At 44.2% G+C, this 64,086-nt stretch overlaps 4 protein-coding genes across 4 annotated transcripts in view; 2 read left to right on the top strand and 2 right to left on the bottom strand.

Annotated features, from left to right (window-relative positions):
- Window positions 1-3,352: 3,352 nt before the first annotated feature.
- Window positions 3,353-7,593, top strand: hspb1 (heat shock protein, alpha-crystallin-related, 1). The gene is made up of 3 exons (XM_080508632.1): window positions 3,353-3,839; window positions 6,550-6,613; window positions 6,930-7,593. The coding sequence occupies exons 1-3, from the start codon at window positions 3,449-3,451 to the stop codon at window positions 7,087-7,089; spliced, it is 615 nt and encodes a 204-aa protein (XP_080364758.1). The 5' UTR covers window positions 3,353-3,448; the 3' UTR covers window positions 7,090-7,593.
- Window positions 7,594-16,033: 8,440 nt separating this feature from the next.
- Window positions 16,034-28,948, bottom strand: ywhag1 (3-monooxygenase/tryptophan 5-monooxygenase activation protein, gamma polypeptide 1). The gene is made up of 2 exons (XM_080508881.1): window positions 28,708-28,948; window positions 16,034-16,694 (listed from the first exon to the last, which is right to left on the bottom strand). Exons 1-2 carry the CDS (start codon window positions 28,792-28,794, stop codon window positions 16,038-16,040), a joined length of 744 nt encoding a protein of 247 aa, XP_080365007.1. The 5' UTR covers window positions 28,795-28,948; the 3' UTR covers window positions 16,034-16,037.
- Window positions 28,949-32,026: 3,078 nt separating this feature from the next.
- Window positions 32,027-42,035, bottom strand: LOC308139584 (scavenger receptor cysteine-rich domain-containing group B protein; the record flags this gene model as incomplete). Its single annotated transcript, XM_080509046.1, has 9 exons — window positions 32,027-32,343; window positions 33,143-33,226; window positions 33,882-34,199; window positions 34,284-34,352; window positions 34,616-34,684; window positions 36,013-36,327; window positions 36,544-36,552; window positions 37,953-38,249; window positions 41,900-42,035. 9 exons carry the CDS (start codon window positions 42,033-42,035, stop codon window positions 32,027-32,029), a joined length of 1,614 nt encoding a protein of 537 aa, XP_080365172.1.
- Window positions 42,036-54,645: 12,610 nt separating this feature from the next.
- Window positions 54,646-64,086, top strand: part of tspoap1 (TSPO associated protein 1) — a 56,143-nt gene continuing 46,702 nt past the window's right edge. The window contains exons 1-2 of the mRNA XM_080509491.1: window positions 54,646-55,384; window positions 59,229-59,474. Coding sequence (XP_080365617.1) covers window positions 54,647-55,384; window positions 59,229-59,474 — 984 coding nt within the window. The 5' untranslated portion in view covers window position 54,646. The remainder of the gene's footprint in view (window positions 55,385-59,228; window positions 59,475-64,086) is intronic.

Here is a 64,086-nt window from a genome sequence, read left to right as displayed (position 1 = left end):
CGGCATCTGCGGCTTCATGCAGCTGACGCAGCCCCTGCAGCCGATGCAGCATGGCAAACAGACCTGGCGACACTATCAGGGATCACCCTAAGTCTTCCTTCCTACCATCCGTCCAGTCTTGAGCCACTACTGCATTCCCAGTGTAACCAGATTTAACCCGACTATGATACTCTGCAAAACTCATTCACTTACTCCAAGTATAGCATCGCCCCTTTGGTTCAGTCATTCTTTGTATTGTACAAGTTATTATACCTGACAATAAACAGAAACAAATGGGGACAACGGTCTGTCGCTGCTCTTCTTGTTCCCTCTCTCACAATCCTCCATTTATATATGAACTAAAGATGGGAAGACAATAGAAAAGACATTTTAAAGTTTTCACTAAATGTGGGTCTGCGGTGACACACACACGTACCGAGATGGGATGAGTTCAATACGGCTCCACGATTTCATCTCATTTTATCACAACCTCACTGTCTTTAAGAAAGTAAACTCGATTTCAAAAGTAAGATTTAGTGTAATTGAACCAGTTGCAGGCCGTCTGGAGTTCATGTGGTGAAGGTGCAGTACATATTCTTTTCCTACAGACGGCGCTGTGGAGCTCCTGAGTGGAGACAGGCCTCAGCAGAGGACTCCATCACTTTCTCCCCTCGGCAAGAAGTTCAGACACTTTTCATTCAAACAAACGTGAAGAAGTGATTTCAGAGCTCCGAAATGTCCTCAGAATAAAAAAAACAGGACGTTTCTCTTTCCGCGGACTGTTTCTCCTCTTTGAGCCGACGGCTTCAAACATTTCTCCTCACCTGGGATAACCCGAGGCAATGTTTGCATCCATCTCTTTTATGATTCCGGCTTCTGTGTGTTTGAGCTTCTGCATTCATTCTGCAGATCGCTGCTCTTCCCGAGTCACTGTTCTTTAAAGTGACCAATTACATCATTCATGTCACATTTGCAGGAGGGGTGGGGGGACCCACCTTCAATTAAAGTGGCTTGTTTTCTATTCCACACAGTTTCTGTGAAAATAAAAAAAAACGATAATTTCACCCGGAAGAAACGAAACCTCCTGTACGACATTCCGCTTTGAAACACTGATGTAAAGGAAAAGTGAGGAGAGGAAAGTTTCTGACACAACAGCGGACACTATAGTTATAAAGGATGATGAGTCCAGGATGCATAAATCACCCCTTTAGCCAGAATCCCCTGTGTGGAGTGACAGAGAAGAGAGAGAGAGAGAGAGAGAGAGAGAGAGAGAGAGCGGTGGAGGAGGCAGAGAAGAGAAGGTATGTGACCTAAAGACTCCTAGAAAGCTTTTCCAAAATGCTCCGACTCCATGGAAATGGGGGGAAATGCAAACAAACAACAGTATTTCAACGTTTCTGCTGTTTCCATAGAAACGGACATCGTTTTCAAAACGTTGCCGTGTAAACGCGAAACTTGTCTGAAAGGAAGATGCAAAAGTGATGCATTTTTACTGGAAACACTGTCACGTAAACAAGAACCTGGTGTTGAGAACCGACCGTCCAGCAGGATCAACTTGAGCTTCAGCTTCTTGCTCCTACACATCTTTGAATTTGACGAATGAGCGTGAGGGTGTGGATCAGGTGCAGAAAAGAAAAAAAAAAAAATTCTTCAAAGTTCTAGAAGATTGGCACTTACGATCACAGGTAAAAATGATGAGAAAAGCTTTTTTTATCTGTAGCGTCGCTTTGTGTCAGAGTAGCAGAGAGTCCTGCCCTCTCACACCTGCTCTTACGAGCTCAAAGCCCCGTGGAGATCGTTGGCGGCAGATGTTTTGACTCGTCACAGCAGGAAAGCAAATTTCATCAGCGGTCGTTCGACTCCATCAGTGAACATTTACACGCAGCAGCGACTCCGGCGCCGGTGAAACGAACCCGGTCAGATGGAACCGAGCAGATTTGGATGTTTTTAATGTCGCCGTGTTTCCCACCTGTCGGAGCTGTAAGCGCCGTGCCGTTATTGCCGTTGTGGGAACAGAGATTTAATCATCTTTTTGTCTGTGCCTTCAAGCACTGATTGCCGTTTTATAGAGAGGACACAATGTGCTTGTTATAAATGTTTTGAGTCATCGTTTACGGCTCTTCCTCTTGTGTCATCTGCGCAGTGAAAGTCATCTTAACATGAAGTTGAATTTGTGACCTCGAAACACCATGAAATTAAATCTTACAGGGCACTTGAAGAATCCTAAAACCATGGAGCTGCTAATCCCTATATATGCTTTTGAATTCCACCATATCGAACAAAAGGATTGACTTTTATTATTTTTAATGTAAATTGAGTCGATAACTTGGTTTTCCGCAAAGCTGCTGAGTCGACAGATTTTTTTGTATTACATGACACATACAATGTAAAAACATTTTATTTTTTTATTTTCTTGTCTTCCTGTTCCAAATAACACAAAAGGTATGGATTTCAAGCAAACACATCTCAGTATTCAACATGGCTAAATCAGGTTAAATAAAAACGTTACAGTCATAAATAAAGAGTAGAACCTGAAAAAAGGCCTCGACTACCACACCCAACAATGGTGACAGCTGCTCATCCTCCATTTTGGGGCCAAGAGTTCAGTGAGTTGTCCACGAACTCTCACATGGCGGGGCACCACTAGGAATCGAACCGTAAACATTGTGACCGAGAGATGGCCTCCTGTTGTTATCTTATTTCACCAATGTTTTGTTTGATTGTTTCTTGCTCTACTGTTTCGCCAGTGAACCTTCTGCCCCGCAGGGTGACCGGGTGCGGGGCAATAAACTTCATGGCAGAAGATCTCGGGAGGGTGACAGTGTGATGCTGGTCAGGACATATGTGTGATGTACACTAAAGCCTGACAAGGCTGAACTAAAGCTTTTTTTAAAAGAATCCATACGTGTGACTGTAACACTGATGCAGGAGGCGCCTGTGATTTATCTTTTAATGACATTTCTGCGACTTTAATTCACATTCATGTCATAGATTGACGTCCCATTGTGCATTTGATACTTGGCTGATAATAGCATGGCACAGCTTGTACCGTGTGTCACGTCTTTGTGAAGAACCACGTTAGAAATAGCATGTGAGTCTGAGGGTGTGAGACTTCATCCTCCCAGATTTCTCTGGGTCTTGGGGAGATCCAGCGAGGGAGGAGAGGATTACACACAGAGAGGGGGAGGAGGACGAGGCAGCTGCTACCGGGGAGGGCCTTCCTGTTGGGATTCCATTCGAGTGCTACGTCCGCCACAAATAGACCTTCCAGTACCTTCCCGAAATATTCTGGAGGCGTGATCTGGAGGGGCTGGAGTCGGGAGGGAGGGTTCTTTTGACAGCAGGGGTATCAGTGTGTATAAAAGCTCACCGCTGAGAGGCACACGGTACTTTGGGAAAACACTTGAGAGGCCAAAGGGCTCTTCCTCCACAGACAGCAGCGCTCCACCGCCACCCGAACGCAGCCGCCATGAACGAGAGGCGTATTCCTTTCACCCTGCTGCGGACCCCCAGCTGGGACCCATTCCGCGACTGGCACCAGAGCAGCCGCATCTTCGACCAGACCTTCGGCATGCCCGCCATGCCCGAGGACTTTGCCACATTCCCCAGCACCCACTGGCCGGGGTACCTGCGGCCCTCCGTCCTGGCCCCCGACATGGCGGCCATGGTGCCTCACACTCCCGTGATGTACCCGGGACATGTGATGGCGCAGCAGGCCCGGGCCATGTCCCGCCAGATGAGCAGCGGCGTGTCCGAGATCAAGCAGACCCAAGAGAACTGGAAGGTGAGCCTGGACGTCAACCACTTCTCGCCCGAGGAGCTGGTGGTGAAGACCAAGGACGGAGTGGTGGAGATCACCGGTGAGTGTCTTTCCTTAGAGGTCAAATACTCTCCGATAGCCTCACTCGATATAACACTTTATACCTACAAGCGCTGCTGCAGAGGACAGATGTACTGAGATGTACTTCAGGTAGAAAACAGAATGTCTCACTTCTGCTTTTAAGTGTCTCTCTTCTTTAAGTGGAAGAAAAACTGTGAAAGGTTGACCACAAGAATAAAAAGAAAAAAAAAAAACTGAGACTCTGCAAGGTCAAAAAGAAGGCTTTCCGACAGAGTTACATAACATCTTGAAACAATATCGTCTGTTCCCGCACATGGGAGGGCGGGAGCTTCTGGCTGCAAGCCCTCGAGATACAAAACAACAGTTCACCACGTGGGAGTGGTGCTCAGAGATAACTGAGCAGAAACACTTCTTATGGAATCCTTTCATGGTTTGTCCATGAAGGGACATGTTGAAGAGGAGCTTATCTCTTTGGAGTGACTCCCGGCACTCCAGCCAAGCTTGTCCACAGTAAATCACACTGCCGGTGCAAAAGGTTTGTCCACGAATGACTCAGGGCATCGACGACTTTAAAAGGAGATCTGGAGCTCGTCCAGCCCATGACCGTGGTCGGTGCACCTCTGCTGAGGCACTGGAGATAAACAAAGCGAGGGTCTTGCGCGTGTGTCACCAGAGAATAAGGATAATATTTACAGCTGATGCCACTGGCAGAATGAAGACTGCAGTAGACAGACACTGCACTCGCCAAGAACTGATGACCCTTCATACAGCAGGTGAACAAACGTCTCTGCACCCGGCCGGGCCGACCGCGACACACTGACAGTTTGCTCCCGCGGACAAGAAGACGGCGGCTCTTATCGGCCCGTTGTCACAACAAACATTTCAGAGTATGTCGAGGCAGAACGAAAGACAGAGCACCAGCCAGAAATCTGAGAGCCGAGTGGCCGGCTGATTAAGTCGAGTGAGGATCAACTGTGTCTGGTATATCCAAACTGGCACAAGATGAAAAATGCCAACACAAAAGCCTCCAGCGATGGAAACTGGCTCTGTGACTGCGCCGTTAATGACGCTGAGTCACGCCTTGGATCTGTAATGTCACGTTAGTGAACAAACTTTTTGCTGGCATTTTTACCTACAAGCTACAAGCAAATGTTAACATAAAGAACTGCTGAAGGTGATGAAATGTGTCAGAACAGAACATCTCTGAAAAGTTCCTGTTATTGAACCTCAGGATGACTCAGGCTCAACGAGACCAACTGATTCATTCAACCTCCTTTAGCAAGAAAGGCGTAGTTTGCTGTCTTTGCCAGTTTAAAAATTAATCATTTACTGTCATTAGGGTGGAGGCTGGTTATGCTCTGTCTCTTTGTCTCTCCAGGATATTGCTGTTAGTGTTGCATGTCTGTTTACAGGACAACGGTGCTAGGAGCCAATGAAAAATCAACTTTTCAATAACTCGCGGGCAGATTACAGACGGCTGCTACTGTGCATGCACACCGCGGTCGTAATAAATCATTCTTCTACATATGCTCAACGAGATGGACAATGAGAACAACGTGTGCCTCCAGAGTGTCATGACTCCCAGTTCATATTCTCCTGGGACTTGGTACTTTTCTAGTTGAGTCACTGTAAAAACAATTTAACTTTGTTGTCTGAATGTCCGTTTACTCGCCATTGTTAATGTCTATGGCATAATGTGCTCTGCGCACACGTGTGTGTGGTTTCTTTACAGAACCAACCAACAGCGCCCACTAGAGGCCTAACAGGAAAAATACATTGTTTTCTTTCTGGCCGTTTCTCTGTCAACAGACATCATTATCAAAAAGTTGCCTTGGAAACACGAAACTTTTCTGATACGAAAACCGATAATACAATAGAATAGAAGTATCATCTAAAATCTTGATTGGCCTGGCAAGCAAAAGTCATAACTGTAGAAGAAAAGTGAAAAGTGGTAAACGAAGCACTGCTGGCAGACAGATTCGCTCAGCATGCTAAGCTAAACGAGCATTGAAGCGAAAGCAAGGAGCTGGAACGGTATAAAAAAAACATTTAATGTAGCACACGTCTCTAAAAGACAATTTGTTTCGGTGCATCTGAGAAAAGCTTTATGACAATTAAAATTTTCAGCGGATGTAGTTACTTTAATATCTATGTTTGGCTTTGTATGTGGCAAATGTAAACTATGTGAATGTTACATAAACTGCTGGGTGGTGATGCACAGGGTGTCGCAGTATAATCCTAAACAGCTGTAGATGATCTTATGTTGCCTTTAGGCACACAGTGTTCCAGGGCGCTGTTTTTATTTTCATTTTCTGATTGAATGTTCAGATCATTTTAAATGTAGAACTCCTTTCAGACTGACTGTCAGAAATGACCACGGAGCTTCATAAGAGCCTGATACACACCTCTTGTGTGTGTGTGTGTGTGTGTGTGTGTGTGTGTGTGTGTGTGTGTGTGTGTGTGTGTGTGTGTGTGTGTGTGTGTGTGTGTGTGTGTGTGTGTGTGTGTGTGTGTGTGTGTGTGTGTGTGTGTAACCTGAGGCAAAGTGTAAATTCACTTGTTAATTCAACGGAATTAAAGGGGTTAGTGTCAGATAATCATGCATAATAAAGTGCTTACAAGACTTCTTGCAGTTCTGCAGCTCTCTAATCCTCCCTCCTCTTTAAAGTGAATCTATTTGGGGGATTTTTTTTGGTTGGGGACTGAAAGTTTATGGTTTGCATCCACAGGTAAGCACGAAGAGAGGAAGGACGAGCACGGCTTCGTGTCCAGAACCTTCACCAGAAAATACACGTAAGTAACACATGAAGAGCAGGAGTACAAACAGTAAATATGTCAGTTAAACTTCCCGGACTTCATGGTCGGAGATATGTTCAGCTCATCTCTTTAAACGTTCAATGTTTCGGGCCTGTAAAAGGCCGGCTGCTGCTCGTAGATGAATTTCACGCCGTGAAAAGCAGCAGCGGCAGCTTCCTCTGTATTCACCCCCTTTATCTCACTCATTATTTCCACGAGGCTCTGCTGCCATCCAGGGGCCGCAGCTCACACTCATTCAGTCAGGCTGTATTGAAGCGGAGTCGCTCTGACGGTGTTGTCTGCTCTCCCCCAGCCTCCCCCCGTCCGTCAACGTGGAGAAGGTGACCTCCTCCCTGTCCCCCGAGGGAGTGCTGACCGTGGAGGCCCCCGTGATCAAGCCCGCCCTGGAGTACTCTGAGACCACCATACCCGTCAACGTGGACACCAAAGGTGGCGTGGTGAAGAAGCAGTGAAGCAGTGTAGCCCCCCCCCCCCCCCCTCCATACACACACACACACACACATACATGGACACACAGTCAGATAAGCACTTTAGTTGCTTCTAGAAAGACGAGGGAAAGCTCAGCACTCTTCCTGAACCGGGTTCGTTCCCTCTGCCTCTGGTAATGAGACGGCCCCAGCTGAGCGCGCTGTGTAAACACATCTGCAGCGGTGCCATATGCCAGCGCTCCACGCTGTAATTACACTCTACTTTTCAACATTGCAGCTTCATTTCTGTCCTCCTACTTCCTCTCACACACACACACACACACACACACACACACACACACACACACACACACACACACACACACACACACACACACCTTTTTATCGAGTGAATCCCCTCTCAAAGGAAAGAGCAGACTGATCTTGTGCGTTTAGAGGACCTGAGGTCCCTGAAGAGCCTGTCAGCGACGACACCGTAGTTTCAAAACGCTCTACCATGCAAGCAGGAAATAAAGAAAACCGAATGTACTGAGTCTCTTCTCGTCTCTTCCCGTCTCGTTTGAGTGTTTTTGTGTGACAGTGACACGACAGATTCTCCTTCTTGCGAAGAGCCGAGCTCTCCAGCGTGCTAGAACTATGGAAACGGGACGACGAGAGTCCTCATGCCGCGGTTCCTGAAGCTGAATTATTCATCTGAGGGTCAACCATGCAAAAGAGAGCAAGAGAAACATGCCAAGCCCCCACGAGTGAAGCGCACAGCTCCCCGACAACATGCACCATCACCGCTATCTGCAGCGCCCCCCCACATCGGGCCGCCACATCGCCACCATATAATCCAAAACACTCAATAGTTTTATGAATGAATTGCGGTCCGGTGACCTTCAGCAGACGGGACTCATCCAGGCTTGTGAGACGCTCATCGATTCGGCTGAAATCTGAGATGAGCGACGTCTGTGCAGAAAGGCTGAGCCGCCTTCTCCGCCGTGAAATGTGTCACAACCCACAAATTGCATAATTCCATCATACAAAAATGTCTCCGCTGAATTATTCACGCACAGAGAGATGCATAATTGATGGGAGTTTGCTCTCTACTCTTGACTGAACAAGGTCATTTAAAAACAATGGCACCAGCCATGGATGCTTACAGGGAGAGTGGAAATGTTCTGGTGTCTGCAGACGCCAGAGAGTGAATGAGAAAGATTTTTAGTTGCTGGTCTCTCCTGAAGTTCCACCATGCGTGAAAGAATTAGATGCAGATATCCAAGACCCAGAGAGGATGAATGTGAAAGACTTCAGCAAGCTTCTGTTTTTGTCTTGTGCTTTCATCAGATCAGTTTGCTCACTTATCTATCTGAAAACAAGTTCAAATCCAGTGTGTTTCCTGCAGATATTCATGGTTCCTCAGGTAATAAATAAACAAACCTTCGCCAGTCCCATCATTCTTTCACCTGATACTCATATATGAAGTTTGTCAATTTTAATCCTGCATCCTGCTTCCAACTCTGGATGAACACTTGGTTTGCCCCCACACCTCTGGCAAAGTATTTCTTGGATTTTTCTGTCACTCGTTTGGAGAACGAGTTTATTTTTTCCTACGAAATCCAAGTAAACAGGCCTGCGGCGGGTTATTTTGATTTAAAGAACTTTGTAGCCGAGTTTTTTGGGTTTATTGGGGGGAAATAATTTTGGTTTTTAATAAAGTAAGACATTATTTGATCACAACTAACATAATGATCATTATTTTCCTGTTAGAAATAGACATTTAGAAATGAAAGAATATTTTTATTGATGCAGGATTCATGTGTCCAGAAAGGCTTGATCAGCGCGATACAACAAACTCACACAAACACACAATGCCGACCGCAGTATCATGTACAATCCGTGTGTTTGACTGCTCTGTTCTTCTGCTCTAAATGTGACTCACTGAGTCGGCCGTAAGTCACACTGTCTGTTGATGAAAGCCGCGACTCAGCGACTGACTGATGGTTTGGGGTCAGACTCGTGTGACGGAGGTCATGTGATGGCATTCACGCCAAGAGCATGGCTGCTACTGTTCCCACTGGAGCCTCGGTCGTTAGAAAAGAGTTCTATTATACACACTGTATAAAAACCACTATGTATGTCCTATAGAAGATATGAGCAGCTGCGGGGCCGGAGGTCACATGTGAAGCCATTATGGCCCTGAGCCAATCTTCGAATCGGAATTAGACACCTAAAAGTATCTAGAAGTTAGGATCACATGTTTTGCAAACTAACATGAACAGTTTTCACTTACATCCAACAATGTGCTTCATGTTTGAAGAGCAGAGCTTATAAAAATAAAAAAAACTAGTAGATTATCATTATTTCCATAACTGGGACTTGTGTCTATAGGGGAGTTAAAGTCTGTGTTGTTTTCTGGTGTCACACTGAGGCCTGGCTTGCTGACCCACGACAGGAACTCTGGCTTTCGTCAATGCCATGTTCCCTGAACTGCGGTTGCGTAACTCTTAGTGCCACAAGCTCTGATTCACGTCTTCTCGCTCCTGTCGTCAGATGCTGAAGTGATATTTTATTAATGGTGGGATGCGATCATCGGTTGGAAATGTGTCCCGCTATTTGAAAGAAGGCGTTCCTTGTGTTTGTGTGCATCTGTGAATGTCCGGGATGCTTCCAGAGGTGAATTACATAAGCAGAGAAGCGCACATGTTTAGGAACGAAGTAGGCCAGTGGCGTCAACAAGCCTATAGAGCACCGCTGCGATCAATACTCTGCACAGCTGCATGAATGAAGCCAGTTTCTCACACACACGGTATTTTTGTGAAGGCTCAGCAACACCCCCCTCCTATGGTGATTCAAGAAGCGGGTTGAAGCCGCAGCAGCACAGCCGGTGACGTTCGCCAAGTGGCTGGTCGTTTGCATCACTTCTTTTTCTTCCTCCCTGTCAACTTGCAACTTGGCGTTAGCGTGCCAGGGCCTCTAATGCACACACTAACTCCACTCCTGATTCCAGAGCTGCAGGGGGAGATCTATTTATAGAGCTCTGCTATGTACTGAGCCTGCAGCATGTTGAATGGTCGCGGATATGAACTGGTGGGATTGTTGCTTTTTTTGGGGGTTTTGTTTCTGTAGTGATTTAATTGGCAGCTCATCAGCTTCATGAACAACAAGGTGATTGTTTTAAGATCAGGATCTATAATAATCATGTATGTGTTGCTATAGGTTGTACTGATATCTGTGAGCTCGAAGGCCTTCATGAGAGCTTGAAACCACTGAGCTTTTCAACTCTTCTTCCTCCGTGAGTCACGCTCCCTCACAGCTTAATGCAGGTCTAAATTATTCATACTGATCTTCATCAGTCCAGCCTCAGACCAGGGAGGGCCGTGTGGAGCGCTACTGAGTGCACACATCCTCCTCTTCATCCTCCTCTATATGCTCTCATCACAATTCTACTTCATTTTCATGGGAAATATATGAAAGTGAAGCAACACACCTGTTACATTTCACCACTTTGTTCAATTGAATATGTAGAAGCTTGTCTTTGTTTTGTACTATGAGGAAAATTACCTGCTTACTGGTCTGAAATAGCAACACAAATAAATCTGTTTCTTTTAGTTCAACATAATTTTTGCACCATCGACATACAAAGACTTCAATAAAAATCCGCTCGAGTAACATAAAGTAGACCCGATCAAAGAAATGCTTGTACCGAGTAATAAAGCTGTTGCAAGATGAGGATTATTACATCTGAGTCTGGTTCTGCAGGTTTCTTCCTGTTGGAGACTGTTTCCTTTCCCACCGTCTCTCCTCTACTTTGAATTGTTGTTTTCTTTGGGAAAGTGCCTTGATGTGACTGTGTTGTGTTTGGCTCTACGGAAATTGAATAGAATTTAATTGAATATCACATGGAAGACATGACTTTGGTGTAAATCTACGTAAATATATGTTCACAAATTGCTGAGGAAATTGGACGACACGTCGATACAGTAGCACCCCAGCATGCTAAATAACAGCGATATGATATGAATTCAATACTATGTCAAATCTTTTTTTATTTTTTGAGTCATTTACAAATAGATTATCTCCTCGGATGTTTGATGGGGCTGCTGGTGTTCAGTAGGGCTGCACAAAATACTGTAAATGTATTGTTATGATGATATCAACATGCATATTGTACAGATTGCAAAAGACTGAACTGCGATAAATGATGTATGTAGGAGGTGAGAGTCAAAGAGTAGGCATCGGTTCATATGTGTGGGTTTTCTTTACACCTCAGTGTGGAAGATCTTGGCAAGTGGTTGTTGTTGTTGACATCTTCCCTTGTAAACTTGCTGTTTTTCGCCGAGTTGAGATATTCAGTCAATGTTTTCACCGTCTGTCCCTAAAATCTCCCCAAATGTAGGTGATGTTTAGAGGCTAAGTATATAAGCAGATCTGATCTGGTCTGAGGTTGTTTCTGTGAAAAAGTCATCGTTTCAGTTGCTTTTTGAGTGAGACTGCAGGTACCGGGGTTTCAACTGTATTCAAGACACGTACCTTAACTCTTGCCATAAATTCTATTGAGATTGGATGTGATGGGAGGTCTTCAAGGAATTTTAGGTAGCCTGTGAAGGCAATGAACTGTTGGCGATGAATTTATTCATTTATTTAGGTTATACTTTATTTCTTTTTCTGTGTTGTCTGTTAAAGAAGAAAAATATATATATATTCAAAGTAAATTTGAAGTGCGACAAGAGGAGCTACTCGGTGTGAAGTGGTTCTTGCCTCATAGTGAGTAAATGTCGTGTTAAAATCAAGGACGGGAGCTTTACTGTAAAATCTCCTGCAGCTTTAAACAACTTCTACAAAGACTGTTATTCACAAATGCTGTTCCTCGGTCGTGGTAGTTCAACCCCAGGCTTTCTTCGGATACTCCAGCTTCCTCCCGCAGTGCAAAAACATGCATTTGAGGATAATCACTGGCTTTAAAATGGCCACAGTGAGTGTAGGCAGCGAGGACCCAGGCTACAAGACGATGTTTCAAGTGAAAAGGCATCGTTTTTGCATTTATGTTTCAGAAAAGTGTAGCGAGTTTTGAAAATGATGTACATTTACATGGAAATGACAGAAACAGTGAAATCTATGTGGTTGGCATGCCAGACCATGAGTGGGTGCTGCTTGTAATGAAACCACAAACATTTACTACGGCTGTTGTGTCCATGTGACGTAGCAGCATTTCAGAAGAGTTGGGTGGTAGAGAGGTGGGGCCATGACGTCGTTTTCATAAAATGTGCCTATCTACATGTCTAAAGCTGGGGTGGCATTTTCAAATCTCTCCACTCTCGAACCTTTAAAAAAAAAAAAAATTTTCAGGCTCCTTGCAGATGCAGTTACATGAAACGACGTTGTCGTGTGGACAGACTCCCAAATCTCAACAAAAGATTTCCGTTTTCACTTAAATATCACGCAAACAGCACCTACAGTGGCTCCTGTTTGTGTCTCACAGACTTTTAAAAGCTCCTCACTAGTTACTCCTCATCACGAGGTGTGGTTGTTTCCGTCACTGCTGCGCAAACAGTCTGTAACGTATTTCCTCTCCCTGCGCCGTCACACCTGATCCATTTGAACGGACGCTTACCGAGCTCCACGGAAGTCTGATAAGAAGGCGTTCAGATGGGTGGATTCTTTGCAGCCAGACGTTATCGGGAGCCAGGTGCGCGTTCAGGTGTGCAGTGTGGGCGGAGCTCACCGCTGGACTCACATTGGCACATTGGCACATTGGCACATTGGCAGCGCAGCACGGCAGTTACAGAACAGGATGTTTTGGCTCCACTTTACGGAACCTGTGGCATCGATATCTTCACACATCGTTTCCCGCCCACGCCTGATTCGTACACCTGATTTAACCCCTCCCCCCCACACTCACCTGCTTCCTCTTCGCTCACCTGAATATATGCTGCACTACAACGTTACCAAAAAGTCAAATTTTCCCTGTTAGTACAGAGAAACATAATGTAAACTTTCTGTTTTCACTTTAAAACGGGCTTAAACTACCCAAAGGTGTAAACGTGAGTGTGAGTGTCTCTCTGTTTGGATAAGGTTGTATTAAACATTGATGGACGATTCCCCTGTTGCACACCTGGGTTCAGTCCTAGCTTGTTTTTCATGTTTACTGTGTTCAAACTGAAACTAGCAGAGCTTGTTTGGATAAAAGTTTGTTTAGTTCACAGCAGAGCTTTCTAAACAGCCTGCCTCACGAGTTCCCTGTTTAAGAGAACTCTTTAGTGAACGCTTTATGTGACAAAGAATCCAAAATAGATATATTTTTGGGACACGGGACTTACAAATAGTGATGAACCAATATTTGTTTTAACCTTTCTTACAAAGATTTTCAAATAGTGGGAATAAAGTTGGGAAATGCATCCACATTTTATTTAATCCATTTGCCAAACAACAAACTGTGATTATTGTTCATTGCCCTGCTGGGTACAATACTTTGATGTGAGGTTTAATTGACTTCACGCTTGCAATAACTCCTTTGATAACCAACACCTCAACCACGACCTCCTCCAATACGCTGTGTTCAGAGATAAGACCTGCGTGGTGATATATTAGCAGGTATATGGACCAAAGTCCGGCCCTGATAAGAGGGAAACAAGGGGAACAGCTGGGGATCAGATCAGGCGGCACAACGCGGCTCTGTAGCCGTGAATCTTTTCTCCCCATGTCACGACAAACGCTAATTATCTTGACCAACAACTGGAGCTCATTTGCTTTTTATCGGCTAAATGAGAGGTGGGGCTGCGGTCGGTGACCCAGATCTGTCTTCATCAAGCAGAAGCGATAATCAACAGATCAAAAATCTTTGCTACCTTGTTTTTCTACCTTTATTTGGTTTGTTTACGCTAAACACAGGAAATGGGAACAGGTTTATGGTCATAAATATGATATTTAATGCTATACAACCAGTATCATCTGTAGTGATCACAAAAGTGACTGTGCATAGTTTAGCAGTTTATCTGTGGTTTGTGAATCAATGTTTTCTTATTGTATGTTTTCAGTTTGATGTTGTTCATATCGTACTCTGCAAGATAAAATGCCTCAATAAACACCAGGCTTATTTTTTTAAAAGCTTGTACGGATCATAAACTGTGGTTATTTACGACTACAGAGGCGCTGTGGGAAAAATTCACGGCAAATCTTTCCTGCTTTGTCATTTTAAACAGTACAGACTGTATTAAAAGTTCATATAAGATCACCACTGGTGGCAGTGTAGAGCACAAGCCACGCCTCTTTATATTTAGCGGTCATCATCTGACCACACTAGAAAAGAAACCTCAGCTTTCTGTGATTTTAGTTTGAGCACTGAATATTGTTTAAAAAAAAAAACCTGTTGGGGTTGAATAAAAAGAAAATGTAGCATCGTATTTGACCTTCGCACAATGAAATGCGTGTCACCATAATGAAGTCAATGACAGTTTATTGTTAACAATCACTGTTTTGGTAACGCGTACTTGAGCAAATAGGAGTTAAGAAAACACTGATTAAAAATAATGTCTAGCTAACAATCGCAATAAAAAGAAATAAATAAAAAATCATCTGATTAAAGTCTAGTAATTCCATCTTCATGTTAATACATAACATCTACAGTATAAGTCAATAAATTGAAGCTACTGTATTAAACACATCACCAGCATGCACAATATTGTATTATGGGGAATATCGGAGCAGCTTACACTGAAGAAACAGTATAATGGGCAAGTGCAAGTTCTTGACCAGGAAGAAACTAAATAAAGGTAAATGCACAAACCTCAAATCTGCTTTTACAGCTTCCACTTGAACATTTGCATTTGCTCGGTCCACAAATGCGACCGGCTTTGCGAGTGGGACGCGCGGCTCCGCGGTGCAAAGGCGGAAGCGAAGTGGAGGGATAAAGGGTGAACTCGTTTTCAATCACCACATGGCTTGTTTGGGTTCAGTTTCCATTCACTTTTTATTGAGCTATCTGGATCAAATAGTTTCCCACAAACATCAGGAGCCAAATAGAAGTTGTTATAGTAACGACAATACTGACAATAAGAATTAGGTGTCCAAAAACAGTTAATTTATTCAATAAAGCACATCAGCACATGAGAGGGACAAGCTGCACTAAGTTAACTTTATGGATTTTTGTATTTTTCGTTACAGTATGACTGTGTGTGACTGAGCTGGACACATACCTGACACAAAGCAAACAGAACATTATTAATATTTTCTTTTTTTTTAATCATGTTATCTTCAATAAGAGACAACCTGCTGTTCACTCGACGATCATGGGCGCGGTGCAACTAAAGATGTCAGTTTGAAGTTGTTTCTTTAATGCGATGAAGTTTGGAAATTTCTCATCTCCGTCCCCGTCTGCTCGCTCTCCCTCCATCCTCCTCGCTCGCTATGCAAAAAAAAAAAAGGCCAAGACATTCGAAGGTTACTCTTTAATTTTTACGTTGCTGCTCAAAGCACTGCAAGGTTTTCTGATCGCTCCACCTCTCGCTAAATACAATAAGACAGCTCGGATTCATTTGCGCGATGCGACCAGTCTGACGGTGGCGCTAGCCCGCGGTCACGCCGCGACGAACGATGCACCTCCTGCTTCTAAAGTGGTTATTTTGGCAAATGCTGCAGAGGCTATTAAGGAGAGAGATTCGTTCTTTTTGATTTTTTTTTTTTTCATTGGTTGGTTATTTCTGAAACTAAAATCCTCTTTCCTCCTCTTAACTTTGTTTTTTTCTTTTTTAAATTTGTGGAAAAATAAAGAACGGCAGCCGCGTTGGTACCATCGGCTAAATATTGGTCGCCAATGCTCCACCACACCCACACCCACCCCACCCAACCCCCCCCCTTTTTTTTTTTTTTTTGAATTTTAATTTCTAAGAACTTTTAAATTATTATTATTATTATTTTGTCATCATTTGTGAGCGCGCATATTGTTGGTTTGGCAGAATGAGGTTCCCCTCCCCTCCCCCCCCTCCTCTTCTTTAGTTGTTGCCCTCTCCTCCCTCGTCGTCCTGCTGGTCGCTCGTCCACAGCGTCAAGTTGTCTCGTAGCAGCTGCATGATCAGAGTGGAGTCTTTGTAGGAGTCCTCGTTGAGGGTGTCCAGCTCGGCGATGGCGTCGTCGAAGGCGGTCTTGGCCAGGTGGCACGCGTGCTCCGGGGTGTTCTGGATCTCGTAGTAGAAGACGGAGTAGTTGAGAGCCAGGCCCAGGCGGATGGGGTGAGTGGGCTGCATGTGCTCCTTGCTGATCTCATGGGCCTCGTTGTAGGACTTCTCGGAGGACTCCACGACGGTGGCCTTCTTCTCCCCCGTGGCCACCTCGGCCAGGTAGCGGTAGTAGTCGCCCTTCATCTTCAGGTAGAAGACCTTGCTCTCGTGCTGCGTCTCACCGCAGTTCTTGATCAGGAAGTTGTCGAGGAGGTTGAGCACGTCCTGGCACACGGCCTCGAGCTCCTTCTCGATCTTTTCCCGGTAGGCGCGCACCATCTCGATCTTCTTCTCGTTGCCGTCGGCCGACGTCTTCTGCTCGATGCTCGAGATGACGCGCCAGGAGGAACGCCGCGCCCCGACCACGTTCTTGTAGGCCACGGAGAGAAGGTTCCTCTCCTCGTTGGATAGTGCTTCATTCAGTTCCGTCACCTGTCGACACAGAAAGGAAGAGCGTGCAGACGTTAGTCTTCCATCGGTCGTCCTTTATACACAACGTTTCGGACATAATTTTGGATTGCACAGTACTTTCTTGCTCTAAATCGGATTGTCTGATAGTCATCTTAAGGGATCATTCCCAATATAGGATCAGACTGGCAATTGGTACAGGCCTCAGTTTCTCCATGTTAGACGACGGGCCAACTCAACGTTCAAAAACATCGAAATATACTTTTCAAAAGACGATTGCATATGCCATTGCCATGAAAACTCGCACTAGTCCATTACTTTGCTGACGACAGCACTTACAGTAAATGTGGAATATTATGGCTATAATACACATGAGTCGTCTCCTCTAGACCAACTTGGCAGCACTCAAGACAGAACTGGCTTCATCCAACAGTGAGCCACACCTCCCGCACCATGACATCATCCTGTGAGGCGACAGCTCATTGGCTGTGTGCAGCTCTGAATGCGGGTTTTGTTTTGTTTCCACAGGCCTGTGTCTGGCTGCAGGATTTAATCCTTTATGCCCCACTGGGACTGTGCAGCAGAGGCATCCTTACAGACCTTTTTTCACTATAAAGCTTGTTGTTTCTTCCTTTGCCAGCACAGAATTCAGCTCCATGGTCAAAGCAAAGCAGGGGGACGGGGGGTAAGTCACGTGGAAAGGCTCTTCAAAATGCCGATATGCTTAGCCAACAGCAGAAAATTGCCAAAAAAGACGCATATCAAATCTGATTGTGGCCAAACTTTCCATTTTTACGCAGGAAAAAAAAAAATAGATATCTTGCTTGAGAGAGGCCACATGAAGCTTTTTTTCCCCCTGGACACATGCAGAGGTCTGATCATTTAACATCATTCAAGACTCTTGAATTCATCTATTCTGCTTTGGCCTTCATCTAAACAACTGCAACTCATCTATACAGCCACTTGTTTTTGTGATGAGCAAGAGTAAAGCCCCTGACTAACAATCATCGGCACCACACTTGGTCCCCATTGAAGAACCCTTGCATGCAAAAGTAAAAAACACTATGTGCGAAGCAAAATATCAAGGACTAAAAACATTTGTACCAACTTTTCATGTAAACCATGATCTTGTCAACAGATTTTGTCTGGCTTGTATCCAGGAAATAATTTGGGAGATTTTAGTTGAACCGATTATTAAGGTTATTCCAATAATACGACTAACTTGTCACCGTTGAAGGTGTTCAGTTGCATGGAAGAGCAAATATTCCCCGGAGATCGCGAAGCCTGCCAGTGAATGTGCCGCATCCTGGACACATGGCGGAGCTTCGGTGTCTCTCGCCCAAGGACACGGACACAGTGAAAAGCTTAAACCTGTGACCTTTGAGGCACATCGCTTTCACGATGCGCGTGCAGCTGTGTCACTCTGCTTTGCTCAGCCTCCAGATGCACACGGTCGCCGCTAATCACTCCCCCAGCTGTTACACCAGGCTCCATTGATCCTGACATATGACTAATTGCGTGCCGATATGATTAACTCTTCGTCAGCGTGCATTGAAACCCCGTACACATCTGCATGCGTCTCGCCGGCCGTCTCCCGAGTTGTACAGTAGCAGTCATTGTGAGCCTGTACTTGTACTACAAAAGGGAGGGAGTGGAGGGCAAAGAGCGATCTGTGATGCAATCTCCAGTTTCCATGGCGACCGCAAAACCTTTGTTTGTGAGGGCCTTCCATCTCCGTTGGAGATGCCGGCCTCTAGCTGCTCGTGGATGTCGACATGATTCGAATCAGCCAAACCAAATGCAAACAATTTCTTCACACTTGCCGCCCTGCTGGTACGAACGCAGAGCAACCCAGAACTTGGACAATGAGTAGAGCCACGAGATGATCAATGGCATTTGATCAGTTGAGTTCCACTACGACAAAAAGCCTTTAAGTTCAGTAGGGGTGTCCGAAGTTATTAGCAGTATTGGATTGGGGCAAATAATGGCAGTTTTTAAATTGATTGAAACAACTGGTTTTAGTACAGAAATCTGACGCTGAAACGTCCACCCCCCCGCCCCCGCCCCCGCCCCCCAAGTCAATTCTGAGCTTCACTGCACACTGGATTGATTCTGACACTTTTCAATTAAATCAAGCAGCGTCACCAGTTTCCTGGGCTTCATATAGACGAGCAAGTGAACGAGGCCATCCATGAGATCAACAATGTCATTTTGTATACCACAAAATCGTTTTGCAGGTCAAAGCGGCAAGAACAAATATGAGATTGGAAACGTACTGGGATGAACTGGCATGAAGCTCTTTGACTTTGCAAATCCCTGAAATTTTCCACATCTGCATTCTTGGTTGGTATTTTTAACCTCATTGTTTGCCAGCCTATTTCCAACCAGAATTTTCTTTTACCAAATAATCAAATACATCTGAAAGACATATTCTGCTCTAAATTTTCAGTTTTGGGACACTTACGGCACCGTTGCAACACTTAACAAAGACCAAAACCTGGACTAGGTAATGTACAGAACGGGCTGCAGGTGTCATTGTGTTTTTTGGGGTTGGACCCGTAATAGTAACTTCTCTTCACCGCTCACACATATTGTAGCTTTTTGATCTTGGGAAAGTCGGACTGATTGAAAATCAATAAATTAATTCTCAAGTACCTAATCCCTGAAAGGCTTTGTAACGTTTGCAAACGTTTGCGTTCTGTCACTGAAACATGAGGCCTTCATTCATCATACCGTGATTGAGTGCCATTTCTTATTCACACAAACACACTCGACATTACTGAAGTCGGTGAAGAGATCATCAGATAAAAACCTATCTTATCGGTACGATTTGTTGGTTTCTCATTCTTCCTGTTCAGCCGTTCCATAGAAAAGATTTGAAGGAGGAGCTCCTACTTTGGCGATCGACGCTCTCCAGAGGAGGCAGTTTTGTTTCTGGTCGCTTGTTTTATGGTCAAAACTTAAACCATCAGTCTTGTAACCAACCACATGCCTTCTACAGAATCCCAAGCAGTGGAGATTTTCACCTTGTTCATAAAGGAGGTTTTGTACTGAGGATGTCGTAAAAAGATTACAAGAGTCGTAAATGGACTGACCTCTGTACTGGAAAAGCATGACGGCACACAAACAATAAAGTCTCACCCATTGCATAACAATCAGAAGAGAATTCCTCCCCGTCCACCCAAACCCTCCCCTAAAGCTCAGCCTCAGTCTCAACACATTACCTTACGATCAGAGAGCACCTGACCTGACCTGACCAGCCAACGTGCCCAGCAGGGGCAGGTCAGCACCGGAGCAGCCGAGAGGTCAGAAAAACAAGGCATAAACAACCCATCTGTACAAACATGGCAGCCTTTGTTTGATAGGGCTGCGGGGCGAGTGGAAAGCCCTGACGGAAGCTGCCGAGCGGGATTGACAATGGAGCTCTGTCAGCCTGTAAAGCTCATCAATCGCGCCTGCTCTCTCGTGACTCGTCGTCACACATGGCGGTCAAACTTCCAAACGACCGAGTGGCGATGCAAACATATGGCAGGCAGGAAGATCAATCACCTCCCTTTGCACAGCTCCTCGCTGGTACCTCTGGCCGGGTTCAGGCCGACCGCTTCACATTCCCAGTCAGTACGATCCACATAATGAATTCCTGCCACATCGCCATAGCCCGCCACCCCCTTTTTTTTTTTTTTTCTTTCCCTTGCACCCCAATCGTTCCAAACCTGATGTGACAACCCTCCAGCTGACCCCCCTTGCCCCTCTTTCAAGCAGCCGAGCACAAAAGCACTTTGGACTACCTGACGTGACCGGCGGCGTGAATAGGCTTCGCTGGTTTAACCACAAGCAGCCTGACACTGAAGAAGAAGAGGAGGAAGAAGCACGAGGAAGTGCATCTGGGTAGCAATGGCGGCGAAGGGGCCCTTCAAGTAGCTCTTTGTTGCTAAGTTACCACATACGACAAGAACATTTGTGGGATTGCAGCGAACGCTTGGGTCGGACGCACTGAAAGGAAAACACCCTGTCCCAGGCCGAACTGGACGCCACCGGGAAGAATGTTCTTCTTGTGAGCGCAGAGACAGTCCAGAGAGTCGAGGCTGAGCCGCACTTGCATGCCGATACATGAGCATGTCAATTATGACTGAGAGCGAGTAACGGCTTAACACACACACACACACACACAAAGCTTGGCATACAGTGCGAGGCAGCAGCGAGCAGCCCACATACTTTCCCGCTGAGCTGGTGTTAAAGACACGTGTTCGCTCTCGGAGGTCAGAAGTCATCTCCCACTTCACTTCCATGACGGCATGAAAATACAATCTGGCTAAATATATTAACTTCCACATGCTGGAGAACTGATACTACAAAGTAAAATATGTGATAACGTCCATTTTCTGTTTCATTCTTGAGACTGTCCGTGGTTTTTGCTGGTGCGTGGTTTTTGCTGCATAGTTTCACCTGAATGCCGGGGCAGAGGAGTTTACGGAAGCGGGTGCTTCACTGCATTCTCCGGTTCAATGAAGCAGGACGTGTTGCGTCAGCGGGGGCATGTTTTTTCAGGTCGAGGTGAGGCGAAGAAGGCTGATCGAACGGTGAGATCATATAGCATTGAGCATTGAGCAATTCTAAAAGATGTGACCTTTGCAAAATTATGGTGCTTCTCTTGCTAATGCTGATCACATGAAAGCCCCACTGACACCACAATGCATTGATTTTGCGTTTTGGTTTCAGAAACGTTTGTTTGCACAGAAACGACAAAAACGCAAAAGTTTTTTTGTTTTTTTTTAGAGATATGAAGAGGAGAAAAAATGTGTGTCTTTAAACTATAGTGGAATCAAATATCTGGAGGTTGTAAAAGTGGCATTCAGTTGTAACTTTCACTCATATCAAAGCCGTTGATTTAAACATTCACAGATATTCCAGAGATGTGAAATGGTTGCGGGAGAAAAGATGCAGATATATGCAGTGAAGGCGCCGTTTCATTTTGAGGTGCCGGTAATATTTCCTGCAAGGCCTCAAGTCCCGAGCTGAACCTTTTGTTTGGCAGCGTCGAATTTGATGATAATCAGAGACGTGTCTGTACTCGAAGCAGGGATCAGTCTGTTCCTCTTACATGAAAAAAGACGCTACGTAAATACTCCCTTTAGTTTGGCTTCTCTGGCTGTCCTTCCTTTCTAATTAACTACAATGCAGCCGCAGATCTGGGGGAGATGGGGGGGGGGGGGGGGGGGGGGGTGTACCATCTGATAACGGCACTGATGTGCTCATGAGTAAGCACCGAGAAAAGTCCGGATCGAGATAATAAGGTTGAGCAGAACATTGTGCTGCAAATATAAGTACAGCTCTTCGCTGGTGTGAAACTAACCTGATTATAGTGTATGGAGGTGGGCTTGGGGTGTGTGTGTGTGTGTGTGTGTGTGTGTGTGTGTGTGTGTGTGTGTGTGTGTGTGTGTGTGTGTGTGTGTGTGTGTGTGTGTGTGTGTGTGTGTGACTCATCTCCAAGTGAAGATTCATTCTGGGACCATCGTGAGATGTCCTGAGATGACACCGGCCCCGCTCGTAATTGGACAGTCCTAGGAAAGCAATCCCCACCTCTAGAAGTCAGACAAAGAGTTTTCACGCTTCAAGTGGACCAAAAACCACAAAATGAGGATGAACTAGAAACCAGAAAATGGTGACAAACAGGGTTGAGCCAGACATTTTTCTAGGGCTATAACCCCATTTCCTAGTTTAGCACACGAATCGTAGCAATCGGGAACTGAAAGGAAACTCATCATGGATTGGTCCTTTTTCACACGGGCAGGGGCTCAGTTGGAGAGTAAAAGACTTAATTCCACACGAAGATTGTCCACTTCCCACACAAGAGGGGATTTTACCGACTCCCACACACGCTTCTGTTTTCTAATGAAAACACGTCCTGCAGCAGACGCGGCCATTCCAAACATTTTGACAAGTTGAAGTGGGAGAAATGATCGCGGATCAAGTCGAAGCCTCAATTTCTCCGCTGAATTGTGTGGTTTCCCAGGGCAACAGACAAATCAGATGCTGCGACTGTCAGACGCGAGAGCAACGGCGACCGTGTTATTGTTTGCGCGTCAGGATTTGGATCGTCTGGGCACGATATTGATGTTTTGCGCGAAGCCTGTATAACGCTTGGTGCCATTTGGTTTATTCCCAGCATGCGCCCGGACAGATTCACAGTGTGTGGTCGGCATTCGAGTCACCGGTCACATTTGAAAATATTACAATTTTGCTGTGGTACTCGAATGAGTGATGCTGACCAATCAGTCCCACCCATTTTTCTACAAAAAAAAGCAGGTCTTGCCATTAAAATTGTGGACCTAAATGCTTTAATAGACAGTTTTCACAGTTTTATAGGTCGAAGCAGTGTAATACAGCAGATACCCACTGATTTTTCAGACAGCATTGCCTACACCCACTTTCAAATCCCCCTGATGCACCATTCAGCAATTCAAACAGCCTTTTTTTTTTTTTCCCTATAAGGATGAAGCCATGATCCCCTATTCTGCCTCTAATTGGCTAGTACTCACTGCATCCCCTTTTTTGATTGGTTAATGTCTATGTTTACCATCCAGCGTTAGGGCTGATGAGCCAATCAGGGGCGGAGGCTAACCGATCATTTAAACCAAAATTACATGCTGATGAACAAATACTATGTGTGGATTCTCACTAAATAGAGTCTTACGTGCCACCAATTCGAGTGTTTTGGTCCCACTGGGACGAAACGCCACTGGGTCGAAGTAAGCTTCATTGCACAAGCATTTCTTAATTCAGTGGCAGATTATTAATAGAAACTATTCAAATGTACATATTATCCAAACAGTATATGCATGCATGCACTCATTTATGCAAAATTTAGGTCAGCTGCAGCACATTACATTGGCTAATGCACTGAACAGACCTGCATTCCGTTTAAGTGTGACTGAAGTTTTAAATTGAAGTAGAAATCTACTTTTGTAGACACCAAAGTTTCAATGTGCAGCAGGGCTGCACAATCACTGTAAACACGCGCTATATACTACAGACTCCAAAAGACTGACGGAACTGCAATAAATTATGTATATATCAGAATATTTGGTAAACTGCAGATGCATGAAAATGTGAGCATAAAAAAAAAAATAGTACTTGATGGCGGATTGTATCGTTTACTTTGTCTATTGCAAATATTTTACATATTTGAAACCTTGGAAGACCCAATTTGTCTCAATGGTGATGTAAAGTACCACATCTCTCATGAGAATGTGAAAACAATTTAAAATATCATATAAGATATTAAAGTATACTGGTGCAATACCATCTGTGACCACTAGACTACAGTAGCACCAACTGACGTCACAGAATTTAAACTAAAAATGATCAAATACGCAGCAGAAAACAGAAACGGAGCAGCAGAAAGTATTGAAGAACCTTGTGAGGGACTGGAGAAAAGCAGAAGGCGAATCGTGAGCTAAAAACACGACAGCCAGAGCCGAGGAACAAACTCACAGAAGGTTCTGGAACAGCAGCTGCTGGATGATCAACACTGCAATTACTCGAGGTGGAGAAATAAACGTGACTGTGTATCATCTCATCTGACTCTTCCCTGCTGTTTTTCTCTAGATTGTCTCAGAAAAAGCTTTAAAGAGCCCCTGACTGGCCAACATGAAGCCAAACAGACACGCCCACGACATACAAAAGCATGATTAACTTTTCCGCCATTTTTGAAAACCGCTTTATTATGTGTTGCCGCCCTTTTCCCCCGGACCACAGGCTGTAAACCACCTTTCAAGAAAATGATTAGAGAACTCTGGAGACGTGTTAAATGGGCAGTTCTATCGGTATGTCGGTTAAACAAAACAAATAAAAAAATAAGAGGAATCAGCTTCATGTTGTGACTTGACACTGAAATAAAATGGAGGAACAGTCAAATATGCATTTATGTAGCCATTATTCTATTTATACTGTTAAAAGTCCTGACCTAAAATCCATTAAAGGGCCAGATTTGACATTTATTTGTCAAATTTGGATGATTGTGACGGCGTCGTGCAGACGTTTACAGCTTCGCAGGCAAATTCATCTGCACGGAAACGTCTTGTAAATAATGTTGTACAGCCTCAGTTACAGCTTAATGTCTAACTGAGAAGTCTAACTTATTTCACCTGAGTGTGAGCGTCACAACATGAGGCCGTCACCTCGGTCAATCAATCATTTGCTGTTGATCCACAAGCACTAAAAAGAGAACTTCAACATACCCAAAAATAAAAATAAATAACGTTCACATTGCAATATTGTATGTGGTAATGATTTGGAAACACTGTATGAATTTTCACCAATTAGCTGCATAAATTTTTTTTTCCAAGTGCTAATACTGCTTGACTTCTTCTGTGGAAGAAAAGGCAGAGGAAAGTTCACAACACTGCCACCTGGAGGCAGAAAAAGTACATGCTTTATTTTTGTTTGGCAAAGAGCTCATTTGTTTCCTCAACACAAAAGACACAGAACCGTTGGATGTTTCAGGGAGAGTATGACATAAAAAGATAGATCTCGTAATTCTGTGCAAAAAATATCTTGTATTTTCGCGTTTCCAAAAGTGAAAATATAAAAAAAAATGCTAAATATCATTCTGCATACAGGAACGGAATCATAACTCAAGTGGTGTGAGTCTGTACGGTATTCCTGCACAATATATTTCAAATGTATCATTATTGTGATGTCAATATGTGCAATACTGCAAAAACGTAATGCTTAAGATATTAGGAACATTTTATTTAATGTATTAAATCGAGTTGTTTCATGCACAGTGATGGCAAAATCAAAGAAAAATGATTGAAAATGAATGAAAAAATGTTTTTCAATTATCGCATTGCACAAGAGAATTATTGCACATTGCCCGATAAACAGTACCACCGTCTCCTGGCTGCAGTCGCTAAGTAAAACAACTGTCTTCTTTATTACGAAAAAACAAAGAAAAAATAAATACAGATATAGAATTCATGTGACCTGAACGTCTGAGCTGAAATCTTCTGGAAAACAAAGAGGGAACAAGTAGCTACGAAGATGAAGTGAAACTGAAGCTACCTTATGTAATCTAACGCGGCGTAACTATGTAACTCTGCATCTCGACGCCGTTCCTGAGGAGCTTCGGTTACAAATGGCACTCTGGAGCGCGGCGTCGCTCGGTGGGGGGGGGGGGGATTAGCCCAGAGAAAGCGGTCCCATGTGAATCAGGTCAAAGCCGAGTTCGACGCGCGCACTGGGTCTGCGTTTGATTTCACAGCTTGGGGAGAATTAACGGTGGGAGAACGTGCACGGGGAGATTTGTGGCAAGGACTCCACAAAGTGACTCAGATTTAATCGTTTCCTGCTTCCTCCGAGATTACAGGTATTCCGAACCCGGTGATTCAGCGTACCTTACGTATGGATGAAAAATCACCCGCCTCACACATTCAGTACTTTACAACGGCTCCGTTTTTAAGAGTCTAGCTTTTAAAAGGAGGTAATGCCTTGTGCCCAATATGGTGGTGATGACATGATAGTTATTATTACTTTTGGACAGTGCTGATGAACATGCAAGGCGTAGTGAACAGACCTGTGTGCGTGAAGAGTACAACCACGCAGAGTGACGCAATATTATTCACTGCAGGTATTTGTAACAGATGATCACTGACGAGTGCTTTCACATGAGCAAAGAGCTGAGATGTGTGGGTATTTTTTTTGTTTTTTATTTAACTTGAAATGGGGAGTAAGTGTGATGTAAGGTGGTTAAGTAGAGCGTGGCCGGTACAAGAAGGTATAAACGCACACTTGAGGTACATCCAGGGGACACATTTAGCCTCGATCTACCTCCGGATCGGCAACATACAAACCTTTAAATGGAAATGTTTGGGGTCAAATGCTTTCTTTTGTTTTAGTGCAAAGAATGAGTTCTTTGCACTCGTAAGCCTCCATCTTTAAAGAGGCTTACGAGTGTAAACCCCACCCCCCCCAAAAAAAACGGTGTCTGCTACTTGCAGCAGGTTTCAGCCTCCATGCATTCTGTTGCATACTCATCCTCACAGTGGCTTTGATGGTGAAGCGACATCACATGCAATAATGGGAGCGATCCTTTCACTGCTGCATCTCTAAAACACCAAAATCAACGAGATACATGAGAAGCAGCAGTTAACACTTTATAGGGAATCCAGTCTACATTCTCTTTGTTCTTTTGACACCGATTCTGGATCCCCGGTCCGGATAATTGACACTCCTGCTCTTGGGCATTGTTGTCCAATGGATCTCAAAGCTCAATTTCTTTTGGTTGTCAGCATTCAGTCTGGAGCCGAGAGCACGAATCCTCCAGAGTAAGGCCGCGGCGCTCCTCTCCTCTCCATTCCTGGCTTATTTGGTTGCCATCGGGGCGGTTGCCATGTCTGCAGTGGCAAGGGATTCCCCTCCAAGCGATGGGCGAGGCAGCAGACACACCCCGCTGCCCAGTGCTGCATAGAGGCAGCGGCTGGGTGAGGGGCAGCTCCTCGCTCCCTCTCCCTCTCCCTCTCTCTGACTCGGCACAAATGGGAAGGGGTGGAGCCGCCCCTGACATTACCACTCCAGGCCGGTCCTAGAGAGCAGCAGGCAGCGTGGCCTTCAAACACGTTGACAGCTTAGTTGTTGACTCATGGGGCTGAGGCTGATGTGCAGGAAGTGGCTTTTTACTAATCCTGCTTTGCCTTGCTGTGAACCAGGGCAGGGCTTGGGAACCAAACATGATCATGGAAATTAATACTAGGATTGTGTATAGAAGCAACGAGAAGTGTGTGGATCTTTTTTTTTCTTAATAGGGAACTATTGGTAAGCAGAGGTAGGATTAAGAGGCACAGATTAAATTTTAAAAAAAAAGAAAAGAAAAGAAAAGAAGAAATGTGGCCTGGTCCTGCATGACTCCTCCTGTCCACTCCTATTGTCCACACTGTCATGCCACGGTGAGACGCAGCCTTTGTGAGGCTGTGAAATGGTGCACTACGGGTGGGCCTGTGTGCTGCTGCATCTTGGCAGATGCTGCGGCACGCCTCTGTGTGGGAAACCTGCTGCAGGAGGTCGAGGACGCAGGGATGCGGCTGCTACACGCCATCGATTTCAACACACGCGCACGCACGCAAAACAACACGCGCATCTGTCTTTTTTTTTTTTTTTTTTTGCTGCAATATGACATCCACAGGAAAGCTGTCCGTCCACCCACAATCTGGAAGGTCGCGTTTTTGTGCGCTGCTTCTGCGCAAATCGATTGCGATCAACCTTCAACCAACATTGCCTCTCTCTCTCTCTCTCTCTCTCTCTCTCTCTCTCCCCCTCTTTCTCTTTCTCTCTTTGCGCTTCCAATGCGCCAAACGTGAGGAGGAGGAGGAGGAGGAGGAGGGCAGGTTTTCCCACCGTCACCCAGCCCGACTGTCGGGGACTTGGGAGCGATCGGTGATGATCGGCGACGTCCCTGATCACCGCGGCACCGACAGGCGCGTCCTCAGTGCGCGCATCCCCCCCCCCCCCCCCTCCTCCCCCCGGCGCTTCAGTCCCCTCCACCGGGGGCCCAGACCAGAAGGCACCGCCCCATGATCAAACAGCCGCCTCATTTCACACAATCCACCACAAAACACCCCCCCGCCAAACAATGTGATTTACTGTAAATCAGCTGCGATCGACCGCCGATCTCCCACGGCTCGTGCGCCAGGCTGTGCGGGCCTGGATCAATGGGGATGTGGCTCCGATCAGATCAAACAGCCCCCCCTGTCAGGACCACGGTGGGCGCTTTCTCTCAAGCCTGCTCTTTAATCGGGACTTTCATACACCGGTTCTCCTCCCGCGTCCCCCGCTTCGTGCTCGACGGCAGGACGCACGGTCCTTCTCCTCCTCCTCCTCCGCCCGGTGCCTGCGTAACGGAGCCCCGGTGCTGGGAGGCTGGGTAGCCTGCACACGTCCTCTCCCCCCCACAACACAACACACACACACACACTGACAGACTGGTCGTAAATAAAGAGATAGATATGAGAAAGGTCACTCCAGAGGAAGCCCCACTCACCGACTTCATGGCTGCTGCCATGTCGTCGTAGCGCTCCGCCTGCTCGGCCAGCCGGGCTTTCTGCACCAGTTGTTCGCGGTCTACCATGGTGGCGGAGGTCTGTGAGTGGGAGCGCGGAGGCTCTTCGGTGAATATGGAGGAGAAGGTGTCGGAGGCAGAGTCGGGGCGCCGGGCTCCTGTCGCTGCAGCTGCTGCCTGCTGTCTGTGCGCCTGCCTGCCTGCCTGCCTGCCTGCCTACCGACGGGACACCCCTCCCCCCTCCGAGCGCTTTCCCTCGGCTGTGTCGCCACCCCAAAAAGGCGTGTCTTCACCCGGTGATGTAACGGGCCCCGCAGCCTATTATTGCCCCGCACTCCGCCTCTTGAGTGCGTGTGGACGGACGCGCGGGCCCTCCTCTGTCCCCCCAGCACACACTGATCCACATCCTCAGTGGGCCCAGGACCCGGCCTGGAGGACCAGGGGCCTGGGGGACTGTATCAATCCAATCCAATCAATCAGGCAATCAATTAAATAATCAATCCCAGGTAACTATGACCCCTTGTAGAAGTTTCAAGTGAAAAGACATCAAAAGTTTCGCATTTTGAAAACAACGTCCACTTACGTGGAAATGCTGAAAACAGTGTAGTTAGCGTGCCAGACCACGAGCTGGCAATGTTTTTTTTGTTTGTTTTTGTAAACCACACACATACACAGAGAACAATATGTTATAAGCATCAACAATGGTGAGAACAGACATTCGTTTGGTCGGATGACCACGTGTGGATTGTGACGATTGTCAAACGACCAAGTCCCAGGAGAATGGAGACTGGGGGGTCTGGAGGGAAGCGTTGTTGTTTTTGGTCCATCTATTCACGCATGAGCTGGAAAAAAAATATTTACTACTGCCGTGGTGTAGCGGTGCTTCCGTCGTCAACGCTCAACCCACAGAAAGTCTCATTACTACTGTGTACATGCTGAAGCAGCCTGAGCATCTAACTACTGTTCCACCCTGGGAAGTTGCATTTTCAGTGGCCCAAGCGACATCTTTGCCAACCGAAACTAAGCAAAACTTTTTCCGACTTCAATTGAAACCGTTGCCACGTCAACGGGTCTTGAGCTTGAGGACAGGACGGACCCTGGACAGGTCACCAGTTCATCACAGGACAAACACAGAAAGACACACAACCCCAACCACACACTTCTACTCACACCAGTTCACGTCTTTGGACTGTGTGGCGTCGTTACAGAAACAACCAACAGCCCCAACTGTTGGCCTGGCATGCTCACTACACTGCCTTTTCCCATGGAAATTGATCATTTTGAAAACATTGACAAGTAAATATGAAATTGAGTTTTTACTTGAAACAGGATCTTATCCATTTATCAGCCCATTATTAATGCTTTTTTTTACATTTAAAATGGAGATCAATGACTATAACAAACAGGCATGAAATCCATCAGATTATCTGGATTCAGTGTGCATATTAAGAGTCTGGTTGAAGAATGACAACACGGAAACTGTCTGATTTGAATCTTGACATTTTGGATTCCACATTCTCTTTGCTGCCGCCGTCAGCTGCTGGGAGTCCCTGCGGACACTCCGACTTTAAGAATAATCTCCTAATTACTTCAAATTAACTGTTCAGCTTTGAGAATAAACACCTGCAGACGGTGTGGATTCACCCCGGGCACAGGGAGTGTGTGTGTGTGTGTGTGTGTGTGTTTGAAAGGGTGCACGGCCAATTTGAGATATTTTTACACTTGCAAGTGAAGTGGATCCACCGTGTGCAGGTGCAGGCCGAGTCACCCTTGGCAATCAATAAAGCAGACAAAGAGGAGACACACCTAAGAGCACAGAGCAGCTCATATCTCCCCTCTGCATCAGTGTTTCTCACCGTGGAGGAAATACAATCATTTATGAAAGAAAGACTCATTAAAATGCTTCACGTTCGGTTTTGAAATCACGAAAACAACGTAAAGTGAGTCGATCGGAAGTTCGAAGCGAACACTCTCCGTCTTAATTTTTTTTAATGGAGACATAATACTGATTTGCTGAGTCATTTTTTTTTTTTTTTTCCCCTGACTCATCGAACACGCCCTGTTTTACTGGACACTGATTCCTCCTCGTGCAGATAGAGGGAAGTGGATCAATGCGCTGCAGCTTTTGTTCCCGGAGCGTCAGTAACTGCATTTAACAATTTATAACCTCAAACTTACAGAAAAGTCTGAGAAAGCCGGTTCACGGTGCTAAATTGTGCCTCAAATCACAGGTCAGGGTTCAAAAGGTGTCAGATTCACATGCAGCTTGATTTCAAGTGCTTTATAGATTTGATCAAATTTTAAGATGGAAATTTGTCTGTATTGTATGTTTATGTTGAATGTTTTGTCCATAAAGAGTATGTTTTTCAGTGGTTACAGGACATTACGACATGATTTTGGTTTCTCTTCTTTCATTCACCATTTCTCTTTCTGAAAGTATTCAAACATTTTATTCTAACCTCCTGTAATTCGAAGACATAATATATATTACATGTTTAGTCCAGCTTGGGGGGCCGCAGAGCAAATATGGGGATTAATTTACATTTTAAGAGAAAATATTTAAGGAGATTTCTACTTGATTTTTTCCAGACATTATTGAATAACATAATGTACTGCAGCACTTTGGCATCGTCCATTTGAATACATGTAAAGAAATTAAAGTTAAAAACAATATGAGCAGAATCAGATGCAAATTCTGTGTTTTTAACACCAAACATGTATTCTATAGCAAAAAATAAGTATTTATTTTGTCACATTTAAGCGATTATTATCTCCTTACATTTATATGAATGAGATTCACAGAAAACAACATTCCAATCATATATTCACAAGGTATAACACATTTATTTATGGATGCCTCTGTCTTCTTGCATTCTCGCGCTTTATTAGTGTACACCGTCATTTGTTTTTTAACATCCCCATTTATAATTTCCATATACACTCATGAATTGTAAAACTAAAGCTTTCCAGTAGAGTTAAGTTTCCACAGATTTATTAATTGATGGACTTCCTCTGGTATTTTTTTACTTAATCATCCATGTGCGGTAACAAAACAAAAAGAAAGACGGACAGTTTAAAGCTTTTCTTTGTGTCAAATAAAAAATGTGTACATTTTGTATCATATATCATATATTTATAAAGTGCTTAATAGGCATAGATAGTTACAGTATGTAATCATATAGTGTCATATTAGTGGCTGTATATGTTGATGGAGGCGTATCCTTCAGCATTGTGAGCGCTGTTATTTACAAAATGTACACAAGTCCTCGGTTGGTTTCGCCCGCAGAGCGCCGCGCTGGAATCATGACAGCGAGCAGGTGGCGCCGGCGTCTTCGGAGTGGTCGCAGTTGTGCACGTCCCAGGATATATGGGAGCAGTTCTGCAGGGAGGCCTCGTCGCCGCTGCACTTCAGGTTGTCCAGCAGGATGGTTCCCGCGCCGGGTCCGAAGTGAGCCTCCCCCCAGGCGGCCGTGGCCTCGCCGCAGCCCAGCTGGCGGCAGACCACCTGGACGTCCGGCAGGTCCCAGGCGTCGTCGCACACCGTCCCCCATCCGGAGTGGGAGTAGATCTCCACGCGGCCCTCGCACCGGTGCTGGCCGCCCACCAGCCTCGTCGCTCCTGGAAGAGTGAGAAGAACCGCGGAGTTCAGTCAACGCTGGCTTCGGTCAATTTATCTCTCATGCATGGCTTTGCAGTGTGAGAGGAAACCGGAGTACTTGTGGGCATCTGTGCAATACTCTTGTGAACACATCTGTATTTAGTGTATATAACTGGACTTTCTGTGCAATACTTTACAATGTGCAATGTCATTTTTACTTTCCACCCACAATGTGAACACATCTGTATATATAGTATCATATTTATTTCCTGTAAATTACACACAACATATTGAATTGTTCTCAGGACTGGACTTACCTCCTTTACACCCCCACCCTCCTTCTTGCACTATTTTCCTTACTATGTTTTTTTACATATTCTGCACTTTTTTTTTTTACTTAATATGTTTCATACATATTCTGTACACTGTTGCACTGTTACTGGAGTTGTTTTTAACCTCACTGTACCTGGTATAGTGACAATAAAAGGCATTCTATTCTATTGAAGAAACCTACACACACACTCACACACACACAGGGAGAACATGCAAACCACACACAGAAAAGCCTCAATTGTAATGTTAAAAAAGAACAAATTCCATCACAAGATTCAGAGGAAGCTTCGATGACTGTTGTCAGAAAGCGACTGCACAAATTAGCGGTAATAAAAGCTTCCTGCGGCTTTTTGGACTGACTTTGGTGAAGTCATCAGTTCGGACAAATTGTCCTGAAATATAAACTCTTAATCTTCCTTCTGTGACTTTTACAGAGCTCTTTAGACCCATGCATGAGATTCCCCCACGATAATCTCGATGACCGACCTTCAGAGGGTGGCGAGGTGGTGGGGCTGGCGGTGGTGGCCGGTATCTTTTCCGTTATTCTGAAGTCACGCTGGACGTCAAAGGCTGGGGAGGAGGAGGAGGAGGAGGGGGAGGAGGAGGAGGAAGAGGAGGAGCAGAGGAAACCATGAAGACGCAGCTCAGGAAATATCAGGTCACAGAAGCATGAGCAGGGTTTTCTCCTCTAATGACTCCACTGGTCAATAGAGGAGGCTGATTCATGGTCCTCAGCAACATATCACCGTTTGTAAAAATACATATGTTTCGGGAGGCAGGAGTGATTTTAATTGCGTGTTAAAGGTGAAATTCCTCACAGAAAGTACAAAAAAAAAAGGACATTTTCTTTAGAAAACAACAGTGTAATGTGAAATGGGGTTTGTTGCATCAGTAATGGGACGTGTGTGTGTGAGTGTGTGTGTGTGTGTGTGTGTGTACTTTAAAGAAGTGAAGCCAGGCCTGCAGGCATGCAGTGAGGCTGACAGGCCTTGACTCATCCACTGTATATTTTATGCTTCCTGCGCCGTCTCCTCCTCAGAGCACCACAGTCATGCACTGCAGCCGGACGGCTCTGCAGGCCCGCCTCAGATGACTGGATAAAGAGGAAGCGCGAGCTCTGAGTGGAGCTGATGACTTAAGATGGATATTCATACACCCCCTCCTCCCCCACAGCCCTCCACAGGGGGGGGGACATAGACGTGATAAATGTAACGCCAGGTCTTACGTATACAGATAACTCCGGCGTCCTCGTGGTGGCCACAGTTGTGCTGACCCCAGCCCAGGTGGAAGCACTCGGACAGCTCCAGCTCCGAGCCGCTGCAGGCCACGTTGTCCAGCAGGATGGGGTCCAAGCCGTAGCCGAAGTGGGCCTTGTTCTTGGCCTCGAGGGCGGGGCCGCAGCCGAGCTGTCGGCACACCACGTTGGCGTTGGCCATCCCCCAGTCGTCGTCGCACACCGTCCCCCAGACGTTCCCGTACAGGACCTCCACCCGGCCCTGGCAGCTGTTGTTTCCGTTCACCACCCGGACGGATTGTTCCAACGCTGAGGGATGAACACAGAGGCGTGGATCGTCAACACGGGACTTGGGTTTTTACTCGTGGTTTGTTGAGAACAGCGTGTTGTTACCTTTTGTCAGAGCAGGTGTGGTGACTGCCGTTGTACTTGGAGTCTCTGTGACTGGAATTTCCTCTGTTGCTGGAGGAAAACATAAAGGATAAAAAAAAGAAAAACACTTGACGGATCATTCATTAGGGTCAGGGTGGGGTTTGTCTGCATGGCTCCGTCACCACCATGGCTTCTGCAGCACATTTAAAGACAAGAGAAATGGCGCTACCTGTTGGTCATTTAGCAGAAGTGCACGTTCATTCCACTCAGCGCGCTCGTGCGAAAGAATAATCAACTTAATATAGCAAAGATATCAAATAAGTGTAACCTGGGGGTTTGTGGTGTGATTTTACCTTGTGTGTTCTGTGTTTCCCAGAGACCTGTCATTGCCTGTGTGGTTGTCGGTGGAGGTGTAGTGGATCCTGCAGACGAAGGGAAAGAAGAAGAAGAGAAACAGATAAACTTCCATCCATCCATTCATCTTACATAATAGTGACTGTGCACAACATCTCATGAGATGATCATATGTTGATTTGTTAAACGTTATTATTAGACAGAAAGACATTTACATGGTTTTAATATAAAGTGAAACATAGCTTCTTCTTTTTTTAATAAAACAATCATTGAATACTATAAAGACATGTTAGTGGATACAAACATTCTAAACACGTGAAATATATTGGTTTTGTATGAAAACACATTCAACAACAATAATATAATATAGCACATTATGAGATGATGACAATAGCAGATTATTTGTTGTTGGACTTGTTCATTTGTTCTGCTTCTTTGTTAATAGTGGACAGTGTTTTTGTAGTTTTCACTGAGAAGGAGACGGGGTCGGTGATTTGAGCGAAAAGAGGTAGAACTTTCTTCCCTTCCTTCCCATTTTAGTTTGTATTATGTGGCGACTCGGTTTGGTGATCAGGGTTACAACAAAGACCTGGATATGTTTCTACATTAAAAATCACTTCAAGACTTTGACAAGTTATTCTGATCAGAACTATGATTTTGAATTCCAGCTACAAGTGACCAACTGTTTCCTGCTTTTACCATGTAAATCGTACAATAAAAAAACAAAACACTGTGATCTGCATTAAGTGGGCTGAGGCATAATAATGTCTACATTGCTATTCTTGTATTTAAATTTTAGGTTGAAAAAAGCTTCGTCATAGAGTTCAAGTTATCTATTAATTACAATTTAATTTACCTGTTTGGCTCACTTGAGATCAAGTATGTGGCCCCAAAAGTAAATTGAGTTTGACACCTCTGTTACACTGATAAAACCTTTTTGTACACGATCCACTTGAAAAAAAAATCTTTTTGCATCATTTCTTTATGTTCATTCAGCAAGATTGTTTAAAAAAAAAAAAAAAAAAAAAATCCAAGCATGAGAGAAATGAATTTTAACTTTGCAACTCTTCCTTCTCTCTGACTGTGGCGCTTGGGAACACTGATGGCTTACGGGTATTGTAGTATTTGGTGTTTTGAAATATTTCTTTGTCTCGTGGAAGATTTTTTTCAAAAGATCGATTCACATCACTAAATAATAGTTTTGACTTTAATACTAGATGTATTGGTGAAAAGATACTAACTGGAAATGTTATTGTGGATTTCGCAGATTCAATTACGTTAAATGTATTTGTTTTTCCTCCATGTATACGTTATCAAGGCCTAGTGTGAGAATAAATAGGTATATCATGAGTTTTTTGGTTAAATCTATGCCATACGTGTCGTACGACCACCCTACCTGTGCAGATGACCCCGGCGTCCTCGTGGTGGCCACAGTTGTGTTTGCCCCAGCCCAGGCTTTTGCACTTGCTGAGTTCCCGCTCGGTGCTGCGGCACTGCACGTTGTCCAGGAGGATCTGGCCCGTGCCGTAGCCGAAGAAAGAGTTGGTGAGCGCGGCTTCGGCGTTTCCGCAGCCGATCTGCTGGCAGACCACCTGGGCGTTGTTCAGGCTCCAGTCGTCGTCGCACACAGTCCCCCACTTCCCCTGGTAGTAGATCTCCACCAGGCCCTCGCAGGCGTTCTGCCCTTTTACCAGGCGGATGTTGCCGTCTCCTAAAAACACAGGAGGGACTTTGTAAAACTGTTGAATGCATATTTTTAGACTCCTAGATGTTGTTTTTCTGATATCAAAGGATTTCAAGCATGAATGCATTGCAGCCGGGACATGAGCAAGAGAAAGTGATACGTGGAAAAGAGAAAGGTGTGAGCAACACTATCCACACTGTGGCCCTGGAAGTAGAAAAAAAAAAACAGAGCTGATTGTGTCACCATACGCCTCTGCCCAGACAAAAACACGGGGACAATGGGCATTCTCATGTGTCCATCATTTAAACTTAAGCCATGTGGAAGACCTCCTAACATTCCCAGTGGGTGAGCTGAATACGTCACTTCTTAACTCAATTGGATTCTTCTCTGGTCTCTCATGATCCTCTTGGGATTTATAGAGGAGGGAAAAAAAACAACTGAGCGTCTGTAACAAAGGCAAAGTTGAAACGATGACCTGTAATACAAGAGGCGTTCAGGGGCATTCTGTACACTTCCAAAAAGTACTTCAGAGAATTTGATGTTTAAAAGAACTGGAAACGCAAATAAATTTGTTTTGTTTTGCGTTTTTTTGTTTTACTTTAAACTTGAATTGTATCACTGGACAATGATCGAAAACATTAATGCTGAAACCAGATTCGGCATTTTATGGGTTCTAAGTAATTCCAATCACCATGATTCTAAGATATCTGTGGACATTTGTGTCGGCCAACTCGCTCAGCTCCTCTGTTCATCTGCACTCACTTTTTAAATAAATGAGTTGATCTCGTGAGGATTTCTGCTCTTGAACACCACACAGAGTTGACAAACCTCCGGTCACTGTTTAAGAAAACCTGAATTGGAAATGTTGTAGTTACATCAGTCGACTACATTTCAATTGTGAACCTAAAGGACAAAATACTCGCTTCTTATTAAACTGGGAAAACGCTCCTCAACATGTTGTCATGAGTGTTCTCGGCAGAGGATGTAAGCTTTGCTGCGTAGTGTTCAAGTGTTGAATTTCAATAATCAATTTGTTCAAGTGTAATAAGCTTGTTCATTTGTTCGTTAATTGACTCATTCATTCATTTACAGTCAGTGAACTTTGCGATTTTCAAGTAATCAGCTATTGTTGTCAATGGTCATAACAAGCAGCCAACGAGTTCTCACAAGACGCAAAGGCTGACCGCTGGCTCGAGAAAGAAACAGGGAGACGAGCAGTGAACGCTCATTTCAGCGAACCATCTTCACATGTCTCCATTTATTTACCCGAGGTTTTCACTGAAAAGCAAAAAATGGGGATCGTGTTCTTCTCTCACCTCTCGGCCATTGTGCTTTCCATTTAGCTCATAATGCTGAAATGATTGTGTGAGTGTGTGTGTGTGTATAGGTGTATTTTGAGTACTTGCCGATCACGTTTCACGTTGGCAGTGTCAGAGCAGAGAGCACTTACGTAAGTCAGAGTTCTGCCATGGCGGTGGGGTGGGATCCTCGAACCCTCTGGAGCCCACGCCGAGTGGTTCTAGCATCCGGATGCAAGAGAGAGAGAGAGAGAGAGAGAGAGAGAGAGAGAGAGAGAGAGAGAGAGAGCAGCCATGTCTGTGACGTTTCTTAAACCAAACTGATAACGGCCTCCCAATTTAAGCTATAGTCACCTCTGCAGGTGAGACCCACGTCCTCGTAGTGGTAGCAGTTGTGGACCTCCCAGCCCAGGCTGCGGCACTGGCTGAGGTCGGTTTCGTCTCCGCTGCAGTCCACGTTATCCAGGACGATGAGGCCGGTGCCCTTACCGAACTGAGCGGTGCTGCCCACGGCCACCCCGCAGCCCAGCTGCCGACACACCACGTTGGCGTCCACCATGTCCCAGTCGTCGTCGCACACCGTGCCCCAGGACCCGTTGTAGCCCACCTCCACTCGGCCCTCGCACCTGCTGTTTCCATTCACGAGTTGCACTTTGGAGAGACGAAAGGATCGTCTGTCAAGATCGATCTGACCAGGGGCTCTGGGTGAGGCGAGGCCGCACAAAACAAGTGTGTTTCTTATGTTTTGAACAAGCCTAACGTGCTTCCGGGAATACGCCGTAATTGTGATTCTACAGGTGAAGGGACGCAGTCGGCCACGTGACTCCTTGGACGTGAGGCCGAGGTGGATTCAGCAAATGAGCAGGGATTAGGGAAATGGGAGAGCTGGGAAAGTGACCTTGTTTAAAAAGCCTGGGGCACTCTGCTCTGCCTCCTCTGTGCACTCTTTCACTGACACACAGCCAAACGCTGAGAGGCTTTCGTGCTGTGACTTGGATGCAGGAGCGGGGTTTTTTTGTGTTTTTTTTGTTTAACCGAACATGAAGGTTGTGTACAGGTGAGGAGGTGGAGGGTGGAGGAAGAGGAGGTAGCTGTGAAGCTCACACTTACCCTGATACGGCGTCCTCACTGCGTTGGTGGAAACAGGAGGGAGGAGGGATATGGGAGAGAAAACGAGAGGGTATGGTCAAATTATTTGTTGAAAGGCGGTTCTTGGCCTTCCATAGTTACTGTACTCTATATCTACTATATCTATTTTCCTGTAACACTAGACTCAGACTGAAGCCACAACAGGAGGCCTGTTCTGAGTTTTTGCACCAGGAACAACGAGAATAGGTCATGTTGTGTTAATTCTGAGTTTTCAGCCAACAAAATGAGGAAGTCATAAGTTATTAAAGGTATCGTCAGACAGTGACAGTGGATATCATAGCGTAAAGTGACCACATCTTGCTGTTGGCAGACATTTTAAATGCTGTAAGTGAGTTTTATTTTCCAAAGTCCCATCAATACAAGGTTGTAGAGCTCTGCTCTGTGTACAGAAGGCAAAAGGTAAAATGTATGGCACCATCTAGTGGCCATTATAGATATGACTGAAGCAAAGCAGCGCAGTGACTTAACATAAAACTAAGCAAAGTGCATGTGTCGCATTTTAAGATGAGATATAGAGTAAGTGTTGGGGAAGTTTGGGCCAGAAGGAGTTGGATGAATATTAGAAAAACCGAGGAGCTTCTTAGCCAGAAGTGCATTTTTCACAATTCATGTGAAACAAAAGTTACTCCTGAATTTTCTTTTGATCGTCTGCTTTGGTAATTGACACCTTGTTTACACAACAAGTGAAAACGGTCAACTATGTTCACGTTTTGGGTGTTTGTTTTTTGATTCCACTGAAAAGACAACTTTCTGAAAATGACTCCCAACGTGGAACATTCTTTTCAGCGTTTCTGCTATTTTTGTGTGAACAGATGTCATTTTTAAAATGTTGTCATTTAAACGTGAAACGTTTCTGAAACAAAAATGCAAAAAGGCTTTTACATGAAAGGTATTGTTTAAACAGCACGAGACCATCCGAGGTCATCAGCAACTGACTCTGAACTTCAGCGCTACACAAAACTACATTTCTAAGTCGATTTGTTATCAAAACAAAATGCATAATAGTTTCCTCAAGCTTATCAAGTACTTAAACCCAGTCAAAACATGCATTGTATCAATCTGCATACACCCTTATCATAAAACAAAGGTACACGACTATTGATTGGACCGTTTTCAACAGTCTGCTTTCGACCAGCGTAAACCAAGAGGTTGTTCTGTGCTTGGCTTCTCTGTATCTATGCGACTGAATAGTCCATGAGTCCGAACGGGATGTGCAGGTACTTGCCCAGAGTCCCACTGGAAGGAGACGATGATTCAAACGCCTCACTAATATCTCAGGTTTCAGCATCTCACAAAGCCATGACAGACTTCTCTATTTAACCATCACACCCAATGTGGGTCAGATGGGACAGGCGTCTCCAGCTTGTTTGTGACATGGAAACATGAACGGCGCATACATAAAACTAAATACTGCAGCCGTGGAGCCGTAAATATGACTGTTTACAGTGTCGCATGAAGGGTTGGCGTTGGGTTTTGTCCTGGGGGGTGACACCGTTCCCGTTCCCAGGAGCATCAGCAGAGAAAGTTATGATAAACCGGAATATTACTTACCTTGTACTGCCCGTTTGGTAGTTTTCAGATCTCCTGTGAGGTGGGGAATAATAAAAAAAAAGATGAGTTATTTACAATATAAGAGATTATGGCAATTATGTATTTATTTAGTAGTACAATTTGTTGTTTCCGTGAGTGGAATTGACTGTGGATGGCTTTAAGAGAGCTGCTGGGCTTTTGGCGACAGCCACTGTGGACACAAAGGCGTTCATCTGCAGGGAGTTCCCTTGCGGGTACACCCGGCTCTTCAGCATTATTAATGCCTGAAACATGTGGTGGAGCACTGACACACAAGACATCATCTCATCTGCTGCACCCTGTCTTTGTTTATGGCCATAGCAACCTTTTTATTTCAGTTCAGCTATCTCATCTCACGACCTCAAACTCTATTATTGCATGATTTGAATTTTTGGGGGGCTTTTTTGTTGGTTTTAATGAAATGCCTAGTATGAGATTTGTTGACATTGAATTATTCATGAATATAAATGTGCAAGCATAGTTTTGATTCATGTTTCTTAACGATTTTGCCAAAGAACATCTATTTTGTGACAAGTCGGGATATTTTGTGAACTAATCAATCAGGGACTACATGGATACTTGTATAGTCATGCTTCTTCTAATTCTTCTAAAATATTATGCTTACACTTTGTGATATGTGGTTGAGTTCTATTCTGAATTTAGCCTCAAACGTACAATTTGTTCAGTTATCTTACAAAGCAAACAGTGTAAGCATAATTGTTGTTTATTTTCTATAGTATCCAAAACAACTGAAAAAAATAAACAGTTGTGTTTAAACTGCAGTAACAGAATCTTATTTAAATCATTAATAAGACTCAGATGCCTTTATCAAATGGTGGCTCTTGGTAAATGCATCGAGTAGAGCGCCATCATGAAGCTTCAATACATTTCAGTTCGTGTCTTATAAAGATCGGCAAGGCCACGCTTGTGTGGAAGGTGGCAGCAGTGAGCCGGGACAGGACATGGCGAGACTCTAAAGACATGAATGCCAATAGAAATAACTCAAGATGGATTTTTGGTTTTTATTTAAAGGATTACATTTGCGGAAAAAAACACTTTTATGCTGTAACAGTTTAAATTGTGGTTAAAAATTCACTTTTCACGATATCAAAAAAAATACTTCTTTCATTTTTTGGATGAAAATTAAAATACACCTTTTTTTTTAAGATTTGCTTTAAAAAAAAAGACTCACTTGCTGCTGCTTCTTCCTTTCCTAAGGAATAGAAGACTGGCCAGATATTCAAGGGACTTAGAACACCACCCATTGGAACAAAGTGGTATTGCAAATAGGCTAGCTTGTTAACCTCATTAGGCAATACAGATAATAATAATAATAATAATAATAATAATAACATAAGATAACATAATCACTGTATGATTTTAATACAGACAAAAATACCTGCAATCTCTCGATAAAATAATTGTATGTTAATAGTTGTTTAAAAGGGTCAAATGCAATATTTTTGATGTTTACCTTCAAGCAGCTTTAAAAAACAAAAAAAGCAATGCCTTGACCGGTCGTGTCTTCTGACAAATTCACATTGACCCTCTTTCCCAGCCACCCACCGCCGCCACGCACTCACCGTGTCTCAGCAGCACGCTGACGGCCACCAGGAAGAGGGATCCCAGCAGGGACACCAGGATCCAGACGGCCGGGTTCCAGCACCTGCACACGCTCTCCACCACACGCTGGCCCCGCATGGCTGCCTGACTGACCATCCGCCTGGGACACACACACATTCACACACACCGTCCGTGACTCTCGCCGGGCTTTCCCCGAGCTTAACGGGGGAACTGCGTGAAGTAGTAGGTACTTTTCTACGACTAGAGAACAACAGCTTTTCCTGTGTTCTGACGGAGAGCAGCCTAATTATAGTATTGGATTGTTGTTGTTTTTCTTTCTGTCAAAGAGCCTGCAGCCGTTGACACTGTACTGTAGTAGATTATTGACGGCAGTCTGAGGTCAGGCTTGGGATGTGTGTAGCTCGATAACGAATCATTTCTAGTGGTCACACGACTCTGCATGGAAATAAACAGCTTTAATGCTCAGACAGAGTGCAAATAATTATTAAAATGTGATAAGAACAGGTGGAACCAACGACTGACCCTTTCCTAAACCGTGAGCACAAAATGGCCGCGGCGCAGGAAACGGGCACTGGGATGAAGGGTGTCGCTGCTGATGGGTTTAACGGGGGGCTTTTTAGTCAGTGAGCATCCTCAGCAGCAGCAGCAGCAGCAGCTGGGCTGGTGAAGGCTTGAGTTTCAGGCAGAGGCAGGCACCTGGAGCATTGTTTTCAAGGGGATTTTCCTTCAGACACAAAATATTGGGATTCACTGACAATCACTCAGTAATCAGAGTTAGATAGTAACGTGGCCAGACTCTGAAGAGCCGACATTCTTCTGAATGGAAAAACCAGGATGAATGACACGTACGGTCCTGCTCAGAATCAATGACACGGGACATCTTCAAATGACGAATTTAGGAAATCTTTTCAAAATTAGAAATGTGACAATAATCACATTGTTGAAAGGTGCAATTCCATAGCAAAACCAAAGTGTCAAAAAGTGGCACATAACTTGATTCACTTTTTTCCAGAAGGATCTGCAGACGTCTTCTGTCTCAGAAAATCTTCAGATTTCATCATTTCAGGGAAACTTTCAACTCCCCCTGTAGCAGAGGCCACGCGGCAGCACCACAGGGTGGAAATACCTCCACAAATGTTTTACAACAGGTTCTTTGGAAAGAAGATCGATGTGGCACTTTGTCACTTTTGTTATATTATATCTGAGAATTCCTCACCGTCTCTGACGCTTTTGTTTGTTGTATGTTGCAGAACAAAAGCTGCACTCCACATTTTTCCAGTATTAAACTCTTTCTGGCCTGTGTCCTGTTTTAAAAAATGTTTTTCGTAAATCCACATCCAAAGGAATCATTCAAAAACGTTTGTTACTATAAAACTTAATAATAACTTAATGAAAACAATACAAAACTGTCAAAGCAAAGATCACAGGATCCTCACTTATTACAAATTTGGCAACAATAATAAAACAACCATTTTCCTGATGTAAAAGAAACTAGAGATGTATGTTAATCACTTTTTATTCTGACTCCAGAGCAAGGATGCAACAGACAGACTTTTAAAGCATAAAATGATGACTACAGTGTAAAAATATAAACTGTTTTAAAAGTGCTTTGTTAAATTATATATCTACACTCTGGTAAGCTGAAACATTTTAATTCATGCCAGCTCTAACTGATGCTGACCTCTTCTGGTAAATAACCTCCACTCTATGTCGTTTAAAAATATCAAATATTCTTCATTTGCTTAATTTCTTTGGTCTTTTTATTTTTTTTTTGCCATTAGCCCTAAGATTATGAAGATCTGTTGAATTTCTAGAACAAGTTCCTCAAATTACATAATCTATTTCATCTAAACTCAAATTCTTTGTTGTTTAAAACTTTGTTTTATTGGTCATTTTTCTCATAGATGTTTGAATATTCATTGCAGCTTAACCAACGTGGCCGACAATCAATGACAAAAATCTCAAAAAAACTTGATTTATTACCCAGCGTTTAAAAACGGCGGCTCGACGCCACATTTGAGGTGTTTTCCTTAAGGGAAAGGAGGGATTGTTGTCAGCAGCGTGTGGTTGTTTGTCTCTTTGCTCATGCAGAATTCCCCCCTGACCTTACCCAGGAATGTGTATTAGGGGATGATGAGGGGAGAATTTGATATTGGCCCCATGAGATAGTGGACATTCCGGGCCCTGGGGGCACAAAAAGACATTTCTGCTTTCCGCGGTCCCCGTCGTCAGGCATAAACGCTGCTTCCTGCAATCTGTCACTAGAACCCTCCAAAACGCTTAGCCAGCCGATGACACTGCGGGGGCGCCTCTCGTCTCCTTGCAGGAGGAGGAAAGGGCAGGGAGGGAGGGGATGTTCGGACCTTGAGCCACTGTACTGTATACATCCTCAGCTGGTGGGGGTACATTCAATATGAAGCCTTTGTGTGTGTGTGTGTGTGTGTGTGTGTGTGTGTGTGTGTGTGTGTGTGTGTGTGTGTGTGTGTGTGTGTGTGTGTGTGTGTGTGTAAGAGGGGGGGGGGTCCAGTCACACTGTGAGAAAAGGCCGGGGGTCCACCACACTGGAGCGACTGTGCCTCCAATTGGGAGGTGGGGATTTTAACACGCTCGGGAACTGTGGCTGCCTCTCCTGCAGACTGTAGCAACAAACCACTCGAAACTCCGGGACAAATGGCTCAGTTATGAGGCATGAAAAATAATCTAGTCCCCAATGTTATGTTTTTCAATACTCCATTCATGGTGGGATGTAGCGCAGATCCGCTGGGGAATAATGTTGCCTTTTGTGTCGGCTCTGCTTCCCCTCCCTTCTCGCTTCCCTGCGCTGAGAAATAGCTGAAAGATCTCAGCCCCACAAAAATACCCCTTAATGTCTGAGATAAACCAGAGAATAACGTTGTCGGCCCCTTCAACGGAGAGGATTTTGTCCCTTTTGAACAGAAAATCATAGCATTTGTCAGTGTTGTAATGCGACCGCTTTAATTCCATCACCAATATCCTGTTTGGGTTTATTTTGCAAAACATACAAATAAGAATGATGTTCAAATGCAAAAAAAACAAAAACGGATGAACTTGTAACGACTCTGCATGATACAAGTCAAAGTTTTAGATCATCACGAATGCTTATGAATGAGTTTTAAAGACAAAATATCCAGAAAAGTTAAATATCACAATCCCACAAAGTGCTCTGATCGTGTCGAAAAACAACCTCACGAGCCTCGAACAAAACAAAATTTTACTTTATATTCCTGAAAAATATAATAATACATACCTGTTGTGAAGGTGTTTGTCTTGGCCGAAAGTAATGAATAAATTAATAGATATAAATTTGGCTTCCTCCCCCTCAGAAAGCTGAAAAAAATGTCATCCGAGCTGAAGGAGCCGGTGGCTTAAATCCACAAAGTCACACCGAAAACACACAAACCCTGCGTGGAAACGGGAGAGGGCAAACCGTGAGTATCCAGCGCCGGCTTTTTTAGGTCTTTCATCTCCTTAGCCTGGCTTGACTATAAGTACCTGGCTTCAGAGACGGCAGATTACGTAAAACAATAAATGCCACCGCATTGTATGTTAATAATGTGACGCCCTGCACCTGCCCGTGGTTAAAAGAAGCAGGAGGGGCGAAACGGAGACAATGAACGCTAACCCTTTAGCGGTACTCCTGCATCTCCAGTTTCAGGTGGCGCTCTCAGAAGGTGAGGTCCTGCTCATCCCTGCACACCCACACACAAACACACACACACACACTTGCTGGGAGAGGCAAGGCTAAAGCTACAGTCTTTTTTTGTATGAGCTTGTAGGTGTGTGTGTGTGTGTGTGTGTGTGAACAGGACTCTCCCACACAAGGCTGATCGCCGTCCCCAGACTAGGATTAGGATTGGTACTAGGATTACCCCCCCCCCCCCCCAAATCTCAAAAAATAATCTATTTCCAACAGGCAGCGGCCAAAATCATTGGCACATTATGAAACGATATGAAATCTACAATATGTTTCACCGCTCATTCAGTTTCTATTGGGCTTCTGACAAAATAGTCTTGTGGCCTATTTGAGATCAATTCTGAGTTCTTCTCAGTTCTAATAATTCCCGAACGGTGGAGAAATGTGTGAGGGCTCTTTGTGGACTTTTTCAGAAAGAAAAAGAAAATGGATTATTTCGTCGTGACACCAGAATCAGCCACTGAGCTAAAATACAGTGCTTCTCTCAGCTGATTTTTTTGAACCTGTTGGTCATTGATTGCCAACTAGAGAAAGATTCACAGGGCTTGTGAAGCCCTCTTGATTTTATGGCGTACACATTTTATAAAAAATTTTTAAATTGGTGAGTCAATATTTAAGCGTTAAAAGTTTAAACAGTGCTCAACAGAAAGATGAATCGGTGAAAAAGAAAACAAGAGTGAACCTCAAGAGTTAGATGGAATATGGCGTGATTGAAGCAACGGACAAAATTAGAACTCAATGAAAGTTTGAAACTCAGTCCACCGAGTTCAGGGTGAGAAAACCCAAATAGTTTATCCTCGGATAAAAGCAACTCATTGTTACACAATATGACAAATAAGCTATATTTCATATGTATCATCAGGTTCTTTTAGTTTTTATCTTTTGTAATTATACAGTGTGGTTGGGGGGTCGCTGAGGTTAACAGTAATAAAAGTTTAAGAAAAATTAAAGAAACATTTTGAGAATCACTGCTCTGAGTCATGAAGCTATATAGAAGCTGTGTTGAACATACAATTTTCTTTTGTGCATTCAAATCTTTTCATTATCCTGAAAATATAATGTGTTTTCCAGTAAGCTGAAGTATAATCTGCCCACAGTCACAGTTCTACAGCAGTGTTAGCGTAGCAATTAGCAGGAGCGAAGAAAAAAAGGCGGGAACCGTAAGTTTCTAAATATGGATAGCTTAGTGGCAAATTATGAAATTAGGACTTATATACATGTTCAGCTTAAAGATAGATTGTAGATTATTACAAAGTGAAAATTGTGAGCCAGAAAATAATACTTACTTAGCTGTTGCTGCGTTTTCTCCATTAAACGCTCCAACATGTTCAGCTGCTGTTTGGCAATATTAGCCTTTAGCATTTACCTTTATTAGCATTTAGAATTTTTCTTTAAATGTTACATAATAATTAGGGGATAAGCCGTGGGTTTGTTTAGATATTAAAGTAATGATTTGCATTATTGTGTAGAACCAGCTACCAAATGTTTGTGTTTTAACAACTATTTTCAAAGGTTGTTTTTTGTTTTTATTTAATCTCATATCAAGCGTGAATATAAGAAGCTCGCAGGTCAAAAATATGTGTGGTTAGTGCTCTCGCCTCACGGCAAGATGGTTGTAGGTTCAAATGTGGCCCGTGGCCTTTCAGTGTCGTGCAACAACGTGAAAGTCGTGGCGTGATGGAATCACACGTGGAGGATCTTGATGCTGAATGGAGGAGAAAAGGGTCGTAAACATGTTGTTGTCACGTTGAAGAAGAACCCGACGCCCAGCACAGGCCCAGGTGATCTACAGGCGACATGTGTTGGAGGCTTCACGTGTTATAGGAACCATATTGCAGCAGTTCCCAGCCTGAGATGTACAATGATGCCGAGATGGTCAGCGGCGATTAGCTGCATTAAAAAGCCTGACCTGGGACCGAAAGTTAAAATTCCCCTGGCTTTTCCACTTCTTTGACAAAGAAAACCTTTTGTCAACTTGATGCATTTTATTTTTTTTCTTTACATTGTTCCAGCTGATTTGACATGGATGTTTCGGTTTCCTCTTCAACTCTCATAAGACACAACGCAGATTAATAAACAGTTTATTCTCTCAGTTTCCCCCCCCCCCCCCCCCCCCGTGGCTCTGCACGCCGTTTTAATGCGGTGCATTTGTTGCAGAGAAACACAATGAGCCACCGTGTTCGCGTTGTTCTGTGCGATGGTTAACAGGGCTGCGGTGAATAGAGGAAAACAAAAAGCTGGAGAAAAAAACAACAAAACAACAAAACAAAAAAAAGCCCGAAGGGAGAAAAGGCTGGAGGAAGAGCAACGTCATCATCTCCCTGTTGAATTTCCAAGCAGAGACGCACAATGTGAGCAAGTGGGCCACCCTCGGGTGGGAATGGCGAAGCTCCTGCAATACATGGCGATGGTTTCGCGGGGTCAGCTTTTGTGCGCGCGCGCCTCACTTTTACATAACTCCAAGTGAAGAAAGGCAAATTCCGAGATCGTCCATGGGCTTATATGTCATCCCGTCCAGCTTTTCACAAAGGAATAGGTTATCTGTATGTGTTTTGTTTTGGTTTTTTCTCCCTCAGCAGTGAAGGTCTACAGTCTGACTCAAATATCCCAGCATGACATCCTGACACCTTTGTCTTGGACAATTATTTAAAGTGGGTCGCGAAGACAAGTAGTGCATCCCCCAGGTGGTGAACACTGTGACACAGTTTACCTATATCACGCTCATAGGGTCTTGATGTGCGTCACGAATCAAGACCCCAAACCCCATATGAAGGTAATAATTTAATGCTTGTCATGCTGACAACAAATTACAAGTCAGGGGTTTTGGCTAAGCTATGTCGTAAAGCTATAAAGTTGCTGGGATGTGTTAGTTTTACAGATTTGACGAAGATGTAATGCTGTTGGATTACATAACAGAGTATTACGTTCACCGGCAAATGGTAAGGAAACACCATCTTATCTATGGTTTCCCCCAAACAGATGCAAGGAGGCCTGTCATAATGAGGTAAGGCTCGGTCAGAACGTGAACTCTTGAAGCATTCGATGACTTTCACAATGAGATGAGGACTTAATTTAAACACCGAGTCGTAGGGGAAGTGCCTTGTTTGAACTCCGGCGGCCTGTCCTCACCGGTGCGGCCAAAAGTGAATCGAATGTCTCCAATATAAAAGACTGTAAGGCGGCACTGTACCTGCCTAGGGTCATTTGGCCGGCGTGAATGAAAACGACGTGCAGAAATTTCACTTCGGTACAAATTTACTCGGAAGTGATACATCTTGGGAAGTCAAGGCCAAAGTCAGATAAGATGTCAGCGTGGCTGCGGCTATTCTTTCACCTGAATAGAAACGCTCTGCCTGGAAGAGTTCCTGCTTTCACGGCACGGTTTCGCGGTCGCTTCTGGGAAAACGTTAATCCTGATTCCTGCTCTCTTGCGGATGTCTTGAGCTCGGTATCCATCCTTTTCTTCGCCACAGCAGGTCTGTTCTCGCAATTCGTTCTCCGAGTCCCTCTTGAATGTATCCGGGAGACACTCGATCTCCTCCACTTGGGTATTTTCAGGCCCCTTGGAGCCTCAAATTGCAGTTTTAGAGTCACCAGTTAACCTCAAACACATGTTTTTGGACTGTTTGGGCAAACAGGAGTTCTCGGAGAAAAACACAGGGAAAGCAGACAAACTCCTCGCTTAAAAACCACCACACATCTTGCTGCATTCCTCTTTTAGAGCTCAATTTTACAATCCAAAGGCGTATTTTATATGTGCACGAGAGAGGAAATCGATGGACGTGTGATCATTGGACATGTATCGTCCTCCCAAACTCAGCAGGTTAAAAAAGGAAATAAATCTAAAATATTTATTTGTCTGTCATACTTTGTCTGTTCTCACGGCTCATGGTTGCACACATGTTAAGCCAGCTTGGACAAACGTCTTTACAAACCTGCACTACAAACATAATATTACTGTAAGACATGTACTTTAATTGTAAATAGAAATTATACAAGTGACAATTTTTGAGTGAAGCTGAGTTAAGCTTCTTTTTTTTAATCAAATTTCTTAAGAATAGCAAACAAAACACAACAGAGACCTGAGCTGAGGTATTGACGACGCTACAGTGAAAGATAGCGAACGAGCATTAGCCTCAAAGTCACGCTGTCAAGCTGAGCTTGTAAAAACACCCACAATGCAACAGTTATTGGAGAAGATTTTATTAAATTTTTTTTGTACATTTCATTATATTTTGCACAAGCAGGTTTCATCAAAATTGATTTGATGTTGATATTTGTACCAATTCCCTTTAGTAATTGTTTGATTTTGAGAAAATGTCGACATTTTTATCGCGTACACCCTGCGACACAACAAAGAAAAACTTTAAAATTTAAAGTTATATGATTTCCGAGTTGCGGTTTCTCTTTGTTTCCGCGTTCTCTCTCTGCGCAAACGTGAGTTAAGCTAAGTCATGACAGAGAAGAAGAAAGTGTTCTTTATTAAATCCCCTTGGCGAAACGACTCTGCATCTGATGTGGTCTTCACAGTTGACCTTTACTGTACATACCCACAGCGGCGTGACGCCACAGCGGGGACGTTTGGGATTCAAACCTGTGAGCTCTGTGCAGAAGACAGACCAATACATGAAAAGGTTGACACAGAAACACGCTCCTGTCGCATGCAGGACATCAGATCAGATCGTCATGACAAAAACAGGCCCACTGCCAGAAATGTGTGTGTGGTCAACAAAAAACACAGAGTCGCCGCTGTCACATGTAAAATACTCCGTTATAAGTCAAGCACTTTGGGTGCTGCAGCAGCAGGAATGTGGATCTTGGCAGAAGAGTTGATTTCTGCTTCTTTTCAACGGTTTGCCACACGTGAGCAGACAGATGAAAAGAGAGAGAGAGAGAGGGAGAGAGAGAGAGAGAGGCCCAAGGACACCCTGATAACACAGACTGGTATGTAAGCTGCAGCTCGCCCTGCCTGTCTGTGTCTGTATCTTTTATCCACACAAGGAACACAAACCAGGAGAGATGCACTCTGTGTCCACAATGAATTTTTTTTTTTTTTTTTTTTTTTTTTTTAAAGAATTGAAATACAAACATGCAGAGTGATCCCCGCTCACACACACAACACGCACAGACACACACACACACATACGTGCCACACGCTCATCAGACAGTGTGTGATGGATTGAGGCAGCAACATGATAGTGAGAAGGTATGTACATACCTCTGAGGATTTATGCATTTCAATATCGCTGCCAATGCCTCATAATGAAATCTCAGGAAGCATTTTATCGAGGGCCCGCGGGCTCATATTCAACATTGCATTCCAGGCCGATAAAGTCTCCTTAACATTGGGTTGGTTGCAATGGTGGGACGATAGGAACAGCAGCAGCCGCGCAATATTATGCAACGGTGAAAGCTTTCTTTTTCATTCATGTAGCTTTCTATTTTTAAATTTTTTACGAGGGTTTGAAAGTGAAGGCAGACGCATTAGTAACCTTATAAAAAGATGGACACCCGATTAAATAACCTGATAAAGTTATGTACATTGACAAGTTAATAATAAGACAGCATTCACATTAATTAGTGAACTCTGGATTACCGCAGAATTTATGTACTTTTACGGTCAAATGTACTGTTGTCAATAACTGATCTAACAAGACAAAACAAAACCTTCCAGGTACATTTCAATACTTTAGCCTCTTATCATCAGACATTCCCTCCAATATCATGAGGAACCCAGAAAATGTTGAGTTTATTGTTAATTACATTACACATACATTTGCATCTTTGTATTGTATTAATTAAAAAAAAATTGGTAAAGGTTGACAGTTTCTAAGCAGAGCTGCAGATTGATACATGGAATATGATGTCATTCTTAAATATCTAGATTATCAGCGACTGAATCTATACTCTATATATTTAATATACTAATATATATCGGGGTATTAAGTCTGAAAGGACCAAGGTACTGTCTCTCCATTACTGTCAGCCGCCGAGGCTCCTTAAACCTCCCGATCACCTGCACTTCTTCTTCATAATCACACTAATTCTCTATTTGGAATAATGATTTACAAGCCTTTCTGTCATCCTGTCTTTCCTTTTATTTTATTTTTTTACTATGCAGAAGTTTCTTTTCACAATCCTGTGTGCTTTTCATGCCTTGCAAACTTGACTTGGAGCTTTGATTTAGAACATTTATTTTTAGCCCAGCCATTTGTTGAGTGTGTGTGTGTGTGTGTGTGTTTGTTTCCCTCACTTCTATAAGCCATTTATCCCAAAGCTTTGATACCAGACAAGGTTTGACGCATGTTTACACATCACAGGGGAAAAAAGAAACAGACAGATAACATTAAAACAGATGCTGAGAGAAACTTCAGAAGAATTGATTCAAAAGCAATGGGCTATTCGATAATTTGTGATTTGTGTCCACTAATATGGAGTAAGAGATAGATCGATAGATAGATACATGTTTCACACAGATTGGAGGATCGACATATCCTGAAATAGCAGTCTAGTGCATAATTAATGCCCATAAATTGTTCAAATCGTGGTAAATGTGACTTTCTCTAAAGTTTTTGGAGCAAAATGAGAATGGAGAACAACAGATGGGGAGAAGGAGAAATTGTGAAGTTATACGCATTCTATTGCAAACAACATTAACAGTTAAGCCTGTATTAAAGAAGAATAGGCAAGGATAATAAATAAATATAATTTAAAATAGCATTTTTGTTGACTGACTGTGAAATCTGGTGAGAATATCTGTCTCTTCCAGCTCATTGTGTGCAGTGACATTATTTGACCACTAGTGGTCACCATTCTCCCACAACTGTTCACGCCACAAGCTGAACTCAGGAAACTGTGCTGCCTTCACAAACCAGTAAGAATGTGGGATTATTTTTTAAGATTTTATGAAAACACACAAGAAGACGAAAACCTGTGTAGAAATAATTATTCAAACTCAATAAGATTATTTGAAAGAATGTCGATAAGGAGGTTCAGGAATGAATCGCGGAGAAGGAGAGAAAAGTGAGATTAAGAGCAGATGGTGTGTTTAAGACGTGAGTTGAAAGGGCGGAGGGACTGTGAAGGCAGCAGGCTGCTGGCCGGGCCAGCGGGATGACGCTGACCGGACACAGGGAGTGTGACACCGTGTGTCTGTCACATAAACAAACCCGTTAATGCACGGCTCTGCGGACCGTGAACCGATCACCACGACTCCCGGAGCTGCTGCACGAAGCTGAATCCAACACGGCCGCGGACGGGACGAGAATTCCTCATTGATCAAAAAAAACCCCAAAGTTGAACATAACAATCGAGGTGAGTTGTAAACAAGTTGCAACGAGGAGGAGGGGGGGGGGGACTTAACGGGGAGCTAACTGCGGCTAACTGACGTTAGCAGCGAATACTTGTTCGAGCTGACACGTGACACGAATTTACACTATTGTTTATTAACAGCTGAGCGCGATACGGCGTCACTTACTCGAGCGATGAGCTAATTAATGAGCTGGAATTAGCGACGCCTCCATCCTGTGTAATACGAGCCGCCCCCTGCCTCCATATGGGCTCCGCGAGCCGCTGATGGAGGAGAAGTGGCCCCGGTGATCGTAACAGCAGCTGGACGTGCAGGTCTGGGCTGTGTGGTCACCTGTTGCATCCTCAACTCACAGTCCTGCTTCATACAATCTCCATCATCGATAACAGACTTGAGTGTTCAGAATACTTCGCATGGTGCCTATTTGTACACTAATCTATGAAAGTAAACTTAAAAATTAGAGTTCAACAGACTGAGATTGCTTTAACAAGACACAAACTTTCTTATTCAAACTTTTGTTATCATTGATTTGCTTCTTTTTTTTTTAAAGTACCAACAACACAGAATGATAAGCACTTACATTGTCAAGAAACTTTTTTCATAGCCATATGAGTATTTTATATTTTAATCGAACTAGAATCACATGCCATAAAGCCATGACACTTCTTTAGTCATACATGTTCCCTCTTCACTGTGCCCAGAGCTTTTTCAAGGTAAATTACAGGGAAGGTGTTTGAATGTTCTTAAGCAACTTTTTTTTTTTTTTTTTAGCCAGAACAGGTTAAAAAAAAAACCCAAACGTGAATAGTCCATAATTTGTCTCATAGTATTTTCCAGACGACTGGATTTACATTTTAAAACGGATCAACAGAGACGGATCAATCCAAGGTTCATAGACGAGCAGGAGAACTGCAGTGTCACAGAGAACAAAAGCAAAGGATTTACTATATGAGGACTTATGTGATCCATGAGCACGCCTCGTAGTGAGACGGTTCCCAGTTCACGTCTGGCTTCGTGGCCTTTTTGTGTTTACATTTTCTCCTCTCACGGTCCAAAAACATGGTTTTTAGGCTCATTCACGGCTAAATTGGCCCTTGGGTGTGAATGTAAGAGGGTGTGAGTGTCTGTCTCTCGCCTGCCTTTGCCCATTGTCAGCTGGGATCGGCGCCAGAGTCTCGCAACTCTGAGCTGCATGAAGCAGAATAGAAGTTGGATCTTGTTCTATTTCACCCTCATGCCAAGTTTTCTTCTAAAATGTAAAATCTGTGTCTAAATTATTCTGGAATTTTGAAGTTAAAATCAGACTTTTACTTCGCTTCCTAACGAATGACGGATGTATTTGAACAGTGACTTCTAAGCTTCGTGTGTGTTTCTGCTTACAGTTCAGTTAAATATCTTATTTTTTTTCAGTCTTGCCAGCTGTCATCAGCCTTTTTCTCTCTGTAGTAAGTATCACAACTGTTCATTGCTGTGTTCACTCTACTTGCAAGTGGAACGTAAGACTGCATCATTACCTCTGTTTGCACATTCACTTCATTTCTTTTCCACTTCTTTGCCGCCCTTTTACCGTGCCGTCGCTCCAGCGCGCCGTGGTTAAGTGCATGCTGCATGTCTGATCGCCACACGTCGAACCGGCTCTCACCCCTCATGCATGGCCCTACTCTTTCCACTCCGACGCTCCTCCGTCCACTCTCCTGCATGCCGCGCCGCGAGTGAGGCACCATGAGGAGAGACGGGGATAACCCTCTGGCGCTGTCCCCCAAGAACGCCTGCCAGGACCAGACGGGCTACGGACGGGAGCTGGAGAGGCTGCGCGCCGAGTTGGAAGCGGAGAGGAAGCTGACGCAGCGGGCCCGGGGACGGCTGGGGGCGCAGCTCAGGCGTCTGCGGGAGAAGGCGGAGCGGCAGGAGCAGAGGTCCGCGAGGGAGCTGGCCGCCAGACGAGGGTGGCCAGAGGACGGGGACTGCGGTGGGTCTCTCCTGGTCAAGGGCGGCAAACGTGACATCAGGAGCGACCCCGCGGGGGGAGAGGCTTTTAGATTTTGCAGCAGTCAAACGTACACGAAGCTGGAGAAGTTGCTGCTGACTCTGTATGAGAAGATAAACGGTGACCGGGCCGCGTCCAAAGTCCCCCACAGGCGGGAATTTGAGCTGGAGAAGGCCATCTTCCTCTGCCACCTGCTAGAATCGCATGGGAGACGGTTGCTGGGGACCAAGAGAGCCGGACCCCCCAGCAATGTTTTCAAAAGCCCCCTGAGGAAGTCAAAACAGGAAGGCAGCATTAACTCCTGTCCGACAACACCTCCGCCGACCACCTCCGAGTCCCAGCGTGTCTTCCTGCCGCCGAAAAGGAAACGCAGCTTCCCTCATGCCGGCGCGGGGGAGCGGGCGTCCCACTGCGCCGAGTCCTCCGGGTCCGACGAGCCAGCGCCATCCAAATGCATGACGACGAACATGGAGGTGGAGGTGAGCAACTTTTAATTCGTCAGGTTTTCTCACTGGTTCCAGTTCCAGAGGGAAGTGCATGCATGCAATGTGTTGACATGGGAAAACACTGAAGATATTGTTATATAAAGGATTTGACTATATGGGGAAATGCCATTAACCCAGAGCAAGTTGGAAACCAAACCTGTTGATCTCACGTTTCGAATTCAAACTTCAACAGTGGGAGTTGTGTTTTCATGATTGGCTGATTGCTGCAGATACATGGCAGCAGTGGATGAGCATTTCCATTTAGATTCAAGAAAAAGAAATAAAAAAAGAATTCCCCTTATATTCTTTAGGGTATTCTGTGTTCAGTCTTTGTGATGGGGCAAAATATAAATTTAGGTACTGTATAAAGAGTCGATGAAATTTGGGCAGAAGTGGCTTGTGACATGAAGTCTGGGATTTTCCGTCAAAACACATCTGTCCATCTGTCGGTCTGTCAAAGTGGAAACATGCCTGACGTCTGCAAGGACTTGCACAGATATGTTCTCGCCTCTCGTGAGCGGCAGAAGTGGGTCAGCCTTTCTCCCGGCTCGTAAATTTTAGATCCACATTTCATCGGGAGGAAGTCGAGTCATCAATCAAAGTGTGAACTGTGTCCAAACAGCAGCGCCCGCCTCATGGTGGTGTTTCTCTCCGTGCTTCCAGCTGGTTCGTCACATCGTATCTGGACAGAAATATTTTAGTGAGGTGTCAAAAATGATACGAAAGCAATGATGGATCATGTGAGACCTGCACCGTGATCATTAGATATTTAACGGAGGAATTGTAACACTGTGCAGATTGAAAAAAAAAAAATTCCCATTAAATATAAAAATAGATGCATAGTTCAAAATGCCGATGATATTTGACATTCAGGATGTCAATACCAGTGAGCCGCGACGGAACTGATCCAGCTCCCTGCTGCACAGAACATACATGGTTACACATGCTGGAATCGCTGAGCATCGTTGTTTCTTTGTTTGATGCTCTGGGATTTGTTACCTTTACTGTGTGTGTGTGTGTGTGTGTGTTTTGTGTGTCGTCTCAAATACGATAAATACACTTTCTTATGGCAGTGGTCACTTTCCTGGTTGTGATCTATTTGACGGCTGGTTGTTTTGCGGTCAGCGCCTTGTATTTTAACCACGGAGGGAATTTTTTTTAGCTGAAGCAGAATGGAATGGAAATAGTTCTCGTGGTTGGTTTCAGTCTTGTGAGCAAACTGGCATTAATTACGGGAACAGACTGGGGCTTGAAAATGCAGGGTTAGGGGAAAATAATATACGTGTGTGTGTGAGACCCGGGAGGAATGAACTGGAACTTTTTTTTTAACCTTTTCATGAGCGAAGGGAAAATGCTGTCTTTTTACTGTGTGCATGAATAATAATACTCCGAAAGAGGTAAAACAAAGACTTCAGTAAACCTGAACTTTATGTTGATGGTGTTGGCACTGTTCCAAAAAAAAAAAGGTTGTTCATACAACATATCAGTGTTTGTGTGTTGTATCCACAGATTTATTTAAGGAGACTGTTGCTCTTTATTAACGACTTTCTGCTTTTTTCTTCCATTTACGGTTCTATAGTAGCATCTACACAGTATACATTGCCTGAACAGCCACGTCAAATCAGCATAAAGCTCTAAAGCCGGACTCTTTACTGTCATATGTACCATTCCAAGCATACAGGAATGAATACAAGAGTATTTTTAGCCAACAAGCAGCCACTGGTGGGGATTTCTGGCCTGTGCCACTCAGTCACTTCCTGACTGTTCATTCCTCTGGAACCGTCTTTTCTGCCACCTTGTGATCAGTGTTCATGTTAATCTTGACTTTTGGGATATTGAGATAAGATAAGATAAGATACGCCTCACAGTGGAGAAATTTACTTGTTGCATTCAGCTCTTGAGGATGATATTATGATGACACAGAGCCACAGCCAGATTGTTTCGGGTGTCCATTTATAAGGCAATGGTGCGTTCGCTGAGAAAACGAGTTGACCTGATCAAGTTTTAGTATCTTGATCAAAATACGGCTGTTTGAAGTTTAAGAAAAGCGTGTTTACTACGATAGGGGCTGAAGTGCAGTTTGTGCAATATATTTCTTTCTTTTACCATATGGGTAAACTCAAGTCATCACAGAAGCTCATAACTGTACCAAAAGGAAAATAACATCATCTTAAGATTTAAAAAAATGGAGACATTAAGAGTTAATATTTACAACATAATGATAAAATCGTCATTTCAAAAAAAAAACATTCATTTACAAATGAACGGATACGTTGTGCGCTGAATTTTCACACTGTTTTCAATTAGTTCCATTGAGGGGATGTAGTTTGCTATGGTTTCAACTTTCAAGTCGGAAAGATGCTGGTTAAATCTCCGTTCTGCCTATTTTTAGATTTTTACTTGTTACCGGGTTTATTTTGCTGCCTTGCTTGTTTGGTCGTCCCGTTTGGACCTCCATAAAGTAGGAGACCAGTTGGAGCCAAATGGCCAAGTAAATTTGTAAACTGGCTCCAATTTGACAATTCAGTCAGACCTGCTGCACTGCATGTCTTTTAAATGACTGTCCTCGGCTGAAATATGAGCAGTGCCACCCTGTCGGGCTTCTAATTTGTTTCTCTTTTACACCACCGCAGTAAAACAGGAGAATTAGTCAAGAGTGGACACACTTGTTCCTCTGTCCGCCTCCTGCAGCCTCCCTCTGTTGCAGTCTACTGCCTCTTGAACAATCAATAGGCAGCCGACATCATTCCAGCGTCGTCTCCATGGAAACGAGCTGCAGTCGCCGTAATGATTGGGCCCCGTCTCGGAGCCTGCCTTTTTGTGATAGGGTGAGGGAGGCAGTTCTCCCTGCCCCCCTCCTCTCAGCGACACTCGCCGTCTTACACACACATTTTTTTTTTTTTTTTTTTTTGCCTCCGTCCTCATTCTTCACCTTTCTGGCGCCGCAACCAAGATGGGATTAAGCCGCCACGTCGAGCCCAATCGCGTCTGGAGGAGATGTTTTTTGACACGGCGGCATCCGTGACGGGAGGCGCGCAGCTGAGGAGTCAACATGACACCCACGTCTCAGCCTCACCGAGGGGAGCAGACCTGTTAGTTCTCGGATATTTTTCTCCATCGCACCGCTCCACTTGTCTGCTGTTTTGGTCGGGCCTAAATGGGTTGTTTCAACAACGACACGTAGGGTAAGAGGAGATCTGCCAGATCGTTCTTTTGTTAAAAAAAATTGACAACCCTATTGAGGCAAGAAATGGACAATATTGGGGTAGTGGGCAGGATTCTGAATCTGCACTCTCCACTGTGATAGATGCTGAAGAGTATTCTCATGAATGCAACTGCGCATTTAGAGTCGTTGACTCGCTTTCACAAGCGAAAGCTTTAAAAAAAAAAAAAAAGTGTACGTGCACGTCTTCGGACCGGATTGTCCCCATTTTGGAAAAACGTTGCGACGCAGAAAGAGAGACGAGACACTTTACATGTCCCGGCTCACATTTACCTTCCTTCATACAAGCCTCAGCCACCTGCACTCGGGCTGTTTTTGTCAATACCACGAACTTGCCAATGCATGAGGCTCGTGTCGTCACGGACCGGCATGGCAGTAACACCCCTGTGCTTGGTTTCAGACACTTCACCTAAGCCTTAAGGAAATACTCCAGCTTATGGGCTTTCGAAAAAAGTGAGGCGAGTGACACGTTTGGCATTCCGAAATCAAGCCGTAACACCTGATTCATGTAATTCTCCTCCAGCAAATGAAAAGCTTGTCATGGCCCGGTCTTGGCTGGACACCTCGTTTGGTCTCATCGATCCGACCTTCTCCGTTGGACTCTGATGGAGAGTGATGTATGACCTGTGCACTCGTCCAGAGCAGCCAGAGTCTGCACCGGCACACACAGCGATGGAGAGCCGTGGCGAGGCCGAGGCTCTCGCTCAACACCAGCAGCAGGAACCGCAGGACAAGCAACACAGACTCTCGGACAAGGCCGTCGCACCAAATATCACTCCAACGTCCCTGTTAGGAAAAAGGCACCACTCACTTTATGCAAACCTCAACGGTTTTGAAGGAGAAGCGATACGAAAGGTGAGTCATTTTCTGACACGCGCGTTGAATTATGGCGTTGACGCACAGAACTTGTTTTGCCTCATCAAAAGTCACACTGACCTCCGGTGACCTTGGAACTAGTGTTAAACTTTAAACAGAAAATTGACCAGGTTGAAAATCAATATCGGATCCTTTCAATGTTCATTGATAGCATTTAAAGTGTTTATGTGTACGAGTGTCCTGCCAGTGGTTTCAGGCTTTTCAGGTCACTTCCCACATTTACACTGGGCTTAACTGCATTTACTGAATATTCAATTGATTGTTTTCTCAATTATTGCTTCGCTGTTTGGGCCTTAGTAAACGTCTGTCATCTCGATGAGGAGCCTCAAATATTTTGTTCCATCCTCACCAACAGGTGCGAAATGATATACCGGTTATTTTCAAAGAAGACTTAAAGAACCTCAAAGTTGGCGTATTGAAAGGCTGACAAAGTATTGTCAGTAACTCTTGTTCTAACTCTTACCCCATTATTTCAGAAATTGCTTGACAGTGACACCCTAAACTGTGTGATCCTATTGAGTGACAAACCTTTGTTGGCCGGACCAAACCTTGGTAATTCCACCAATGTCAATAATCATTTCAAGCATAGGTAAAGGCTAAATCTTTGCCAAATGGCTACTTAACCCAGCATAGAGAGAATGAGCCTCAAAAAAAGAAGTATGTTACGTAAACTGTTTTTGGCTGCTTTGGCCCAAGTAAATACTGTTGTACTCGAGAAGAATTAATGGTATCTTTAAAATAAGGAAACATTTAATAAAACATCCCATTATATGGAACATAGATACTTTCCAAAGATTTGTGTGCGACCAATAGTGTTTCCACACCAGACCGTGAACTCGACATGTAACAGTTTCTAATTCCGGTTGCCGTTTAAAAATCTGCCACGTGCCTCTGCAATTCAGTGCCAATCGGCTCACCAGCTAGTTTCAACCATGCCCTACATTTCTCGGAGAGGCGTAGTCGGTGCTGATTGGCATTTGTGAAAATATGTTCTGCTGCCTACGAGTTCTTCCATACAATATTGGTGCGTCTCCTTTTTTCTTTTTTCTTTTTTGACGCTTTGAACGTATCCTAAGCTGTGACGGGATTCCATCATCAAAGCAAAGGTAATAATCTGTGTGCAATATTGCCTGCTGGGTCCCCCACCCCCCCAGCCACTTCATTACCCAATCCCCCTGATCACAGTTTAGCAAGAAAGCCCTAATGAACTGTCAACACAGCAACCTGAGAGATGCACAGAGGAAGCATTAAGCGATGCGTTCGAAATGATTATTTGGCTATTTAATAGTGGGGGTCGTCCTCGTGCGGTCTTAAGCCGTCTCGCTTGGAAGACTCTTTCAGAATGAGGCAATGAGCATTTCCTTTCAACGTTCAAAGTTAAACCATTGATGGACTGTTGATTTCTCTCATCCTGTCAAGCTTTGGGTCATTCGTGACTTTGCATTTGATTAAAAAAAAAAAAAAAAAAAGCTGTATCTTGGTGGGTCAATAAGACCCTTTATAAAGCACTTGTCAGTTTAAATGTTTCCACTGGATGAAGAAAAGCAGCATGTTTTCAGGGAGGTTGAAAAGCCTCGTTGACTGTGTGGTCCTCCCTCTTTAACACCTGTCTTCATACCATATGGCGGCCTCTGATTGTTTCCTTCACACAGCGTGCGTCCCAAATGGAGTTTCAAAGAGATGATATGCCAAACCCCCATTTTATTCCCCCCCCCCCCCCCCCCCCCTGTTGTTCCACTTGAAGGACGTTCATCTTGTTGATTGACTTTGCATTGAGCTCTGAACCCGTGTCTATTATGCTGAAGCCATGTTTTCAACCCGGCATGGACTGAGATTTTCACCGTTCCAACACAGCAGTGATACTCTAATGATTTTACCTTTACCTCCATGGTGTTCAATTCACTGTCATTCAGTCGGATGAATAGGAATTCTGTGCTTGATTTAAGTGGTTGTGAATGGTTACGCGGACGTGTTTGAGCTCTCGCAACGTGTCGGGAACACGCTTTGTTTATATGTCGGGTGCCTGCATTCACAAAAGAGGCACCTCTGCCAAAACGAGTCGAGCCCACTGGGGCATTTCCTGCACTGAGGAAACAACATGAACGTCACAATATGTGTCACTCAGTGTGCTGTCAACGTTGCCCCCCCAAAAGCCTGTAAATAAATGTCACCTTTGCTCTACTGACAGCATGTATTTATATCTGCTCGTGATGAAATGGCATAATCAGCACACAAAAAAAAATCACAAGAGCTGTTTTGCGATACTTGTAGCAGCTCAGCAGAAAGCGACAACCAGGTTTTCGTGTCCTTTGATTCCACTATTTAAGGTCTCACCGGCTGAAATATAAGATCTGTATCTATTTATTAAATCTATGTGGTGGTTACCTGAAGGCACGATGATCCTTCGATTGGGGACAAAGAGAATTCATGTTTAAAGTAGATTATTCAATCTGAGTCCTGGTCCAACATTAGTGAGTCGTAACTGTGTCACCTGTCTTTGTGTGCGACATCATTTAAAGGTGTGGCACTGGAGCGTTGCAGGGTACAAAGAGTTGGGTGTTTGACACCCTGCCGGCCCGGATAACACCCACAGGAGATGCTAAACTGGAGCAGCGCGTCTGGAAGACCTTATCATGGACTAACATAGTTCCTGTCCTTTCCTGAAACGAGTCATAAATCTAAAAAAAGAAGAATGGATTCACGCTACATGTGGGCGGGCTTAGAATTATTAGTCATCCCCTCATTGTACACAATAATAATGAGTGCTGGGGTCTGTGTCAGTGGTAGGCGGGCGTGTGAAAGATTACATAAAACCTATTCTTGGGGAGTTAATTAATTTTTGATATTTTAATCTCAGCAGTGGTAAGAAGAAGCAAGTTATGGATATAGTGTTTTAAATTTTTTTTACAAGTCTGTTCCTTGAAGGTCATTAATGTTGGAAGATCACCACAAAAAAAAAAAAAAAAATTCCATTGCAAGTTTTCGCCGCCTTCTTCATTTCACTCAAGATCACAGGGATGAGAAACATAAGAGGGACGTATAGGAGGATTTCTTTGACCTCAGCTTTTTGTGTGAATCAGATTATCTTTAATTTAAAAGCATTACAACAAAAAACAACAAATATGCATAAATTGGACATTTTTGGCTCAAAGCCAATTGTTATAATCATAAAATTGATCGTCTCGGTCATCATCGCAGCTCCCAAGTCCCAGAATTTGCCTTTGTGGGGATTTTCATTTTAAAGATTCATAACGCAGAAGGCGTCCATGTTGTTTATTCCCCCCCCCCCCCCCCCCCCCCCCCCCCCCCCACACACGAGCCCGCCGCTGGTATGGGCATGTGTGCACACATGTGAGTGTCTCTCACTGGCCCGGCTTTGTGAATAATTGATAGAGGAGTGGGTCTCCTGGGTACTGGTCTCCCACTGTACTCCAGCCCAAACACTGCTGTCTGTCTGTCTGCTGCCTGTCTGCCTGTGACGAGGACGAGACAAGTCTGTCTGTGAAACTGGCCTTTGTGTTCGCTGTCACTTCCATTTGGTTGATCTGTTGTGTGGATCCGGCAGACACAGAATCACTCCCTCCATCAACGCCGTCACCCCTTTATCGCACTTACTTAATATCCTGTTCATAAATAAACAAGCTTTCATTCCTCTCACTTTGAAATGGCTGAAATATGAGACGGGCTGCTGAAAATTATAAGCGTCATCATTTATGCAATGCTGGAAATTCTCTGTAGTGCTGCAGTGTGCATCCTACTTTAACCAAGAGCATAATTTACATATCTCTTACTCAGAGGCAGCTACAAAATAACACGAGTGTCTTCAAATGACATGTATCTCTTAACCTGCAAACAATATAAAACAACAGCTATTGTTTCTTCTTTGTGCAAGAACTCAAATTCCAGACATAATACATTGTGAAAGAAGCAGTATGCATTTTTTAAACTGAAAAAGAATCCCTTTTTTGCTAAATCAAAATGTTGCAGCCAAATTTTTGAAAACAGTTAGTAATGTACGTTTTTCTTGTCATATTTGTGTCAAATTGTCAGGTTTATTTTTTCCAATTCTCTTAAAGTTGACTGTGTAAACATTTGCTATAATAACAATCATAGAGCAAATTACAAAACTCTAAATGTATGTTTTCTTCCCCCCTTCTATTTCACCAATACTTCTGTGTCTGAGTGCCTTTAGCAGACAACATACGACACTTTAGTATAATATAAATACTGAAGCCAGGTTAACTTTTTTTTTTTTTACTTGGCCCTGTGAAGACGATGTTTGCCGCTTTTCATCCTGTGGAAAATCAGAGCATTTTCTGGAACTTCATGATAGAAATGATCTCTCCAGAGAAAAGCTGTGCTTGTGTTTCACCACACTGCTTTGGGAGATGATTTACATTGACCTCCAAGGTTGTTAGTTGGATAAAAAAGGCATTTTTTTCCCCCTATCAGATGGGCAACATAGCACAAAGTTTGAGTCATTAAAAAAAAAAAAAGCTCATTTATGTTGATTATAGCTTTTGCATGATTACCATTTACAGCAGGGGTTGTTTAGATGCTGTTTAGTGGCTTTAGCTCAGAGAGGACTGTC

Source organism: Blennius ocellaris (genome assembly GCF_963422515.1).
Source record: "Blennius ocellaris genome assembly, chromosome: 14".
Taxonomy (NCBI): Eukaryota; Metazoa; Chordata; class Actinopteri; order Blenniiformes; family Blenniidae; genus Blennius; species Blennius ocellaris.
Note: the sequence above shows the minus strand (reverse complement) of the source record. Positions and strands in the feature narration are given on the sequence as shown.

What these genes read in the sequence shown, in the direction of transcription:
- hspb1 (XM_080508632.1), top strand. Translation starts at nt 3,449, where the DNA reads ATGAACGAGAGGCGTATTCCTTTCACCCTGCTGCGGACCCCCAGCTGG. An exon ending in CGGAGTGGTGGAGATCACCG is followed by an intron (nt 3,840 to 6,549) that starts GTGAGTGTCTTT and finishes TTGCATCCACAG; the next exon opens with GTAAGCACGAAGAGAGGAAG. An exon ending in ACCTTCACCAGAAAATACAC is followed by an intron (nt 6,614 to 6,929) that starts GTAAGTAACACA and finishes GCTCTCCCCCAG; the next exon opens with CCTCCCCCCGTCCGTCAACG.
- ywhag1 (XM_080508881.1), bottom strand. Translation starts at nt 28,794, where the DNA reads ATGGTAGACCGCGAACAACTGGTGCAGAAAGCCCGGCTGGCCGAGCAG. An exon ending in TGGCAGCAGCCATGAAGTCG is followed by an intron (nt 16,695 to 28,707) that starts GTGAGTGGGGCT and finishes CTGTGTCGACAG; the next exon opens with GTGACGGAACTGAATGAAGC.